Raw genomic sequence first — 72,089 nt, forward strand, 5'->3', positions numbered from 1 at the left:
ATAGGCAAACAAGATTCTCTAATGCCACCATAGTTTAATTTCTCTTTACAAATATATAGATGGCATATATGCCATACGTTTGGGTTAGGCAGATGGTTAGAGCATTAACAGTTATGATCAGGGAGGCTACCACAGGACTGCTTTCTCTTTCCATGTTCCCCATGCTATCTAATGTTCCCTTGACCTTGGTTATATGGGATAATCTGGGCAACAGGGGACCTTTGTTACGGCAGGAGTTCATGCAGAAAAGCGTCGGCCTAGGAATGATAGGAGACTTTCCCTGTCTGTCGGCTTAGATACTGTCTGATTCAGCTTCTTTCTGTTGCTAACTAACTGTGTTCCCTCTGGGACCACTATATTTCTCCATATATGGCAATGCAGTTTGATTCAGCTTTGTCTTTTTGGATTAATTCATTTAACACATATTTATTGAAAGCCTTCCATGGAGCTGGGCCTGGTTCATGCTCTGGGAATGAAGAGGTGACCACAGCTGATAAAGGGTGCTGCGCTTGTACAAATGAGCAATAAACAAAGGATAAGTTAATTGCCAGTTGTGTTAAGTGCTGGGAGGGGAAAACACAGGGTGATGTGATGAGTAAAGGAGAGACTATTCTAGATGGGATGGTCAGGGAACTCTCATCTGCTAGGGGTGGTGACATTTAAGTGTAGTTAGTCGCTCAGTCTTGTCTGACTCTTTACGACCCCATGGACTGTAGCCTGCCAGACTCCTCTGTCCATGGGATTCTCCAGGCAAGAATACTGGAGTGGGTTGCCATTCCCTTCTGCAGGGGATCTTCCCAATCCAAGGATTGCACTCAGGTCTTCTGCATTGAAGGCAGATTCTTTACCGTCTGAGCTAAGCTGAGATCTAACTATAGGGAAAGAGCCAGTCATGGGAAGAGGATGGGGAAGGACATTTTATGTAGAGGGAATAATAAGGATGAAAGCCCAGAGGCAAGAGTCTTACTTGTTTAAGAAACAGAGATGCAGATGTAGAGAATGGACTTGTGGACACAGAGGTGGAGGGAGAAGGTGGGATGAACTGAGGGAGTAGCACTGAAATATATACACGACCATGTGTAAAATAGATGGCTGGTGGGAAGCTGCTGTATAGCACACGGAGCTCAGCCTTGTGCTCAGTGATGACCTAGAGGGGTGGGATAGGGTGGGAGTGGGAGGGAGGGAGGTCCAAGAGGGAGGGGATGTGAGCATGCTTACAGCTGATTGACTTTGTCGTGCAGCAGAAACCAACCATTGTAAAGTGATTATCCTCCAATTAGAAATAAAAATAAATTTTATTAAAAAAAAAAAGGAATAAAAAGGACGCATTTTGGCTAAGGCCTAATGAGGGAAGGGGAGAGTGAAGGCTGAGGGAAGAATCAGGAAGAACCAGATCATGCAATCTCCTGGAGAGCTGGTGCTCAGTGTAGAATTGATACTGAATGGAATAGGAAGCCATAGAAAAGCCTTAAACAGGTGAGGTATAGGATTTGCCTATTGAAGATCATTGCATCCAGTCCCATCACTTCATGGCAAATAGATGGGGAAACAATGGAAACAGTGGCTGACTTTATTTTCTTGGGCTCCCAAATCACTGCAGATGGTGACTGCAGCCATGAATTAAAAAGATGCTTACTCCTTGGACAGAAAGTTATGACCAACCTAGAGAGCATATTAAAAGCCGAGACATTACTTTGCCAACAAAGGTTTGTCTAGTCAAAGCTATGGTTTTTCCAGTAGTCATGTATGGATGTGAGAGTTGGACCATAAAGAAAGTTGAGTGCCAAAGAATTGATTCTTTCGAACTGTGTTGTTGGAGAAGACTCTTGAGTGTCCCTTGGACTGCAAGGAGATCAAACCAGTCAATCCTAAAGGAAATCAATACTGAGCAATCATTGGAGGGATTGATGCTTAGGCTGAAGCCCCAATACTTTGGCCACCTGATACTCTAAAGAGCCCACTCATTAGAAAGGACCCTGATGCTAGGAAAGATTGAAGGCATTAGAAGGGGACAACAGAGAATGAGATGGTTGGATGGCATCACCAACTTGATGGACATGAGTTTAAGCAAGCTCCAGGAGTTGGTGATGGACAAGGAAGGCTGGCATGCTGCAGTCCATGGGTTTGCAAAGAGTTGGACATGACTGAATGACTGAATTAAGCACTAAACTAGTAGGATTTGCTTGTACTTAAAAAAGTCAATGATTGTCGTATAGAAAACAGACTATAACAAGGACCAAGATAGAACATGAATGCCAGTTATGAAATTATCAATATTTATTTAGGATATTGGGAATTTATCCTTAACTTCCTTGATGTCTTCAAGTGTTAGATCTTATTCAGCCAAGTGCCCCTGCTCTAGAAGTCTATTCTTGCTGACTGCTGTTCTGGGGGGGTTTTACTCTGATAAGGCATTTATTCATTTTCCCATCTCTCCTTTCACCCTTTTCAGTCCATCCACCCAACTATCCATCATACAAATGTTTATTGAGATGCTGCTATATGCCAAACCCAGTACCAAGCATATAGTTTCTTGCTCAGAGACATATAAAGTCTATTTATGGAGAGAGACCAATAAACATAACACATTATAATAAGGATTGTAATAGTATAATGTGAAAAGCACAATAGGAAACCTTTAGCAAGTAGCCAGGTAAGAATGGGTGATATTTGAATAAGATCTTAAAAGATAAATAGGAATTTACCAAATAATAATCATAAAAGCTACTAGCTCTTTCTTTTTTAAGAGGAATTTTTTCAAGTTTTATTTATGTATTTTAATTTTTGGCCACATCCTGCAGCATGTGGGAACTTAATTCCCCCACCATAGCTTGAACCCACACCCCCTACATTAGAAGGTGAAGTCTTAACCACTGGGCCACCAAGGAAGTCCAAAAGCTACTCTTTCTTAAACTTAGGGGCTAAGCATTGTGCTGTGAACTTTATGTATGTTATCTCTCTTAATCTTTCTCCCTACCTAATAGACTAGGTATTATAAACCTCATTTTATACACAAAGACTTGGAAGAACAGAGATCAAAAAACATCCCCAAGTCTCACAGCTTGTCAGTAACAGTCCTGGTAATCTTATGTCTGTATGACTCCAAAGCTTATGTTTTTAACTATATTATTTATCTGTTGTCTACAGATAGGAGTATGATTTTGTTGGGGAATATTTTATATGTATAGCTCTTCTGTTCTCGGGTACAGATTTCCATAGTTATTTCACAGAAACATAGTATATTCAAATAGTTTTAATCACTAGCTATTTCAGCCATTGCTGATCTGCTCTTTTAAGATCTCTGCTTTCAGAGGAGGATTTCGGGCAAGAGAGCAACATATACAAGGCAGTGAGGCAAAGAAGAGCCTTGGTGCATTTGAGGGAGATCAGGGATTTGGGGTGGAGTGGTTGAGGGTGCAGGGGTAAGCTGCTGGCCAGGATGGGACTGAGGCAAGAGGGCATCACACACCCTACTGTGATTTTGTCTTGCTCCTGTGGGCAAACTCTGCAGTCAGGCCATCGGCTCTCTTTCTTTACAATCTGGAGAACTGGATCAGGTTCTGATTGATCTCAGCAACCGATTGGCAACCTTAAAAAAAAATGTAGTTTAAAAGCTCATTTCTCTGAAACCTCAGTCACCACCCCACCATGGGGATAGAAACAAGCCTTGAGCCTTGTCCTCACCCTGATAAGATGTCATATGTACAGAACATATCCCACAATTCTGATTACACTGGGGATTGTTCTGTGAGCCTGTGCCTGTGTCCTCTTTTAAAACAACCATGGCAAAATGGCATGGTAAAAACATAAAAACAGTATTTCAGCTTTTTGAAAAGTCAGTTTGTGTGCAGTGAAAACACCTGACTTTTATTGCCATCCAGATAAACCTTGGGGCTTTCCTGGTAGCCCAGAGGTAAAGAATCCGTCTGCAATGCAGGGAATGTCGGTTCAATCCCTGGGTCAGGAAGATCCCCTGGAGGAGGAAATGACAACCCATTCCAGTGTTCTTGCCTGCAGAATCCCATGGTCAGAGGAGCCTGGCGGCTATAGTCCATGGGTCACAAAAGAGTCAGACATGACGGAAGCAACTGTGTACACTTTGGATAAGCCTTCAGGACACAGGATGTATCAGTCAGGAAGGATGAGGGCTCAGGGAAAGCAGACAAGATGGGGTGAATGTTTCCTACAACTGTCTTCTAAAAAAAAGTTTTAAAGCAGAATATCTTTCTTTAGTGGAGGATCTTAATTAAAATGCAAAACTGGACTGTCATAGAGATGAGACACAGGAATTGAAGAGAGTGACTCCAGATAAGATGACAAAAGAGAAGGGAGAAAGAGATAATGTCAGTTGCAGAATTGTGGACTCAAGAAAATTCACCAGTGATAAGAAGTTGAGTAAGACAACATGTAATATTTCATAAGTTCTTCCCCATCTGTGATGTGTGTATGGTTATCTCCAAAAACCTAACTAGAAAACTGTATTATTCACAGAGGTATATTAATGAGAGGCTCTTTTTCCAAAAATGGAAGCAGAGGAAAGAGTTGAGTTTTATGTCTGTGTTGATTATTTGTGTTTGTTTATTCACTAAGTCATGTCTGAATCTTGTGACGCTATGGACTGTAGCCCGCCAGGCTCCTCTGTCCCATGGGATTATCGCAGGCAAGAATACTGGAGTGGGTTGCCATTTTCCTTCTCTAGGGGATCTTCCCAACCTAGCGATCAAACTCGCGTCTCCTGAATTGGCAGGGAGATTCTCTACTACTGAGCCACAAGGGAAGCCCCTGGTGTTGATGATAGGTGACAGGAATGGCAGGTGAAGGAGGCATAAATAACTCATAAAATGAACTAAGTCAGCAGAAGCGGGAATTTGGAGCCAGAGGTGCTCTCATCAGAAGTGACAATGATTTTGACAGCTCCGGGTTTCCACGGGGCAGACAGCTTTGGAGAGGGTAGATTTCCTCAAGGAGCACAGAGATGCCAAAATAGAAACTGCTGATACATTATATTAGAAACAAATATTTAAGCTATGTAAAAACGTCTCAGTAGTTGCATCAAAGTGTGTGATACCATTCTGAGACACTTTGAAGCATCTGTTCCTATTTAAGCCCTGGTGCTATTTGTGTATTTGTTCTATTTATCAGTATAAGCTCATCAGATGGAGTCTTGGTCCACATGGTACCAGGGACATTGCCTTGTTCTTGGTAGAGGTCCACTAAAGGTTTAAGAGTGAATTAATAATTACAATGTATTCTTGTTTTTTCATTACTGTAAATTAGGAGGATATTCACACTAAAACACTTTGGCTAAATTAAAACAAAGTAGGTAATTTTGAGCAATAAAACTCAAGAAGATTCATATACTCTTCTGTTTCAGCCCCTGCCCTTTACAAGAGATGAGACCTAAGTGAGGTCTGTGCACACATGATTTATATGTGCACAGTTTTGTTTTCCAAGGTAAACTGGGATTGCAGCATTCCTATATATACAGTTTTGGCATATGGTCTCACAATTAGGAAAAGATGATTTCTAAGCTTATTTTGATTTCACAATAGTGCAAATAGGGTTCTCTTCTCAGGACTGCGATGTCACAAGATCACAGAGGAAAAATGTCACACATCTCCAGGAGAATTAGGATAGAGAAGTCATATTCACTGATCACCTCCTGGGTGCTGGTTTTGTGTCAAGCATCTTACATGCGTTGTGTGCGGAAGGGCTAATCTTGGACTGCAAGGAGATCCAACCAGTCCATCCTAAAGGAGATCAGTCCTGGGTGTTCATTGGAAGGACTGATGTTGAAGCTGAAACTCCAATACTTTGACCACCTGATGGGAAGAGCTGAGTCATTTGAAAAGACCCCGATGCTGGGAAAGATTGAGGGCAGGAGGAGAAGGGGACGACAGAGGATAAGATGGTTGGATGGCATCACTGACTCAATGGACATGGGGGTTTGGGTGGACTCTGGGAGTTGGTGTTGGACAGGGAGGCCTGGCATGCTGCAGTTCAAGGGATTGCAAAGAGTCGGACACAACTGAGTGACTGAACTGAACTGAACTGAATATGAAACTCTGTGGGGTTTCACATTATGATTTTCTATTTGAGTGAGTTCCACTAAAAACACAGCCCTCCTCACCTGAGACCCCCTTCTCCCCAGGGACCAGCTTGAGGAGTCTTTTCTGCGGGACCGATACTCACAGAGAATGCTGAGGGATGCCCTTCAGCCTAAGTTTTCTCTTCTTTCCCTTCTTCCCCAATCTGTCCTGCCCATCCCACATTTGGTTGTTGATCAGTCATTTTTTCTCTGCATTTAAACAATACATTCTCATTGGAGAACAATTAGAAGGAAAGGAATATAAAAAGTTAGGCATAAAAAGTATTCATCATCCTGTTTTTTCTTTCTTTTTTTCCTGACCCCATTTAAAAAGAGTGCTCTCTACCCTCTATTTTAGAAAAAGATTTCCCAGCCTCTATTTCCATCCCAATGGTTGTTAAGTATAAACTTTTGGTGGAATAAACAAGTTTTGTTATTGTGAATTCCCCTGCCAGGCTTCTGTTTTAAAAGTTCAGACATAGTATCAGAAAGACAGGAGAAAATATTTGGGGGAGCAAGAGAAGTCACCTCAACCTCTTGGAACCTGCAGAAACTCCTAGATCTTCCCCCCTCTCTCTCCCTCCCAAGGGCAAAAGACATCAACACAATATCTGTTCACACTTGTGCCCTCCTCGCCCTCACGGGAGAGACTTGGCAACCTTGGGTTATTTATTGACTTATCTTCATAGACATTGGCCCCAAATGGACAGTCCTGGTCCTTGATGCCTTAATCCACTTCCTCCCCCTTTTCCTATTAATCTACTCAGTTGAAAGGGACTGGCATTAATGCTGGTCTAAGTTTTCTAACTTATACTACTTAAGCCCCAAAGGCTGAGGTCACAGCACCAAGGAACACTATGTAGCTTGGATGCTGAGTACAAGCTACTTGTCTACATAGCTGATGAAAACCAGTCTAGAAAAGACCTGGACACCTTGCCTTGTGCCTGACAGATAGCAGAAACTTGGTAGCATCATCTGTGGAAATAAGTCAATGGCACAAAAATGGTCTTGACTCCACTTCAGAGCTCTTGATTCATTATTTTGTTACTTCTGGAGGAGGTTTCTGTTATTACCAAATTTTAGAATTGAGGCATGAATGGAGGTCTTATTTGGGTTTATCTTGTCTGCCTCTCACATTACAATCTATTACCATCTACAGCAGACAAAGACAATCAGAGACAGAGCTACTGATGACTGGCATTTGGGCAAGCCAATTTTGTATGAGACAGCTCCAAGCATTTTAGGACATTTAGCATCCTTGACCCCTGAGTACTGAATACGTCCAACACCAACCCTGCATCATTGTGCCAATGAGAAAAAAAGATAAGCCACCCCCACCCCAAACCAAATGATTCTGAAGAGGGAAGTTACCATCATTAGCTGAGAATCACTATTTCACAGGATCACTGGATTCCAGTGATCACATGGACTTGCTGAACACATGTAAGTTTTTATGAGCACTGCTTTACAGTCATCTCAGTTTTGCCTGATACCTGCCTGTGTGTAACTTTGAGACATTCGAGTTTGTCTTGCTGACTGTGGTTACCCAGGATGATGTTTCTCCTTCTCTCTGTTCTGTCATTCTGCTTGCTTCCACCTCCCCAGCACCTCCATGCTTTCCCCTTGACTTAATTTCTCTACTCTTCACAATCCATGAATCTTACTTAAAGTTCACTCCCAGAACTACATCTGACAAGTTTGATGGGATCTGAGCAGGCCAGAGTGAAATGGGACCCTCTTTACCACAATCTGAAATTGCACTTGCATTTGTAGCAGATGTATCACATTCTGAGTTTGTGCTGACTGGCTCAGATGGTAGAGAATCCGTCTGTAATGCAGGAGACTCAGGTTCAATCCCTGGGTCGGGAAGATCCCCTGGAGAAGGAAATGACTGCCCACTCCAGTGCTCTTGCCTGGGAAATCCCACGGACAGAGGAACCTGGTGGGCTTACAGTCCACGGGGTCACAAAGAGTCAGACCTGACTGAGCAACTAACACTTTCATTCCACTTTTGTCTCGGGCATTTCCTCTGCGCCCTCTCTGGGCTTGGGGGAGGCAAGTGAGAAGGAAGGGCCCGAGCTTTTGTTCTTTAGACGGCCTGCTTTCAGTTCTGAGTTAGGAAAAAATGGTAAAAACTTACCTGTCAGGGTCATGGAAGTGTGGAATTCATTTTTTAAAATATCCAAAACTTCCGTAACTCCATGTTCACCCTGCTCACAAGACAGAGAAGAGAGGAGACAACAGAGAGGCGTGAAGGAACATCCTGACCACAGGCTGAGTTTCAATACTAAGTGAGGGGACTTCCCTGGTGGCCCCTGGAAGACTCCATGCTGTCAACGCAGGGGGCCTGGCTTCCATCCTTGGTCAGGAAACTAGATCCCATACACCTTGAGTTCGTGTGCCTCCGCTAAAGAACCCATATGCCACAACAGAACTGAAGATCCTGCGTGCTGCAACTAAGACGTGGAGCAGCAAAGTCAATGCACATTAAAAAGTATTTCTAAGTGAGCTCAGAGCTGTGGTGGGGAGGATGGGGGCTATCTGTGAAATTTGAACTATGTTGGGAATAAAGGAAAGCAAGGAGGAAAATTGTGGGGGTGAGAGCTCTTGAAAATTTACAACATGCTGTGGAAGAAGGGTGGAGGGGCAGGCGAGGTGTCACCGTCCTTCAGGATCTGTGGCACCCCCCAAAACTGGTTAAACTTGGGGGTTAAACCACAGAAGCATATGGAAACAAATGAGAAGTGGGGTGCCTTCCGGTTGGTTTTCATGTTACCACTCTCACCTTGCAAGCAAGACCCCACAGGATGGGTCTCCCCACAAAAACACACTTAGCCCCAAGGGCTAGAGCCTTCACCACATCGTTGCCAGTCCGGATCCCACCATCCAGGTACACTTCCACCTTCCCTTTCACAGCGGCCACCACTTCTGTCAGGGCATCGATCTGAAAACAAGAGACAAGTGTGGCTCGAGGGGCTTCCCTCTGGACTCTCAGGGAGTCCTGGGACAGCACTGCCCCCCGGGTTTGGCTGGCTCCAGGAGGTCTAAGCTGGGGCGATGCCTCATGGCTCCATGCATGAGGCTGCAGGTGCTGTCAAAGCAGAGTAGCCACATTGCCAAGGCCCAGGAACTCTTTCAGGCTACCCCCTTCTGCCATTTCCTGCTCTGACAGAGTTCAGGTATTTACAGCTTGGAAGAGACTCTTGGTATCTCTTAACATCCCCAAGGGAGCATTTTCCACTTGCAGTGTTCGCTTTTGTGTGCTGAGTCACTCAGTTGCGCCTGACTCTTTACTGCCCCATGCCTGTAGCCCGCCAGGCTCCTCTGTCCATGGGATTTTCCAGACAAGGATACTGCAGCAGGTTGCCGTGCCCTCCTCCAGGGGATCTTCCCAACCCAGGGATTGAACCCAGGTTTCTTGTTTTTCCTGCATTGGCAGGGAGATTCTTTAGCACTAGCGTCACCTGTTCTTTTTATTTCATTTTATTTTTTTACAAGCATTTTATATTGGGGTATAGCCAGTTAGCAATGTTGTGATAGTTTCAAGTAGACCGCAAAAGGATTCAGCTATACATGTATCTGTTCACCCCCAAACTCCCCTCCCATCCAGGCTGCACACATTTTAATGTTCTTCATTTTAAAGAAAATTTTGACTTTTGATTCTCTTCCACCTTCTCTGCTTCTACGGTGGAACGATTAGAAATGTTCCCCATTGCTAAAGCCCTAAGTTTTTTTGGCAAAGAAAGTGTGACCAACAGTGACCCTAGTGTCTGAACCACAGCCTGTTCCATGTAACTGGGCTGTAACTTATTCCTGACATGACACATTTGAGCTACTTGTTCCTAACTCCCTTTCGGGTCATCTGAGACTGGGGACAGAAAGGCAGCAGTGACGTTGTAAGCGCAGGGTTGAAGCGTTAGAAAGACAAAGCGAAAAATGCCTGATCACTCTGGCCGCCTCTCTCCATTGGATCTTTTCTCCTAGCTTTTCTCTCTCACTCCCAGCTGTGTGGTCAACGGGCCTGTGGACCTAAGGTGCCCCAGATTGAGCTATGTTCCTGGGTACCTCCAAGTCTGTAAGAAGTGAGGGCAGAGTCTGGGGGGAGGGTCCTGCAGGAAAAGTTTCTGGAACTGCTTCAGGGCTCCTGTTCTGTCTCTTTGAGGAATGACTGAAGAGGAGTAGAATCTGCAGCAGAAGGAGTGGATTGAATTCTGCCCGAATGAGATCCTTTGGTGAAAGTGAGCAGAGTATGAAATCAGGGAGGAAAGAGCTTTGTATTTTCCCAGTGGGTGGGTGAATTGAACATTTTGTTAACGTACGTGTAAAGACTGGAGAGAATGTGCATCTAAATCAGGGTATTTTTACAGTCCCACCATGGTATTATTTGGAACATTTCTACAAAAGGCTCAATAGCTGTGGCACTTGGGCTTGGTTGCTCTGCGGCCTGTGGGATCTTCCTGATCCAGGGATCGAGCCCATGTCTCCTGTATCGGCATGCTGTGAGAAAGAAAGAAATGTACTTGTGCAAACTCTCCTGCACTGTGCACTTAGTTGCTCAGTCGTGTCTGACTCTTTGCGACCCCATAAACTGCACCCCGCCAGCCTCCTCTGTCCATGGGGCCTCTCCAGCCAAGTATACTGGAATGGGTAGCCATGCCCTCCTCCAGGGGATCTTCCAAACCCAGGGATTCAACCCAGGTCTCCCTCATTGCAGGGGGATTCCTTACTGTCTGAACTACCAGGGAAGCCCTTCTAGTGAGCCATACTGGTCAACGGAACTGGCAGTAATTTAAGAAACACAATAGGGGGTGAATTTCAGCCTAGAGTTCATTCAGTATGGCTTGAGAGTTAGCTTTTGATAAGCCACAGTGGGGCATTCATTAGAGCCTTCTGGGGACAAAAGCTAGCTTTCCCCTGGTTCTGGAAGGAAACACAGGAGTGTTAGATATGGAACATTACAGAGATGGACATCACTGAGACAGTCACACCCCTCACAAGAAGGGACTGGGTTGAGAAGGGTGAGCGACTTACCCCAGGCACAAAACTTAAAAGGTGTAAAAAATATAAATAATATTTGAGTACAACGTTTACAAAAATCAAATGGCAAACTTTGACCTGCAAGCTGGGGGCTTGTTTTTATAAATAAAGCTTTATTGGAACCAGGGCCAGGGTTACAGTGAAATGAGTGAGGCAGCATTGTGCAAGTGCAGGATCAGATCCTATCTTTATTAAAACTGTTGCTATTCACTGTGGATTTTTCTGCATTAATTTTCATTTTTCAAATAATACATGAAGCTATTATTCCTAATTCAGTTTTTCTGGCATGTTCTTGAATTTTGAGCCAAAGATGGGCCTCTCACTAGCCTCCCACTAATCTTGGTACTGTCCCTGGATGATCTTGGGTTTGGCTGTTAGGTCAGAGGGCTTGGGAGAACAACGTGTTGATCAGTGTGATGGGGCAGAAGAAACTCTTCTTGTTATGGCACCTGCCTTCATCACTGCTCATTCTTTATTGAGGAAGTGCAGTGGGAAAATTAGTGGGCCACTTATCCTGCCTTCTCTCTCAGAACTCCCTGAGGGAGCAAGACTAGCTAAACTGATTAATGAGAGGCAGCCGATTGTATAATGTTCTATTAGTGTTATTTCAAAAGTCAGCATTCTACCCTGTTTGCTGCTGGTTGGTGAGGGGCTCTTTGCTTTCTGTTCCTATTGTCAGCACAGTTGGGTCAGTTCGGGACCTGCTATGCTCTGCACCCTCTATCCCATCAGTTACTGGATGCGTGAGAGATGGCTTTATGGTATCCTTGCAGGAGTTGGGGGAGAGAGCTCAGCGCATGTTCTGAAGGCCTACATTCTCCTAAAGTCTTAGGTCAAGAGTTGGGATGGGAAGTAGGAGGCTTGACCATTTCCTGTAGCTCAATCCGTGCTTGTTTGCTATGAGGTAGAACTGGCAGAGCGGAGGAGGCCAGTGATTGGCATTTGAAACCTCCAAGTTTCATAAGCCTTGAAATGTATAAACTGGCTGATGTAGCTTTTTCTATTTCCTGTAATTCTTTTTAAAAGAGAAATTGAGAATGTGCTGAAGATTTCAGGATGGTCACTGATGTATTGTTTAAAAGACCAAACCCTTGGAAGCAATCCAGATGTTCAACAATAGGAAGTTGGTTGTATAAATTGTCCATTCATACTATACACCATTAAAAACAAAAAAAAGCAAATTTATTGAAGTAAAATGATGCTCTTGATATATTGATAAATGAAGAGACGAAAATTACACAATATCATATATAGTTTTCAAACCTAAAATGTTATATTTACACTAAATTGATTATCAAACTATTGTCATAAATAGTAATGATTTTTATCTTAATTCTTTTTGTTTAGGTATATTTTACAGTTTACTTGCAGTGAATATGTCATACTTAAAAGACCAAAAAAAAAAAAAATTTTAAGAGGAAAAAAAACTCACTTCCATTTCTCAGAATGAGTCAAACAGCATAGAATCCCTTGAAAAAATACAAGGTATCAATCTCCATGAAGATCAATGAACTTCCTTTAAAAATTCTTTCCCTGCCTCGCTGCTTTTCATTTTCTTTCTCCAGACTCCATCGCTAATGGACAAATTCATAAGTTAGGGAAAAATTTGGACTGTCTTGGATTTTTAGCAAAGGATTCATAGGGCATTTTAAAGTTTTACTGTGAAAGTTATTTGTTAGCTTAAGTGAGGCACCATTTCTTCCTGGGATATGTCATATGAGAAAATATGAGGTTCCAATCCATGCAGAAAGGCAAACTTCCAGCTGAATGCTTCTTTCAGAAGGCAGATGACCTCTATGCCTTGGGAACAGCTCTTCCATCAAATTTCACCTTAACCACTTATTATTAACTGTGTGAACTCACAAGTTACTTAACATCTCTACATCTTACAGTATCCTCATCTGTTAAGTAGGGATAGTAATGCAGGACTGTTGTGCACTTTAGAGATGACATATGTTGAGCTTGTAAAAATAACCCGGCACACACTAGACTATTATTAATGATTAAAAGTCCTTCCGATATATATATATATTACCAACACAGTTGGTTAGGGAGAGGGGAACAAGCACCACGTTTCACAGAGTGCCTTGCTGTGGACACACACATACAAACGCACATGCACACACACAGCACTTACAAAGACACCCACTCTGAAGTCATTCTACTTACAGAAGCAGGAACCTCATCAAGCTGCCTCCCACCATGGTTGGAAACAATGATGCCATGGACATTGTGCTTCACAGCTAACTCTGCGTCCTCTTTTGTCAAGATCCCCTTCAGGATGATGGGCAATCGAGTCATGCTCTGAAACCAAGAGAGATCTTCCCAGCAGATGGATGGGTCAATTGGGGACATTTAGAAATAAGGCATTGAATTTCCCTGCGTGGAATAAAAGAGAACCTTAGTCTTGAATTCCTTTGAGACTCTCATTCCAAAGATGAGGCACATTTGAAAAGCCACCATTTGTAAGCTTGAAAAGAGGAACCATAAAACCCAACACTACTCCTAGCTCCTTTCCAAACAAAACTTTTGTTAAAGAATTTCTACTCCCATTGCTTATTTGTTAACCATTACTTGCGTCCCTGCTCAATAATTTTGCTAAGACCTGGGAACACAAAGACAAATGCGATACAGTCCTTAATTTCAACCCCCCTCCCCAAATCTCAGAGTTTATTAAGTGAGATAGATAAGCAAAAGCATTTATAGGCCAATGTGATTGTGTGCCAATGTGAGATATGTACCAGGTAACAATAACTAAGCAATACTTCAATAATCTTAAGTCAGATATTGCGTGCCTGCTCAGTCATGTCTGACTCTTTGTGACCCTGTGAACTGTAGCCTACCAGGCTCCTCTTTCCATGGAATTTCCCAGGCAAGAATAGTGCAGTGGGTTGTCATTCCCTTTTCCAGTGACTCTTCCCCATCCAAGTATCAAACTCACATCTCCTGTGTCTCCTGCATTGGCAGGCAGATTCTTTACCACTGAGTCATTTGGGAAGCCCAAGTCAAATATTACCCAATATTTATCTTGGCTCACCATGTGAATCAAATATCTATAGGCCCCAAGGTGTCCCTGGAATCTGAGCTAAGATTCCAGAAACCCTCAAGGCCAATTTGTGGCTAAAGGGTAGAATTATTGAGTCACTTGTCTGGGTATTGCAGGTGCTCATTGGCTGAGAAGGCTGGTACCATTATCTCTAATGCAGTTAAGGGATTTCAACTTTACCACAGTCTTTTCTCTCTGGGACACTTCATCCCATTGGACTAAAGGATTTTAATGGAGGAAGTAGTCACCTTGTCCAAAAAACTACACTGTAGCTCTCTGGTGCCCCATGGATGAGTTCCAGGAGTGCAGAGATATTGCTGCCCAGTGTTCAAGGCAGTCCTGCTCCATAGGCATGCACCTTGAATAGGAGTGTCTTCTTCAGATGGTCCGTTTATCTATGTGTGATCGTTTTCTAAATGTGCCATAAAGTAGAAAATGTTGGAAAAAACTTTTACTCTCCTGTTTCATGGAAAAAAAAAAACCAACCTCCTTTCCCTAGCTTTCTTATTTCCTAACACCCAGCCCGGCCCAGAACACTTCTGGGGACAGGCTGGCCAGCTCCAGAGGTGAGAACAATTTGTCTTATATTCTGCTTGTCTGGAAGTTCTGAGCAGCAGGAACTCCATCTGCTGTTTGAACTGCTGCATCCCTAGTGCCTGGCACAGAACAGGCACAGAACAATGACTTCTTGAGGAAAGAAAGAAGAGAGGAAAAAGGGATGGAAATCTGCCTCCTGTTACACCTGCCCTCCTGGCTCTGGTATCTTTCCTACAGTCTCAAGTGATCCGAGATCTTTCAACCATAAATTCTGCATCAAGTTGACTTGGTTTGTAATGTCATGCCGTCTGTTGCCAATTTTGGGCACATCCACAGTAATGACCAGAGCTTTGAAACCCAGGGATTCCACCTTTTGGATCAGCTGTTTGTTTATCTGCCGGTTTGGGTGCACATAGAGTTGGAACCACCGCAGGCCCCCGGGGGCGGCAGCAACGATATCTTCAAGGCTACAGCTGGCATACGTGCTGGTGATGTAGCAGATACTGGCTGCTTGTGCAGCTGCAAAGCAAGTGATACAGCTCAGGTTGGAGTGCAGTGACATTCAGAACTGGGGTGAAATGCCCTTTAAGTCTGTGTTCCCTCTGGCCAGCTTGCCTGTGAGTGAAGATTAAAGCTTGACTTCATTCTTCTTCCCTATCGGGCAGGCATCAGAGTTGTTTGATCAGACTGCCTGGGTCCTCCACTGTATAACTTGTCTTATAAACTCTGTATTCCATTAAAATATTTCAGGCTAGAGATGACATCGAGTCCCCAGAACCATTTCCCAAAACCATTTGAACATGTTGCAGCTTTCAGATAGGAAATGGACATCTTATGAACCCATTAATGAAGCAGAAAGGAACTAAAGAAGGCGAAGGTTGAGAACATAATTCCAAGGAGAAGACTGAGCTTTGCAGTAGAAAAAGCATGCTATCTGGAGTTAGAAGAAAACTAGTTCTACCACTTCTTAGCTGTGTGGCCTTGAGTCTCTTTTTCTTTATCTGTAAAGGGGGAAAATGATAATAGCACTCTTATAGGGTTGTTGCAAGATTAAATAGGATACCAGCTATGGAAGTATTTTTTTTTAAAGCTATGAAGTGAGGACTGTACAAATGCTAATAATAATGTTGTTGGTGATGATGATGATAATGGTGACAATGATGTGCCAATTGCATCTTTCTCATTTCCCACTTAAATCGTTTTCAGGGGATTCCCCAAGAGGTTAGTGTCACTACCATTCTACAACTCACGGGTAGAGAATTTGACCTCATCACAATTAATATTTTCAGTTCCTAACATCAAGAGGAGATATTGCTTTCTCCTGCCCCAAACAACCCAACACCCTCAACCATGAAGATTTAGTAAAGCAGTCATATTCACACAGGGTATTCATATTTCAACTCAGCCAAATTTATTCCTAACCAGATGGATGTCACTTTAATTCTAGAATCCTTGGATTCATCACTTCCTATATCACAGAATCAAAGGAAAAGACCCCAGGGAAGCCTTGGGCAACTTGAGAAAAAAAATTTGGTTTCAGTTGAAGATGACAAATGAATCCCAGGAATGTTTTTGCCCCCTGCCCTTCCCTTCTCCTCTCTTCTTATTTTTTGGTGGTGGCGAATGAGGGAAGAGGCTGAGGCAACGAGGGAGAAGATAAAACCCAATGAAAAACTTTTTGTCAAATAAGATGATCAAATCAACTTTGGTTTTTTGGTCGTTAAGTTGTGTCCAGTTCTTTGCAACCCATGGACTGCAGCATGCCAGGTTTCCCTTTTCTTCATTATCACCCTGAGTTTGCTCGAACTCATGTCCCCTGAGTCAGTGATGCCATCCAACCATCTCATCCTCTGTCAGCCCCTTCTCCTCGTGCCCTCAACCTTTCCCAGAGGAGAAGAGAAATGAAACATTTGGACAAGAGCACCTGCCAGGATCTTGTGTTAGGAGTAAGGTCATGACTGTCCTCATCCCGAATTCAGAGACTTGGCATTCAGCCCCAGCCCTGGCCCACTAGGGTTCAAAGAAAGGCCTCCTCCTTGTGGCCACACTAAGCAGCCCTTCCCCCCACAGGGCGAGTGCCCCTTTCTTGGGATGGCTTGGTGGGGTTTTCATACTCTCCTATTCATCTGTAGCTCCCTCCCACCCTAACCATTCTTAATAATGGAAAACTGGTATTTCCTCAATCTTAGGTGAAAGGTTATGCAAATGTAGCTTTAACGATTCCTTTTCCTACCCTTGATTCCAACCAGGTTCATGTCCCTAAGCCCCTTCCATAGAGAAGCTGGTTGCCCTTGCCCTGAAGGACACCTCTGCACACCTAAAGGGCCTTGGGAGGGGAGCCTCAAGCTGGGGGCAGCTCACACCTCTGGCTGTGGTCATTTCTCCATCAGGCCAGGTGAGGCGGTGGAAAGCTGTGGGTGCAATACAAATGGGAGCGCTGATCTCTGCTCCTTGGATGGTGGTCCGCATGTCCACCTTAGACACATCTTTCAGGTACCGGGGACGGAGGCGGATTCTGTGCTGGACAACAAAGAGATGTTCTGTTGGTGGGATCATTCTCCAGCATGAAGGTGCTGCTGGGACCTCCAGATTCCTGGCACAGGTCTAGGACCTCACTGGGTCCCAAGAAACCTCTCGCAGGGTCAGTTGGCTGATGAGGCAGTATAGACAAGCAGGAGGCTCCTTTCTTCTGGGAAGCCTCTCCCAACCCCCTATTCCCATTAACTTGGGCTTCCTTGAACTCCCACTGCACATAGTTTTTCTGTTCCCTGCCTGCTCAATCAGAGGTCTGTGTCTTGGAGCCATGCCTCCATGACCAGACTCTCAGCTTGTGGAGGCCTTGATTGATACATCATAACAAGAACTAGAATGGATATAAATGAGCAGGGCATAGTTCTAGGCTCTTCTCTCTTAGGTTAAACACAAATCTGTGTGTGTGTGTGTGTGTGTGTGTGTATGTGTGTGTGTGTGTGTTGCTCAGTAATCTCCGACTCTGTGTGACCCCGTGGATGTAGCATGCCAAGCTCCTCTGGAAATCTTGGCAAGATTTCGCAGGCAAGAATACTGGAGGGGGTTGCCATTTCCTCCTCCAGGGATCATCATGACCCAGGAAACAAACCCAGGTCTCCTGCATTATAGGCAGATTCTTTACTATCTGAGGCACTAGGGAAGCCCAGACAGAAGTCTCTATAAGGCAAGAAAAAGTCATTGTGAGAGGACAAATCCCAGAGAAAGATCACATTTTTTTTTTTTTTTTTTGGTTAGAGGCTAATTCATTGAAGATCTGCCTTAAACACTACTTTAGAAGAAGGTAGGGAAAGTAACAAGTATTAATTATATGAAACACATTTCTAAGTCCCAACAGAGACTTACTTAGCTTAGGGTCCAAAAGTGCTTGGTTTCCACAAAATACTATTATTTCTGTACATAAACTGAGAAAAATTTTTCTGGAAATGTTGATTACGCAAACTTGGGTCAGAGAGCCTCAGTTACTTTATCTGTGAAATGGGAGTAATAATTCGACTTTCCTAATAGTCTTGTGAAGACACATGAGAAGAAGCAATTAAAGTGCTTAATATAGTGCTCAACACGTAGGAAAACACAGAAGATAGTGTTCAGTTTGCATCCCATTTTCCAGTGTTTTCTGGCCTCAGTATCACAGAGGTCAGCAAACATTTTCTGTAAAGGGTTATATGGTATATATTTTAAGCTGCGTGCCATGAGGTCTTTGTCACAATCACTTGGCTCTGCTGTTGTAACATCACAGCAACCACTGATAAGATGTAGATGAGTGAGCATGGCTGTGTTCTAATACAATTTTATTTATGGACATTGAAATTGAAATTTCATATAATTTTGACATATTGCAATTCCTTTTTTGACTTTTGTCAAAGATTTAAAAATGAAAAAAAGCCCAGCCTTAGCTTGTGGACCATCCAGAAACAGTGGGCCTGACCTGACCATCCAGAAATAGGCAGCGGGCCTGACCTGACCTGACCTGTTTACTGACCCCTAATTTACCACTGTTGTGCCAGACCAGCTCTTCTCTCTTGAATCAATCTCATGTTCTCCCCAAGATTCCTTGGGTCTCCATATTTCCTCCAGTGTTGAGCCCTCTCTCCTGTTATACCTCCAAGCCGAAAGTTCAGGCATTCAGGAGATTTAGGTTTACCCAGCTGGCTTCTCCTTCCTGCCCAGGTGGCTGGAGACCCTGAGACTGTTGTGCTATCTTTTCGAGTGGCAGAGTCACCATGATTAGCAGAGGGTGACTCCCTTGTGCTAGCTGTGCAGAGGCACTAAGATGAAAATTCTCTCCAAACATCCTGTCCCCAGTTACCCACTCACCTGCGGAGGAAAACCCCCAAATGCCCACCACCAACAAAAGCCCATTATGATGTTTTGAATACTCTGTTCTTTGGAGGCAGAAACCAGGACTGCTACCTTCCAAGGAGCTTTCAACCTGTGCACCTTAGCTTAGCAACAGAAAGGATACGGAAGACCAGACTTTTTAAACGCTGCCGTGTTCTCATCCCGGGTGCAGCAGTCATCAACTCCTCCTTCGATAAAATCCCAAGTTGACTTAGAGAGGTGCTCCCGTGCATACGCCTGAAAGTCTGTCAAACACACCAAGGGCATTTCTGGACCTTTGAAAGAAAAACCAAACCAACCAAACAAAACCCAATGAGAAGTCTTCAGATATTTGAGAAGGGTGAAGGGGTGGACTATAGCACAAAGCTCTTTGGATTCAACATGAACCCCCGTGTAATCTTCATCTCAAAGGAGGGGCTGCTCAGTCTGCTGATTCCCAGACTGAGAGCAGGGGGTCCTGTTGCCCCCCTCTGTCCTCCCAACTCTGGCTCCCAGTCCTGGTTATTGGATCTCCTAACTGTCCCTCAGGGCTGTCCCCTTGTTTCTAGGCCTGCTGTCTCAGGTCTTATTGAGGCCCCACCACCTCTTATAAGATTATTATGAAAATTTCTTATCTTCTCTCTCAGTCTCCATCTCGTCTCCCTCCAGGTGCCTGGGACCTTTCTAAAATGCAAGTCTGGTCATGGCTGTTGGCTCTCAAGTACTCATGGTGTGGCACTTGTGCCTTTCTAGGACCTGGCCCCTGACACACCAGCTTAATTTCGTGGTGGCTTTTTCTTGCCAGCTGAGTCACTATAAACAATTTCTGAACATTCTGGAAGGCTATTTCGTATCTCTTCCTTTTTGGGAAGGAGATCCACCAGGGGAAGAAAACTGGATCTGAGCAGAAATCAGTATCTGGGAGGTCCCAGAAATCTCTGGGTATATGAGTACATGGGGCAAGCCATTAAAAAGAATACATTTGAACCAGTTATAATGAGGTGGATGAAACCGGAGCCCATTATACAGAGTGAAGTAAGCCAGAAAGATAAACACCAATACAGTATACTAACACATATATATGTAATTTAAAAAGATGGTAACAATAACCCTATATGCAGGACAGAAAAAGAGACATAGATGTATAGAACAGACTTTTGGACTCTGGGAGAAGGCGAGGGTGGGATGATCTGACAGAATTGCATTGAAATGTGTATATTATCAAGTGTGAAACAGATTGCCAGCCCAGGTTGGATGCATGAGACAAGTGCTCAGGGCTGGTGCACTGGGAAGACCCAGAGGGATGGGATGGGGAGGGAGGTGGGAGGGGGGATCAGGATGGGGAACACATGTAAATCCATGGCTGATTCATGTAAATGTATGGCAAAAACCACTACAATATCATAAAGTAATTAGCCTACAACTAATAAAAATAAATAAAAAAAAATAAATCAAGGCTCAAGCATAAAAAAAAATGAATACATGGGGCAGTTAGTTCATTATCTGGTAGGAAGCTGACTTTTTGCAACTCTTTGGCTGGATCATTGAACATGACGCTAATTTTGAGCCCAAGGAAATGATACATGCTCTCTCCATTCATTCCTATCCCCTTATTTGAACCTCATGAATACCTGAAGTTTGGTACTTCTGCTATGACCATCCCTGAAAGAAGAAAGAGGGCAGGATTGGGGGGCAAATCTCTCTAGTAAGAATAAGTATCTACAGAGCTGCTGAAGGCACTGGTTATGATCAGTCTCAGCAAGTAGAGCTTCCACGTAAGAGGATTCCACTATGAAGCGTGATGAAATCTGTAGTACATAGCTCAGCATATCTCCCCAGCAGTTGGCCATGGGGTGAGAGCTACCCAAAGGCTGTGGGTAGAAACTAAGTGCCTATCAAGTTATCATCTGAAGAATGTGGATAAGACCCAGGGACTAGCGCTTCCAAGACTAATGAGGCAACTCCCTTAATGAATGATAGGACCAGAGAGGCCAGATGAAATGTGGGGTGTTGGGAATCTTGATGCAGGTGGGACTGTGCCAGAATCCAGTTAAGTCAAAGAGGAAGGTAGCCTAAACACCCACCTGAAGGGCTAAGCAGAAAGAAGTTATACAACAGATAAGAAACACCCCTGGGGTGTGCCATGAGTTCTGCAAGGAGGCCTGGAGGTGGGCTTTGGAGCACAATCACAGAGCTTTTTATGGACAGCACAGCCTGCCAGTGGGCAGAGAGCAATTGGGGTGCTGAGTTGAGTTTAGCAAAGTGCAGCAACAGTGTCTAGTTTATCTCATTCCTATCTGACCCAAATTCATCATTGTATTTATGCAACTGTAGTGCAATCAATTATTTAAACCTCTCTGTGCATAAAAGGGTTAATAAAGCAGACCTGAGAATACTAGACCTCAAAAAGCTTGCATAAAGTTTGGACCTTGGGTGAAGTCTGGGAACTTGGATTTCAAGCGTTATCACCATTTCTTGATAAGAATGTCTCTCTGGTCTAAACTATTTGTGCAAACAATGTGCTCTATGCTGAACATCTGCTTTCCCTCTGAGAGTCCAGAACTTTGGTACGGGTTAGGTAGACAGTCTCCCTATGACCAGCTCCCAGCAAAAAACTTTGGGCACCAACTTTCTAAAACAAGCTTTCTGGGTAGACAACAAAGTGCCGTCACAGCTCATTTTGGGAGGAATTAACTGCATCGTCTGTGAGTCTACTGGGAGAGGATTCTTGGGAGCTTATGCCTGTTTTCCTCTAGATTTTGCCCTTTGTCCCTTGCTGATTTTGTTTTGCATTCTTTCACTGTAATGAATCATAGCCTCAACTGTCTACTGTGTCTTGTAGGTCTTCCTCGTGAATCACTGAACCTGAGACCCCCAACACGCTTTGCGTCCCCAAGCAATGAGACAGTATGTGACACTGAGTTGCTGTTCATAAGTGTTCAGTACTTGAATTTACTATTCCCCTGTGAATCATCTCTCTGCTTTGTGGGCTGAGAATTCATCATCAAGTTTCAGCTCCCAGTGTCTCAACAAATCCCCATATCCTAAACATTACCCACTCACAGAAATGTTCTTCTGCAGACTTGTAGCATAAAAACTTAACAGTGTTTGCTTCTATTCTAAAGGAAATGGTACAGCCTCACTCAGAATTACTCGCCTGGAATAATGTGAATAAAGCTGCTTGGAAATAAATAACTCAGCATCTTTACATATAGCAAGCACAATTTTATCAAATGTCTATCTACTCTTTCCTTTTTCACCTACTATTTCCCTTTTGCTTCCCAGTGAAGTAGATGGAGAAGGTATTAGTTTCCTCTGAAGAGAATGGAGCCTGGGAAACAAAATACCTCGTGAAGGATCAGACAGTAAATTATCACGGGGGAAGGCTCAGAATCATATCTTGGTCGTTTCTAAAGGTAGACAGTCTCCATTTTCAATTTCATAGTACAGAGCAAAGTAGTTGGCTTACCTAAATCACTTGTTATACTGAATTTAAAAGAATTTTGTAGAGTGAAAGGGTAATGATGGTGCTTCTTTATTTTCTTTTCATAGCATATGTAAAGTTTAGTAGAGTCGTGAGCCCATAATTTTTACTAGAGGTCCAACATAAGGTGTATAACTGAAGAGAAGGACAACTGTGTTGTTTCAAGGTTTCCCTATTTTGGAAGGAAACTAAGCATTATATGTTTTTATGCATTTCAGTTTGACCCATACTGGCTTTAAAGCCACCAGAAATTAAAGGGAGGATCCAAGCTGTCTAACGGGTGTGTTTTGCATTCCCATTTCATTTGATCTTCATTCCAGCATTTTTCTCTTCTTTTCTCCTCTACCCTAATTATGCAAGAGGAAGAGAAAAGGGAGAAAAGGAGGAAAGTCTTTTGCTCGCTAATCAACAACTTAGCTCATTTTAGCTCATTTCATCTGTTTAGCTTTTTTTGTCTAGGGTAAAAAAAAGATGAGGTGCAACTTACATAGCAGTAATAAGGAAACTAAAACCTAAGCGCAGGACACTCAGTGGCACCTGCTGCTAACGACCTGAAGTTCACATCTTCCCGAGTGAAGGCAAGGGGAAGGTCATAGACTGGGGCTGGTTGTCATTTCAAGGCAGATTTTGCTTTCTTCAAAATGGCCAAGTGCCTACCAAGTTAGGCTAGATAACAACCTGTCTTCCTGTGGAGTTTCATTTGGCTTGTATGTTGATGTCTCTTTAGGAATACTTTGACTTGTATGCACCCTGTAAGAAATCTTGGGGTGGTGGGGGGGACATCACAGTGCAAGTGGCTGAGATTCAAGGGAGAATCTCAGGGCTATCTCAGATGACCTGCCTCCAGAAGCAAATGCTTGATGTCCTTTAAGACCATTTGGCCTTGTCCCCTGGGAGATTATGCCAAGTTTCCCAATGGAGTGGTAGAGATAACATCAAGGCTACATGTTGGGAGCCTTGTTTGAGACATTACTCTGTTCAAGGTTAGCTGACAGTGCTTTAATCTCTTTGTGGGTGACTGTCTCAAGGACAGTGGCTGCAAAGCCTTGAGCCATTGGCATAGCAACGGTGGCATTGGAACCGGAGAAGCTGTAGCAGGAGGAGGCCCCGGTAGTGGAAGGTGTGGGGGCAGGGGAAGGAGGGGTCCTGGTGTTGCTGGAGCCACAGGCATGTCAGGACCAGGAGATGGGAATCAACAACACCCACGACTGAGGCAGGTGAGCCCCCAGGCAACCCTGAAATGAGGAAGAAAGGTCAAGGTCAGGGACTTGGATTCCTCTGTTGATGGGCATCAGATGAATGGATACGTAAGTTGTGGTCCATATAACACAATGGAATATTACTTGTCATAATAAAAAAAGGAACGAAACTGGGTCATTTGCAGAGATGTGGGTGAACCTTGAGATTATCATACAGTGAAGTAAGTCAGGAAGAGAAAAACAAATACCAGATATTAATGCATGCATGTGGAATCTAGAAATATGGTATAGATGATATTATTTGCAAAACAGAAATAGAGACACAGACATAGAGAGCAGACATATGGACGCCAAGGGGGAACGTGGGGGTGGGATGAATTGGGAGATTGGGATTAACATATATACTCTATTAATACTATGTATAAAATAGATAACTGAAGAGAACCTACAGTATAGCCAGGGAACCCTATTCAGTGCTCTGTGGTAACCTAAATGGAAAGGAAATCCAAAAAGGAGAGGATATATGTATGCGAACAGCAGATTCACTTCTCTGTACAGCGGAAACCAACACAATACTGTAAAGCGGTTAAACTCCAATAAAATGTAAAAACAAACAGGACTTGGACTCTCGGGAACATAAGGTCAGATGTCAGAGTAAAGATGCGATGGGAGTGTCCCTAACGTTGGAGTGCCCTGAGGAACCAAGGGTGGCATTTACATGGGGGCCTGGAAACAGAGGGCCCAGTGTGGGTCTGACAGGTGCCAGTAGTCTAAAGCTGCAAGAACGCACCCAGGGTTCTATCAGCTCAGGGTCAGTTCTGGCCTTTTCCCTGAGGCTTCCCACACTGAACCGAGGACTCAGGACCCCTTCCAGAACAAGAGGGCGGTGGTTTTGTTTTATTCTGTTTGTGCAATAATAATCCGTCCTCTCCAGCCACCGCCCACCATCCTCTCTCATTAGCTGGTTTTTCTTCCCAGTCATTAAAACTCCCCTCTGGACCTGTGGGCACATCCTCCTATGAAGAGCAGTACACGTGGGCTCTTCAGAACCTATTCTGCAGTTTACTATGGAGACTGTCTTTGTTTTACTCTAGGAGCTCTGTTTAAGGAGATTGTGAGGTTGTGAGGGGAGGTACATTTATATTAATGCTCATTCTGGAGCTGTTGTGGCCTAACTCGGTCGCTAGTGACCCAGCGTCCCACCTCTGCTGATGGTAAGGATTGCAAATCCTGCCTGGTGTGAATGAGAAGACAGAGCGACTGTGCTTGATGGAGCTGAGAGGGACTTTAGAGAGATGGAGAGACATCCACAAGTTCACCGCAAAACAGAATTAAAAAATGAACCTGGGTCTCCGGTCTCCATGTTCAGAGCTCTTTCTGACATAGTATGTGACTCAGAATTTCTCTGAAGAGGCTGGCAAAATTACCTGGAATTTGCTTCTCCTTACCTGGGCATTAGTTTCTAGCATAGACCTGAGGTTTCTAGAGACCGAACTTATGTACACTGGATTTTATCATTCCAACTCCTTCTGAGCCTGCTTGGTTAGCCAGTATCAGCTAAAAGGGGCTGAAGCTGGAGGAACAGAATAGACTCTTGCTTGTGTAGTCAGTGACCCCACACTTGTGGAGGATGGAGAAGCAGTCTGCTTCAGAGGAGGTTACTGACAATTAGCTCTATGAGCAGAGGCAAGTTACTTGCCCTCTTTGGACCTCAGTTCCTCATTGGAGAAGCTATGGGTTTTGTATATTTAGGTATAATTTCTACCAGATTTGGGGGGCTTCCCAGGTGGTGCTAGTGGTAAAGAACCCTGCCAATACAGGTGATATAAGAGACTCAGCTTCCATCCCTGGTTTGGGAAGATTCCCTGGAGTAGGAAATGGCAACCCACTTCTGTATTCTTGCCTGGACAGTCCCGTGGACCGAGGAGCCTGGTGGGCTACAGTCCATGGGGTCGCAAAGAGTCAGACACAGCTGGGTGACTAAAGAACAACAATATCAGATTCGAAGCCACCAGAAATTAAAGGTTGGGCTGATGTTCATGAGGTCCTCATTCTATGCTTGCTTTGCCCATAAAAATGCAAAGACTTCTGTTTAGATGGATCACGTTAGCATTCTTGTTCAGCCCTTACTTCATGGTAATCAAGTGCAGAACAGGGAACCAGCCCCTTATCTGGGCTGCTTCCTGACACTAACCAGCTTGAAGCTCACAGACATCCTTTGCGCTTCTTCACCAACCTTGAGGCGGGTTTTTACAAGCTCCTCTGACCCTGTGGTGCAACCAGAGGCTTCAGTGAGGAACACTTTCACCACTCAGGGCACCGTTTCCCTTTTCCAGGCGGGTTCTCACCCCACGTGGGTTCCCAGATGGTCCACCAGCTAATCCATCTTCCTACACACGTATCCTCTTCTTTCCCTGATTTCTCCAAATATTGGTTGATTTTTCTTTCAGGAAATTTTTCTCACTTTTTCCCTTTCCCTAGTTTCTCCCATCTCCTTCCCTTTTCCATCTGCAAACCAAAAATAACCCCCTCGTGGTAGATGAGACTGGTGTTGTGGAGTTCCTTGGTTTATGAACAAAGTGAAAAAGTTTTGAAGTCACATTAGACTTGGTTAAAGAAAACCTCCAAAGCCTTTGAAAATATCCTCAGGAGCACAAGATTTCTAGCCTCTGTCACCACAGAGTTCTTTCTTTGTCTAATTAAGCCTGCTTGTCCTCTTCATCAGCGTTTATAAAAACAAAAGAAACTATTTAGTACACAATCTTCTTAGCTTTCAGTTTTAGCCTATTACTAGCCATACAGGACTCTATACTCATTTGCATTGCAAATATGCTAATTTTCTGCTACTCTGGAAATCAAGTGGGTATTTTCAGTAACCTAGGAATCCAGCCACTATCTTAATAGCTTTCTTTCTATGGGAAAATATGCGCTGAGTTCCAAACAAATGACCTCCTCGTAGAGCTTTGGAGCACAAGCCTCTTTGTGAATAGTGTGCTTTCTATGGGGTATTGGCTATCATTTAGGACAAACTGGGAGACCTTGATCCAAGGGTTCACAGGGTGTTTGCAGAGATTGGGAATTTTCTTCTCTTGAGCAGTGGAATCATTTGATTACACAAAGACCCTTGGAGACAGCGTGGTGGCTCCTTAATAACAAGAATAGTGACAATAAATTCGCAGTCATTTATGGACTGCTTCATGATATCTCATGTGCTGTGTAGCTTATTCTAGGTGCATTAATGTGCAGTCTCCAAACACAAATATTATTATCCCCATTTTGCAGGTGAGAAACCAGAGGTTCAGAGAGATTAAAATATTTTGCCCAGCATCACATATCTAGTCATGTATTCTGATTCCTGTGGCTTGGCTCTTAAGCATCATGAAAAGAAGCAAATATCTGCAGCCAAGTGTGGTTTATAGGGTGAGAGTGGCATCGAAAATGGTGAGAGTCCCATTTTATAGATGAAAAAATTAAAACTCAGAAAATTCAAATGAATTGTCTCTATTCACACGATGAGGATGGCAGGGCCTGACGGAATTCCTCTGGTTTGCTCTGAATATTCTTTAGTTGGCCAGTACATGGTGTTAGTGGTTTGCTAGGCTTCCCAGATGGCGCTAGTGGTAAAGAACCGGTCTGCCAATGCAGGAGACATAAGAGACATGGATTCAATCAGGAAGATCCCCTGGTGGAGGGAACGGCAAACCCACTCCATTCTTGCCTGGAGAATCCCATGGATAGAGGAGCCTGATGGGCTACAGTCCATGGGTTGGCGAAAGAGTTGGATATGACTGAAGTGAATTAGCATACACACGCACAAGATCAGTTCAGGTCTCTGCTCTGTAGGGTCAGAAGAGTGGCACAGGGACTTCCCTGGTGATCCAATGCTTAAGACTCTGAGCTTCCAGCACACGGGCTGTGGGTTCAATCCCTGGTCAGGGAATTAAGATCCCACATGCCTTGTGGCATGGCAGAAAATAAAAGAGCTGCACAAAGTGAGCTTGATCAGTTCCCACAAAAGCTAAGCCACTGGGAAAAGTGTCCTGTGTGGAGATCACTACCCTGCATCTTCATTTGCTCAGAAAGGGTGAAGTGCACTGAACAGATGTCAGAAACTACACAAAGGTTCAGAACAAGCTCTGAACTCTGATGTTTTCACTCCTGACTTGAAGTCTTGTAGGCATAGCTCTATGCAGGAGTGGCAGCTCCTGAGAGGCAGCAGGAGAGGAGTGAGAAGACAGAGAAGCTGCTCACGGTACTCCATGAGACATTAGTAGCTGAGGGAGTCCACGGAGTCAGGAGGACAGGATCTCATAAGTGTTATGCCTTGGGAAACATGGGCTCAAACTCAGTTCTGCTGCTTGTTCACCAGGTTCCATGAACAGGTTATTTGTAAAAGAAGATTATTAATGCCTGTCCCACAGGGCCTCATGAGGACTAAACACTACAGTCCACATAATGTTCCTAGAGCAGTGCCTTGTACAGACGAAAGTGAAAGTGAAAGTGTTAGTCGCTCAGCCATGTCTGACTCTTTATGACTTCATGGACTGTAGTCCATCCTTCAGAGGACCAGGCTCTTCTGTCCATGGAATTCTCCAGGCAAGAATACTGGAGTGGGTTGCCATGCTCTTCTCCAGGGGATCTTCCTAACCCAGGGACTGAACCCGGGCATCTGCACTGCAGGCAGATTTTTTACTGTCTGAGCCTCCAGGGAAGCTCTTGTATAGACTAGACTATCCTTAACTGGTAGAACCATTGGCCTTCTTTCTCTTGTTGGATATTCTCCTCTGAGGCTCTGGAAGTTGAAAGTGGCTTTCACCTTTGAGTAATTCTGTGATGGTGTGACTTATTTCTTTCCTTTTTTATTGGAATATAATTGCCCTACAGTGTCGTGCTAGTTTTTGCTGTACAGTAAAGTGAATCAGCTGTACGCACACACACACCCCCTCCCACGTGGACCTCTCCCCCGACCCCTCACCCTCCCACCCCTCTCGGTCATCACAACACCGAGCTGAGCTGCCTGTGCAATGCAGCAGGTTCCCACCAGCCAGCTATTTTACAGATGGTAGTTTACATTTGTCAGCCCTAATTTCCCGATTTGTCCCACCCTTCCCTTCCCCTCCTGGGTCCAACTGTCCATTCTCTAAGTCTGCCTCTCTATTCCTGCCTTGGAAATAGGTTCATCTGTACCATTTTTCTAGATTCCATATATATGCATTAACATACAATACTTGTTTTTCTCTTTCTGACTTACTTTGTATGACAGACTCTAGGTCCATGTGATGCTATAATTCAAACTGTGTTGGATTTACTCGTTGGTTAATCCCACTAGGCTTATCTAGTGCACACTCTCAGCCAGGACAAGCAGAGGCAGTCACTGTTCTGCATGTGCTTCTCAATGGTTTCCAGCTGCTTATAGGTAGGTAGGCTTTATATGACTAGTTCTGGGGAGTGGAAGTGACATGTGTTCATTTGGGGCCAAGAATTTAAGAGCTTCTATGTGACTCTATCTTTTTCTTTCTCCCGCTACAACATTCCAGGGGCCATGTCCATCAGGAGGCATCGCTGTAGTATAAAGGTAGCTTGGATCCCTGAATCATCACCTGAAAAGAAGGAGCCCTGGAGATCAACTGATTTTTTGTGAGTTAGAAATAGACGTTTGAATGGTAAACCATGAAGAATTCAGGGCTTACTCCTTACCACAGCATATCCAAACCCAACTTATTATATCAAGGCATCATGCCAAACACCACAGGTTAAAAAAAGAGCTACATGATGTTAGTCTCTATTCTCAAGAAGCTTACAGTCGAAAGAGAAGATGGATTTCAACAGCTGATTCTCCTTTAGTCGATATGATGTTGCCTATAACAGAAATCCTTTTCTAGGAAGGGTTGCCCATGGGAATATTCCCATTGCTTCTCAAATGGGTAGCCCATAAGTGATGTTCCACTCCATCTAGTCTAGAGAAGCTCCAATTCTCATCTATCTATAAAGTTAGGTTATAGCTGTCTATCCCACAGAGCTCTTGTGAAAATCAAAGGATCCTGTCAAATGCAGAATACCTAATGATAATAGTAAGTTATCATTTAAATAATAGTAATGATAATAGTAAATTATCATAGTAAATTATTACTATTACTTCAATAGTAAAGACTTTGGAGTTTTGCTTCCTGTTAGGAGGTAGGATATCACAAAAAGCAACTTCTCCCTTGATCCTGTTTCCAGACTCTCTATTACAATTCACTGATCTGGGTGTCTTTCTATAAATACCACCCTGACTTGATCCCTGTTGGGGGCAGTTCTTCCCAGACTGATCTATAGATTCAGCTTGCATGCATGCATGCTCAGTCTTTGGAAACATGAATTATAGCCTACCAGGCTCCTCTGTCCATGGGATTCTCTAAGCAAGAATACTGGAGTGGGTTGCCATGCTCTTCTCCAGGGGATCTTCCTGATCCAGGGATCGAACCTGCATCCCCTGCATTGCAGGCAGATTTTTTTACTGCTGAGCCACTGGGGAAGCCATGTTCAGCTTGACCCAATCATAATTTCAGGAGACTATACACTGGAGGGAATTGTTACCCAATTCCAAGCAAACTTATTCCCCAAAGAAACTACACCATCCTGATTGTCTGACAAACATTAACGTTTTTGCTTTTTAGAAGCAGTTCCTGCATCACTGCTATCCTCTGTCTGTGGACACGAAGCAGTGGTCAAGTGACAAAGTAGATCCCCGAGGGCAGGAACTGTGACTTTTAGATTTTCCAGAACCCTTTCAAGTGGACCTCTATTAAGCTTCTTCCCTCCTAAAGACGTCCGTAAGTACTCCCTCAGAGCTGTTTCTTGGTGGCCTAGCAGTTAGGATTTCAGGCTTTCATTGCTAGGGCCAGTGTTCAATCCCAGGCCTGAGAACTGAGATCCTGCAAGTTGCTTGGTATGGCCAAAAAACACAGATTACTCCCTCAAGTGGTTCTAAAACTTAACTTCCCTGGACAGAGCCTCTCTATCTATAGTTTTTTTTTTTTTTTTTTTTTTTTTAGTATAATCGTATTTCAATGTTGTGTCAGTTTCTGTTGTACCGCATACTGAATCAGCTATTCGTGTATGTATATCCCCTCTTTTTTGATTTTCCTCCCACTTAGGTTACCACACAGCATTGGGTAAAATTCCCTTGTTATACAGTAGGTTCTCATGAGTTACCTAGTTTATATACACTACTATGTATAAAATGGGGCTTCCCTGGTGGCTCAGACGGTAAAGAATCTGCCTGCAATGCAGGAGACATGGGTTTGATCCCTGGGTCGGGAAGATCCCCTGCAGAAGTGAATGGCTACCTCCTCCAGTATTCTTGCCTGGAGAATTCCATGGACAGAGGAGCCTGGTGGGCTATAAAGTCCATGGGGTCGCAAAGAGTTGGACATGACTGAATCACTTTTTTCATATAAGAGATATAAGAGATAACTCTTGTATATAAGAGATAACTCATGGGAACTGACTGGAGTGACTTTGCAGCAAAGCCTTCCTTTGCCAGGCCCCTCAGGGTCCTACTCCCTGCCTCCACATGGCATCTTTCTGCCTTTGAGTTCTCACATTTGAGCACCTCCGGTGCCTCTTAAAGTCTCTAGCCCCTCTTCTCGTCCCACCTGCCACCCACTCTCCCACCCCATTTCCAAGTACATGGGAGCCAACCAGCAACACACCTGGTCTTAGCCTTTCCAGTACCTGGGGATAGTGGTGTCCGGCGGCAGCCACCCCCATCTTGGCTCACAGCTGGCTGTGTTGGGAATAGCAGGTCTCCATCCACAGCCCCCTGAAGACAGAAGAGGCTCAAAGTTACAAGTTAATCTTTAACTGAAACAACATCCAGCTTGGAAGCCAGTGAGCAAGTGGGCCAAAGCTTGTTAACCATGAAATGAACTTTGCCAAGTTACCTCACGTTAAAGTGACACTCATTACCAAATTCAACCTCAAAATAAAATAGTTGCTAATTTACTCAAGCCATATATTTCTCCCCTGGGGCAGCAAGGAGATCAAACCAGTCAATCCTAAAGGAAATCAACCCTGAATATTCATTGGAAGGACTGGGGCTGAAGCTGAAGCTCCAATACTTAGGCCACCTGATGTGAAGAGCTAACTCATGGGAAGAGAGTTGGCTGGGAAAGACTGAGGGCAGGAGGAGAAGGGGCGACAGAGGATGAGATGGTTGGATGGCATCATGGATACCATGGACGTGAGTTTGAGCAAACTCCTGGTGAAGGACAGGGAAGCTTGGCGTGCTGCAGTTCATGGGGCTGCAAAGAGTCGGACACAACTTAGTGACTGAACAACAACAATTCATTTTCCCAGTGCTTCTAAGGTGGTTAGAGGAAGAGAATCAGTGATTTCGGTGGAGAATTACAAAACCCCCCATGCTGTAAAGGAAAAGCTTGTCTGGGGAAGTGCTGAGGGGATGGGTAAGAAGCAGTCACACCTGGGAACCGGTGCACAGGCAGCAGTGGGGACCCCGCCAGGATGGACTGAGGGCTGTGCTGTGTCGAGCCCTCCAGGCCTGACCAGAGATGACTAAGGGAAGCAGGGAGAACCACTAACTGTTCTGACAGGAGAGATGACTCAGTGATCAGGTGGAAGTCTGAGGAAGCCAACGCAAGCATTGTTGTTGTTCAGTCACTCAGACTCTTTGCAACACCATGGACTGCAGCACGTCAGGCTTACCTGTCCTTCACCATCTCCCAGAGCTTCCTCAAACTCATGTCCATTGAGTCGATGATGCCATCCAACCGTCTCATTCTCTGTCGCCTCCTTCTCTTCCTACCCTCAATCTTTCCCAGCATCAGGGTCTTTTCCAATGAGTTGGCTCTTCGAATCAGGTGGCCAAAGTGCTTCACAATAGTACATGTTTAAAAAAAGAATTCCCCAAGAGCAGTCCTGTGGGGCTCACTAATGTCACTAATTAATGTCCAATTTGTCCAAGCCTTTCCCACTGTGCTCCTGAGCCAGCCCTTCATTCTGCACCAACCACCAGTTATGAAGTGCTGACAATAGGCCTGACACGTCACACACATTCTTTCACTTGATCTTCACAGCAACCATATGGGTCAATATTATTTTCCCATTTTTCAGAAGAGAAAATGAAGTTAACTGGCCCAAGCTTTCCATCAGTAATAAGAGTTGGGATTTGCATCTAGCCTGTAGCCATCATTCAATGGCAGGTGAAAATTCTAGGCTATTTCAAGGACCATGGCAGTGGGGTTTCCCTATCTTTTAGAATCTGCAGCTGAACTGAAAAACAACTTTGCTGCTGATAAATTTACTTGAGGGTAATAGCTACCTGCTATATTACCACTAGATGGCAGGCTTACCTCAGAAATACTTTCAAAGTGCCCGGCCGGCAGGATCTGAGAATCCCTTTTCCGCAGTGATTTTCAGCCCTCCATAATCAGCCTCCAGGCCATGCCCACAGTCAGCTCTCACACCCCCGGGCCTCCTCGCTATCCAGGAGGCATTATGTCATGGTCAGGAACACAGAGCCTGGAGCCCTGTGAGCGCCTGAGTGCCAGTCTGTTGCCACTTCTAACTTCTGAGTGCTGCAGTATCCTCACAATGGCTCCTACACTTTAATGAGAAGTAAATGAGTTAATACTTATAACCTTCAGGTAGCCGGTAGACCAGTGGAGGGTCTATAGCTCGCATTACTAGGTTCATAGTTTGAATCAACTTCAAACTAGGTTCTCAAGTTTGAATCTAATATGAAGTCCTGGGGATCTTTCAAATCTGGTCACTGAGCTAAGGAACATTTTCTCTTCTTTAGTATCAGCCTTCACTGCAGTAGCCTAAGTGAATTAATCCCCACAGGGGACAGAGGGACACAAGCAGAGCTGTTTGAGGTGGATTGTAACATCTCTCGAAGTCCAGAGACTGTGTTCATGATGGCTTCAACGTTGGATTTGACACCGGGTTGGCCAGGACAGCGCCAGTGCGTTTGGAGCGTGTTTCAGGAAAAGGTTGTAACGGGATACTGTTTGCTTTTCAGGTGGCCCTGGGGCTTCCCAGGTGGCGCTAGTGGTAAAGAACCTGTCTGCCAATGCAGGAGAGAAAGAAGAAGTGAATTTGATCCCTGAATGGAGAAGATCCCCTGGAGGAGGGCACGGCAGCCCACTCCAGGATTCTTGTCTGGAGAATCTTATGGACAGAGGAGCTTAGCGGGCTACAGTCCATAGGGTCACTAAGAGTTGGACATGGCTAAAAAGCGACCTAGCATGCACGCACGCACAGGGTACCTATTAAACAATGTGTGTGTATGTGCTAAGTCACTTCAGTCGTGTCCGACTCTGTGCGACACTATGGGCTGTGGCCCCCCAGGTTCATCCGTCCATGGGATTTCCCAGGCAAGAATACTGGAGTGGGTTGCCATTTCCTTCTCCAGAGGATCTTCCCAACCCAGGAATCAAACCCATGTCTTTTATGTCTCCTGCGTTGGCAGGTGGGTTCTTTACCACTAACACCACCTGGAATGTGCCTGCTTAATTTGGGTGAAGAGAAATGATATGTTATTCTTGAGCAGTCATGGCCCAGCTCTTAGAGAACAAACGTAGTTCTGCCAGCATAATGGCACCCCCCCAATTCCCTATGTTGGGGGGCACCTAGGCCCTCCTGGTCCCAGCTCTGCCATACAGCCATCTGTCTTGCTTAAGCTGATTCCAGAAACCAGATGACCCTGGAACTTTGAGGTCTGGTCTCAAGCCCACCACATGTCTGACCCTTTGGAGCTGCAGGCAAGTTAATATTAACCTTGAATTATTGAAGCCTGAAGCCAGCCAGTTGTGGATGGGGTCAAACTGAGCAGCAGTTTGATCTTTCTGCAGCTACTGAACCTCTCAGAGGCTAAGAGGCCAGCAGTGTGGTTGTTCCCCTGGGTGGGGGCAACTGTGCAGTGAGTCACAGGGAAGGATGGGGACACGGCCTGAAGAAGGGCTTTTGGGGAATGTGGTTGTATGCCATCGACTGTTGTCACAGGGCTGCATTGTTTGTCCTTGTTTTACAGGGCCTGAGGGAGGAAGGAAAATTCTTTCTCCATTTGCTGAGTTTGCTACGTAGATCAGGTCTGATAGGAAGTAGAGAGAGCTTCTGAATATGGAGGTGAGCTAGGTAGCAAGAGCTGGGATTATAAAGCTTCTCAAGATCGTGGAGAAATTTGGGTGTTGGGTGCAGACAAGAGTTCAGGATCTCAGATCCTGCTGGATATCTGGGGTCACAGGCACGGCTGTCTCCATGGGAGATAATGAGGGAGCTGCCATCAACAGTCCATTGATATGAGAGCCACTGGCATCTTGGAGATGATTTGTGTTCTTCAGAAGGTTTATGCTGATCCAGGATCAAACACAGCTTGTATATGAGTTAGGTGACAGGGAGGGACAGTTGGTACAGGAGAGGAAGCAGTGGTTTCCTCCCTCAAGACACCTCGTTTGTGACTTGGTCTTGCTCAGACACCAGGGTGTCTCACAGCTGCCCTATGATGAGGTGTGTAAAAGTCCTCACACTGTGCTCACAGTAGTAAGCGCTCAATAGATGGTAGTGTTATCCTTAACAATAATCAGTAACATGTAAAGGGCATCTACAATGTGCCAGACAGGGTTCTAAGGGCTTTGCATGTATTAATTCATAGGGATCAACTTTATCCCCATTTTACAGATAAGGAAACTGAAGCACACAGCAGAAAAGTAACGTGTTCAAGATCACACAGCTGGCAAGCACAGAGCTGGGATTCAGAGTCAGAAAATCTGGCTCCAGAGTCTACACTGTTAGACAAAGTGACAAAGTGTTAGTCACTTAGTCTCGTCTGACTCTGTGACCCCATGCACTGTAGCCCGCCAGGCTCCTCTGTCCATGGAATTCTCCAGGCAAGAGAGCTGGAGTGGGTTGCCATGCCCTCCTCCAGGGGATCTTCCTGACCCAGGGATTGAACCCTGGTTGCCCACATTGCAGGCAGATTGTTTACTGTCTGAGCCACTAGGGAAGCCCCACGCTGTTAACTATTATGCTATTGATTCATATTTCAGAGTAGCTTGTGGGAGACCCGAGGAGGAAGAGGTTGCTTCTGACTGGGATGACCAAGGAAGTGGGGGACCTGAACTAGCATGTTCATCTGGCGCTTCCACATAAATTTGATTCTATTTCCTGCTCTTAATCCCAGTCCGTGCGTCTGAAGTTGAGCCTGCAAGTCCTGCTCCTATGTGGACGGAGCTAGGGTTTTCAGCTGAGGCCCCAGACCTGCTGAACCCAGAGCCAGTGGGCCAGTTAATGAAGGACTCCTAGAGAGCAGGGACTCTGGAAGGCTCAGCGAGGGACTTTGCAGCTCGGTGGCTGACTTTTGTCCCTGCTTGCAACCAAAACATGATGTTTCTATATCTCTGCCTATACTTGCTATTCCTTCTTCCTCAAATATTCCTTTTTTTTTTTTTTTTTTTTAGTTTTTAAAATTAAACTTAAAAACATTTTTTTGAGATAATTGTAGATCCACATGCGTGGTTCCTGGAATATTCTTATCACTCCTACTTGTCCTTATGATCCAGTAGATGTGTCTTCCCACCCATGAAGCCCTCCCCAGTGCTGTCAGGCAGAGCTGGCACTGTGTGTGTGTGTGTGAGTGAGTGAGTGCCTGTGAAACATGTCACACTGTATTCCAGTGGCTTTGTAGGATTTGGAGTTCCTTGAGGCCAGGAACCCTGTTCTATTCATTCTTGAAACTCACAGCCCACCAGAACCTGACATGTGACGAGTATTTTTTGTAGAATTAGAGAATAGATGAAGAAGCAAGCAGAGATGCTGTCAGCATCTCCCCTTTACGTCTCTACCCAGCCTCTCCCTCCTCTCTCCTTTTGATCATCTGTCTTACTGGAACAGCACAGCCAGTTTAATGCAAAGGTCAGGATAACTTTGGTTCGTGAACTGTTGACTGATGTTCACATTTCTGAATGTGCAATGACCTCAGAAAATCAAGGGCCAAACTCCACATAAACACACTGGGTTATGTAGGGACAATCAGCTTCACGAGGTGGTAGCTTTATTAAAGTCCTTAGATTCTGATCAGCCCCAGCCCCTTGCCCACAAACGACACCACTGACTCCCATTAGAGCCCAACCTTGTGGTTGTTGAATGAGCTGCACCAGGTCCCAGTGGACTCACTAGCCTGCTATGTCACTACGGATAAGAGGAGGACCTAGAATCTCTGAAAGCAGATGCTAGAAGCTGCCTTCTCCTTCCCCCTTCATACACTGAATTTGCATGGTCTCCTACCCTGAAAGTCTCCTGCGTGTGCTCAGGGCTCATTCCTTGAACAAGGCGTATTCAGGACAGGTATATTCAAGTTGCATGAACAGGCTGCCTGGCTATTCTTATGTTTTGCAAGGAGGTGACAGCAAGCATTTAATGTGCTTCAAAAATATTTGATCTTTGAATTGATAAAGAAGATGGGGTACATACATACAATGGAACATTACTCAGCCATAAAAAGACTGAAATAATGCCATTTGCAGCAACATGGATGCTACTAGAGATTATCATACTAAGTGAAGTAAATAAGAAAAAGACAAATATCATATGATATCCCTTAAATGTGGAATCTAAAAAAATGATACAAACAAACTTATTTACAAAAGAGAAAAAGACTCTCAGACATGGAAAACAAACTTGTGATTGGTTACCAAAGGTGAAAGTTGGGGGAGGGATAAATTAGGAGTTTGGGATTAACATATACACACTGCTATATAAAAAATGGGCTTCACTGGTGGCTTAGATGATAATGAATCTGCCTGCGATGTGGGAGATCCAGGTTCGATCCCTGGGTCAGGAAGATCCCCTGGAGGAGGGCAGGGCAACCTACTCCAGTATTCTCGCCTGGAGAATTCCATGGACAGAGGAGCCTGGTGGGCCACAGTCCACAGAGTCGCGAAGAGTCGGACACGACTGAGCGACTAACGCATATACAATAGATAACCAATAAAGACCCACTGTATAGCACTATACTCAAAATTTTGTAATAACCTATCAGGGAAAAGAATCTGAAAAAAAATATTATACATAATATAAAAGGATATTTTACGTGTGTATATGTGCTGCTGTTGCTGCTTCTTAGTCACTTCAGTCGTGTCAGACTCTGCAACCCTGTGGACTGGAGCCCGCCAGGCTCCTCTGTCCATGGGATTCTCCAGGCAAAAGTACTGGAGTGAGTTGCCATGCTCTCCCCCAGGGGATCTTCCCAACTCAGGGATCAAACTCAGGTCTCCTGCATTGCAGGCAAATTTTTTACCACTGAGCTACCAGGGAAGCCCTATATATATATAGAAGTCATATTCCAATATACATATATTGAAATATATATATTCAGGTATGATGTATATCTGAATCACTCTGTTGAAACTAACCCCTGAAACTAACAACATTATAAATCAACTATACTCTAATAAAAAAAAAATCTTCCCAGATGGTGGTCCAATGATTAAGACTCTGCACTCCCAATGCAGGAAACCCAGGTTGGATCCCTGGTCAGGGAACTAGATCCTGTGTACCATAACCAAGACCCAGCTGAGTTAAAAAAAAAAAAAAAAAAAGATCCATAAGCTGCTGTATCTAATTTCTAGAACCGTGGGTTGACTATCATTTAACTACTAGACTACAATTGACGCCTCTGTTCCAGCCTCCACTCTCAGTTATTTCCATTAAGGATTGACTGTATAATTCTTGACAGTTTAAGGCTTAAGGCATGGAAAACAAAGTGGAAGAGAAGGCAGAAATAGAAACAGAACACAGTTATGTTCCCCCAGTAGCTGAAACAATCTTAGGTTTCATTTTAAAAATTAGAATGTAATTTTTACACAATAAAACCAACTCATTTTAAGTGTACAGTCTGATGAACTTTGGCATAACTGGTATAACCACTGCCAGTGTCAAGATACTGGACAGTTTCATTACCACAGAAAATATTCTTGTTTCTTTCCAGTCAGTGGCTTCCCACCCACAGCAGAGACCACTGTTCTGATTCCTATCATTATAACTTAGTTCTGCCTGTCCTAGAACTTCACATTATTGGAGTCAATTAGATGGTTATTTGTGTATGCATAGGTCCTTTTACTCAACAAATGCTGTTGAGATACATTTCTGTTGTTACTTGTATGAGTAGTTTATTTCTTTTTTCACCTGTGGAGTACAGCTGACTGCGGCTCAGATCATGAACTCCTTATTGCCAAATTCAGACTTAAACTGAAGAAAGTAGGGAAAACCACTAGATCATTCAGGTATGACCTAAATCAAATCCCTTATGACTAGACAGTGGAAGTGAGAAATAGATTTAAGGGACTAGATCTGATAGACAGAGTGCCTGATGAACTATGGACGGAGGTTCATGACATTGTACAGGAGACAGGGATCAAGACCATCCCGATGGAAAAGAAATGCAAAACGGCAAAATGGCTGTCTGAGAAGGCCTTACAAATAGCTGTGAAAAGAAGAGAAGCAAAAAGCAAAGGAGAAAAGGAAAGATATTCCCATTTGGATGCAGAGTTTCAAAGAATAGCCAGGAGAGACAAGACTTCCTCAGCGATCAATGCAAAGAAATAGAGGAAAACAACAGAATGGGAAGACTAGAGATCTCTTCAAGAAAATTAGAGATACCAAGGGAACATTTCATGCAAAGATGGGCACAATAAAGGACAGAAATGGTATGGACCTAACAGAAGCAGAAGATATTAAGAAGAGGTGGCAAGAATACACAGAAGAACTGTACAAAAAAGATCTTCATGACCTAGGTAATCACAATGGTGTGATCACTCACCTAAGCCAGACATCCTGGAATGTGAAGTCAAGTGGGCCTTAGGAAGCATCACTATGAACAAAGCTAGTGGAGGTGATGGAATTCCAGTTGAGTTATTTCAAATCCTGAACGATGATGCTGTGAAAGTGCTGCACTCAATATTACAGCAAATTTGGAAAACTCAGCAGTGGCCACAGGACTGAAAAAGGTCAGTTTTCATTCCAATCCCTAAGAAAGGCAATCCCAAAGAATGCTCAAACTACCGCACAATTGCACTCATCTCACACGCTAGTAAAGTAATGCTCAAAATTCTCCAAGCCAGGCTTCAGCAATACATGAACCGTGAACTTCCAGATGCTCAAGCTGGTTTTAGAAAAAGCAGAGGAACCAGAGATCAAAATGCCAACATCCGCTGGATCATCGAAAAAGCAAGAGAGTTCCAGAAAAACATCTATTTCTGGTTAATTGACTATGCCAAAGCCTTTGACTGTGTGGATCACAATAAACTGTGGAAAATCTGAAGGAGATGGGAATACCAGACCATCTGACCTGCCTCTTGAGAAACCTGTATGCAGGTCAGGAAGCAACAGTTAGGACTGGACATGGAACAACAGACTGGTTCCAAACAGGAAAAGGAGTACATCAAGGCCGTATATTGTTACCCTGCTTATTTAACTTATATGCAGGGTACACCATGAGAAACGCTGGGCTGGAAGAAACACAAGCTGGAATCAAGATTGCCTGGAGAAATATCAGTAACCTCAGATATGCAGGTGACCACCCTTATGGCAGAAAATGAAGAAGAACTAAAAAGCCTCTTGATGAAAGTGAAGGAGGAGAGTGAAAAAGTTGGCTTAAAGCTCAACATTCAGAAAACTAAGATGATGGCATCTGGTCCCATCACTTCATGGGAATTAGGTGGGGAAACAGTGGAAACAGTGTCAGACTTTATTTTTTTGGGCTCCAAAATCACTGCAGATTGTGATTGCAGCCATGAAATTAAAAGACAGTTACTCTTTGAAAGGAAAGTTATGACCAACCTAGATAGCATATTAAAAAGTAGAGACATTAATTTTCCAACAAAGGTCCGTCTGATCAAGGCTATGGTTTTTCCAGTGGTCATGTATGGATGAGAGAGTTGGACTGTGAGGAAAGCTGAGCGTCGAAAAATTGATGCTTTTGAACTATGGTGTTGGAGAAGACTCTTGAGAGTCCCTTGAACTGCAAGTAGATCCAACCAGTTCATTGTAAAGGAGATCAGTCTTGGGTGTTCATTGGAAGGACTGATGCTGAAGCTGAAACTCCAATACTTTGGCCACCTCATGTGAAGAGTTGACTCATTGGAAAAGACCCTGATGCTGGGAGGGATTGGGGGCAGGAGGAGAAGGGGACGACAGAGGATGAGATGGCTGGATGGCATCACTGACTCTATGGACATGAGTTTGAGTAAACTCTGGGAGTTTGTGATGGACAGGGAGGCCTGGCGTGCTGTGATTCATGGGGTCACAAAGAGTCAGACACGACTGAGTGACTGAACTGAACTGATTGCTCTATGGAAGAAGGTGAGATGGTTGGATAGCATCACTGATTCAATAGACATGAACTTGGGCAAACTCTGGGATATAGTGAGGGAAAAGGAGGCCTGGCGTGCTACAGTCCACGGGGTCGCAGAGAGTTGGGCATGACTTAGTGACTGAACAACAACAACATCATTGCTCTATTGTATTAGTATAATGCAAATGTGTTTCTCCATTCACCTGGTGGTAGGCATTCAAGTTGCTCTGGGTTTAGGGGATTATTATTGAAGTTTATTATGAAGCTTGGGGAAGCATTTCATAATTTTTGTGAAATTTCTTTTACAATTCTTTTTGTGAATGTGTTTTCTTTTCTCTTGGATAGATGCCCAGGAGTAAAGTTGCTGAGTAACAGAGTGAGTGCATTTTTAACTTTGTAAGAAAAGTTCTCCAGAACTTTGAAATGACTGTGCCATATCATACTCCCAACCATCAGAGTACTCCCACCGTTCTCAGAGTAGGAGAATTTGGTTACCACCTAGTCTTCATTCTATTATCTCATGGTCGCTACTTAGAGAACCAGCTCAAAGAACCTTAACATTGGTTCTTATAGATTTTGGAGAGTGGTCTGTCCCCAAGAAATGCCTCATTCTTGAGTATCCTTGATAGGAAAAAAATTTTCCCTTTCTTGGGACCTTAGACCCAGTGTGCAAATTTAGGAAGGATGCTTGAGGATTGGTGAAGGGGGATGGCACTATAGCTCAGCCCACCATGCAGGATCAAACCCAGCTATCAATTTGATGACAGATGTTCAAGCCAGATCACCCTCATCTCCAAGAGTGGCTTTGTAACAAGTCACTATCCCAGGCCTAAGTAATCAGAGAATTTATTTGCAGTCTGTTAGCTAATTGTTCCCATACTGAGCACAGATCTTAAGTAAATGCCAAAGTGACATTTACATTTCTGGTCTCCATTATGAAACAGCTGATAAATTACCATGCTTATATCCTGCCAGTAGAGTTTAATTTGCTTAAGATCACAGTTGATATCTGAGATTCCTAAACAAGATAGGATAAATATCCCAGGATATGATGGTAAAGTTAGAGAAGACAGTTTTGCAGCCAGGACAAGGGCACTGCACTCCAGCAGCTGGACATTTAGCAAGTCATGTCACTTCTCTCTGCTTCAGGTCCCTCAGAAGCAAAGTGGAGACAATTCCTATTTCTATCCAGAACTGCTAGGGTGGGTATGAGATTCAAATCAGATGCAGCTGCATTCAAATTCTGGCTCTGCCACATTCTACCAAAAGTTTGACTGTGTTACTTATTTAATTCCCCAAATCTGGGGTTTCACCCCTGTTAAGTGAAGATCATACATGAAAGCTTTGTGTGTGTGTTAGTAGCTAGTTGTGTTCAACTCTTTGTGACCCCATGGACTATAAGCCATCAGGCTCCTCTGTCCATGGGTTTCTCCAGGCAAGAATACTAGAGTGGGTTGCCATTCCCTCCTCCAGGGGATCTTCCTGACCTAGGGACTGAACCTGGGTCTCCCAGATTGCACGTAGATTCTTTACTGTCTGAACCGCCAGGGAAGCCCAAATGAATTCCTTGCACAGTTATAAGAATTAAGTAATGTGCATAAAGCACCTATGGGTAATGAGAGCCTCAATATTAAACAGACTACTTGAGTTACACACCAACCAGATGGCAGTTTTCTGAATCAAATGGCAGCTTTGCTCACTTGCCAACCACCCTTTGTTGAACCAGGTAGCATGTCCTGCTGATAAAGCTCACGCAGAGAGAGCAACCCTACCTGGGCGCTGTTTTGCAACCCAAATTTCAACCGTTTTTCTTGTTTTCATTCTTCATTGACCCAAATGTAAAACACATCTTTCCTCTTTCAGTAAGGTCGTTTCCTCCTTTCTCGTATCATGTACTAATAATTAGGGTGGTCTGTTATTATTTATTCAAATAAAAGGATTTATTCTAGCCCCTACCCATATTTCTCCTCTTTTATTTTCCCACACTTCGTGTATAGAATGGTTTCTGACGGTTATACTTTTCTTAAATTCACACTTAATCATTGTGTGTAAGTGCAAACATGTGACCCAATTACCTGTCCTAATTTGTTCATGTGTGAATATCTACATATTGAAACATATTAAAAAAAAAAACCATATGCTACTATATTTTCACCTTTGTATTATATTAAGTTATGACATTATATTAATTTTCATAATAATGTGCATAACTGATTTTATTGTCAATGAATTTAATTTTAGAATGGTAGAGGGGACAAAAGGCTTCCCAGATGGTGCTAGTGGTAAAGAACCTGTATGCCAATGCAAGAGATGTAAGAGACGCAGGCTTGATCCCTGGGCTGGGAAGATACCCTGGAAGAGGGCATGGCAACCCACTCCAGTATTCTTGTCTGGAGAATCCCATGGATGTAGGAGCCTGGTGGGCTACAGTCCATAGAGTCACAAAGAGTTGGACATGACTGAAGTATCTTAGCACAGCATGACACAAAGGGGACAAAAGCTAAGTATACATTGTACAAAGAGGGTGTAGGGTCTGCTGGTGTTGCGAACGATTCTGGCGGGTGAATTGGAGCAGCATCTTCCCTTTCCTTTGTCTCTTCTTTTTGCTAGTACCACTCTTGTTAGAGCACGGGCTGCTGAATGTAAACCCTGGAGTAGAGGATGGGGTCTCCCTGGGCCCCCCTTTGTCTGTGAGTGCTGTATCTGTATGCCATCTGCTCCCCTGTCTTTCCACTAGATGCCAGCACTGTCCCAGGAGTCTGCCAGGCTGTGCTGGGCCTCCCTGATGGGGACGGTTATGGTTTAGTAGCTAAGTCATGTGGACTGTAGCCTGCCAGACTCCTCTGTCCTTGGGATTTCCCAGGCAAGAATACTGGAGTGGGTTGCCGTTTCCTTCTCTGGAGTTCTTCCTAACCCAGGGATCGAACCCATGTCTCCTGTGTCTCCTGCATTGCAAGTGGATTCTTTACCCACTAAGCCATCAGGGAAGACCTGGGAATTTTCAAAACAACACAAGGGAAGTTGCTCCAGCTACAAGCATATAGCAGTCCTCCTGGAGTTGGAAGGTTGTTGATGGTATCTTGAGTGTGTGGTTTCCTACCTGCTCTGGTGTCGGAACAAAAGGGTCAAGTTTAGGCACACAGCAACGTATTGGGTGAGATCCATGGCATAACCATGGATGAGATCCCAGCTCCTGTGCTGATGCCCTCGCTGATCCACTCACTCACCCACTGACCCACCCACCCACAGAGTACATCTGCTGGAGACTGACCATAAATATTTATCTTTCATTAAATATGTCATCACTGCCGTTCACCCAGAGTCTCAGGAGCACCAGCGCAGAAGCCGGGGGGCTGGAGCTCAAGGCCACCAAGAGTGAACCTCTGGCTTTTCCAACCCCTGGAAAACAGTGCTCTGCATTCTGCCCTGGCCCAGGAGCCTAGGAGAAGGCTCTGGCTGTGGTGAGGACTCTCTAGCTCTTAGATTTTGCTGAACAGAATTGAAGATGAATGAGAGCCCTCTCAAAGGAAAACTATGTCTTCTCTGGACGATTTTATAAAGCTGAATTTTTGGTTAATTTGCTTTCAGCCAATAGGTTTTTGTGAATTTCCTTTTGGCAAGCTGGTTTTGCTTCCAGGTTCCTAACAGTTTTCCTATTCCCTTAAAAATCTCCTTGCTTCCCCTCAACCTAACCATCCCCCGACCCCTTATGCCACCACCAGACATGAGCTGTATCTGGAAATAGGCAATCCTTGTTCTTCTCCAGGGAAGCCCCTTCCAGCCTGAGGAGGAAGCATTTCATTGTCAGACAAGCTGTCTGGAACTGACAGTGGTGGGCTGTCATTGGTGTCATCCTGGTGAGCCTGGACCAAAGATTTGGCTTCAGTTCTGATAGTCTGAGGCTTGTATCATAATATCTATCAAATATTTTGAGTATCATCTCTGGTAACCATTATGTGGATAGCACATCCATTTTAAAGAGAGATAATCCCTGATGTTGGTAAAGGGATACTGTGTCCAGAAGCTTCCTACATTTTGCTCTTGTCAGCCTATGAGAGTCTTAGGGCAAACCCCATGTCTGTATTTTTCTTGTTTGCATCTCTAATGACTGACCTGTGTCAGACACAAAGAGGCCTAGTGGTTAAAAGCGAACGAGGACAGGTCTGGATTCAGAGCCTGCTAGATACGTGACACTGGTGAGTCCTCCCACCTCTTGGAGGTGTCTGTCCACTGGGGAAAATGACAACAGCCTCTGTCTCATCAGGAAGCAGAGAGGAAGGAGTGTCAAGGGCTTTGAACAGAGTGTGACACGTAGCGAGCACCCAGGAAGTGCTAAGGATCACTGATGAATGAGTGAGTGAATATATAAGAGACAGCTGGTTTGATCCTCACAGCAATCCTGCCAGTTCGGCATTATTATATGCAGATAACCCACACGTCCCTTGGGCCTCCAAGCCCTTTGGGGAGGCATTAGTGGTAAAGAACCCACTTGCCAATGCAGGAGATGTAAGAGACGAGGGTTCGATCCCTAGGTTGGGAAGATCTCCTGGAGAAGGGCATGGCAACCCACTCCAGTATTCTTGCCTGGAAAATTCCACGGACAGAGGAGCCTGGCAGGTTATAGTCCACAGAGTCACAGAAAGTGGGACAAGACTGAAGCAACTTAGCACACACAGGCCCTTTGGAGATTTAAGTAAAATGTACTCATGTCTCAATTCCAGGACTGAGTAAGCCTGACTTCTCCATAGAAATCCTTGATTCTTACCCTTATGCTCTTATTGTTTTCTTTTCCCGACCCTCTTGATTCTCCTCCAAGAACCTCATATCAGATCCATATTTCCACAAGAATTCAACCATACTTAGCGTTTTCTGAAATTTTTACAGCAGGTCAATAGCACCCAATTACCTGTCCTAGGTAGTGAGGCTGGGTGGTGGGTGGGGCTATCTGAGTGGTCACATGCAGACTGAGGGTCCTCCCGACCAGAGCTGAGCAACCTGGATAGATGCCAGGTCAGACAGACTTTGAGGAGAAGAGGGAAGACAACATGGAGGAAACCTACCAGGCCCCCCAGAACTCAGTCTCTGGAGGCTGAGCCCTGCAGGTCCCTGGCTGTCCAGTCTTCACTGGCTCCTCTGGTCTCCACTCAATCTCATACTGACCCTTCTTCTTTCTTCTAGTCTCTGGGGAAGACTGAACCACTTCAAGAAGCCCACGCCCCACCAGATCTTGCTCAAGTAGGCCCAGTTTTCCAAGGTGATCACTTGTACCATGGCTGACTCTTTTAGCTTGTTCATGAAAATCTTTTCTTCTTTCTAGTATTGCTTCTGTTCTGCATTTTCTCCTTTTCTGAAGTTGGGTCTGGCTGAGAAGACTACTCTCGCTCTTTGCCCCATGAAGTCATAGGCCAGTTAGCAATGAGTTGGAGGGGAGCTTTCCAGGATCTTCCCCAGCCTCGCTGACTTGCAGATGCCTGCCTGTATCAGCAGAGATCTCTTGCAATTACAACGCTAACCTCTGTCTCCATTCTCTGCCATTGGACATACCTCAGTAGAAACATTTGAGAAGCGCTGGCTCTGGTCAAAGGGGCTCACCTGGGCTGCTTTTCTCCGAAGCCTTAGGCTAGAAGCATGAACACGACTTTGGTGCTCACAAATGGTCTACCTCACCGGGAAACTTCACAGAGATGTGGATTCCAAAGCCTCAGATCATAGCAAGGTATTTGTTCACCTGGGGGCTCTGTCCCTATAAATCCCTTGGAGACTTGAGCCTTGTGGGAAGGTTACAGCCATACCAGCAGCCAACAGAATGCCCTCTCTGCTAGTCACAAGCCAAGGAACCCATGACAAGTTACCCAAGTTCTCTGAGCCTTGATTGATTTATCTGTAATAGGAGAGCTATAGTTTGTATTTAATGGAGGACTTCTAGGAGAATTAAATAGGATGATGTGTGTGGGAACCTAATATGGTGCTTGCTATGTGGTGGGTCTTCTGGATTGGCTTCTTGTTCATCCCTTGTTAGACGTCATACTGCATTGTAGGCAGCAGGGCAATGCCTCATGCTCCCAACTTCTCCTACGTTCCCTTCCCTTTCATCATCAGAGTCTATCTGACCTGAGTCCTATCCCCTCACTGCTCTGTTCCCAGAACTGATGAAATAAGTCAAGCTAGGGTGAGATGAAATTCAATAGACATCACTATCATGTGTTATTTTATCAGACACTGTAGGCTGCACACACCAAATTGATCCTCACACCTCCCCCTACTTTCTTTCCCACCTTTCCCTACTTTCTTGCTAGTAGAATCTGATTTTTTTTTCCAGCTGTGCACACTCTTCCATGTAGCAGTGTCCGCAGAAAACTCCATCCAATTCCTAACTCAAGGGTAAAAGCTGATTAGTCTAATTATGGGAAGTCCATTCTCTAAGTCAGTACTTAGTTTGAAAGTGGGCACATAACCCCGTTTCCGTCAAGGATGGGGAGGGAATGTTTGCTCTGGGAGCTTTCGATAAAGCTTTCCTCAGTTTTTCAGAGTGGCCACTGGAGGCCGTCATGTCTGTGAGTGTCACGCACAGAAACTGCATGTGCTTGTCACCTTGAGGAGGGTCATGTGTCTGTGAGTAACAGCATGCCTGTCACCTTGAGGAGGGTCATGTGTCTGTGAGTAACAGCATGCCTGTCACCTTGAGGAGGGTCATGTGTCTGTGAGTAATAGCATGCCTGTCACCTTGAGGAGGGTCAACCCAGGTTGTGAGCCAACACGCGGAGGCTGGCAGAGGCCAAAGACAGAGAGAGCTTGCGACATTGCTGATGTCCTCGAGGTGTGTCATTCATCAATCCTGGGACATTCCAACTGGGGCTTCTTGTTCTAGGGAGATAACAAACTGTCCATTAGTTTAGATCTATTTGAGTGTTTTTCTGTTACTTTAGCTGAGACATTCTGAATGATACAGTGAGATACCAGGTATGGGTGTGGAAGATGGAGAGAGGAACATGGCAGAATGTTAATTCCCAGGGACTGTAAAATTTACTGGGAAAGGCAGTGTGTGTGTGTGTGTGTGTGTGTGTGTGTGCGGGCGCTTAGTTGTTCAGTGGTCTCCTTCTCTGTGACCCCATGGACTGTAGTCGGCTAGGCTCCTCTGACTATGGGGATTCTCCAGGCAAAAATACTGGAGTGGATTGTCATGCCTTCCTCCAGGGCATCTTCCCAACTCAGGGATTGAAGCCAGGTCTCCCACATTGCAGGCAGATTCTTTACTGTCTGAGCTACCAGGGAAGCCCATGAACACTGGAGTGGGTAGCCTATCCCTTCCCCAGGGGATCTTCCCAACCCAGGAGTCAAACCAAGGTCTCCTGCATTTCAGGTGGATTCTTTACCAGCTGAGCTATCAGGGAAGTCCCAGGGAAGGCAGAGGAGGACACAAAAATTTCTGAGAAGGGTTTAAGTAAAGGCACGGAAAACATAGAGTGGGAGGAGAGAGGAGGGCTGGTTGCAATTCAATCACAAAAACAATCTGTAGATCCACAGTCCTCTTTCCCGAAGTGAGACAGCTTGGCTTGTTTTTCTGACTAGTAAGCAATGGCATGATAACACGAATCTTTAAGTGTTTTATTCATTTGTTTGTTTTTTTGCTGTGCTGGGTCTTTGTTGCTGCGTGAGGGCTTCCTCTCATTGTGGTGAGCGGGGCTACCCTCTAGCTGCAGGGTACGGGCTTCTCATTGTGGTGGCTTCTTTTGTTGTGGAGCACAGGCTCTAGGGTGCGTGGGCTTCAGGAGCTGTGGTGTGTGGGCTTAGTTGCTCTGCAGCCTGTGGGATCCTAGCTCTCAGACCAGGCATTGAACCTGTGTCCTCTGGATTGGCAGGCAGATTCCTAACCACTAGACCACCAGGGAAGTCCTGGTCTTTAAGCTCTTAAACAGGCAGGTGGTTAGCAGTGGGGCAGGTGGAGCAGGATGAAGGTAAGACAAACTTTTCTAGAGGGGTTTTTCTAGCCAGTTCATGCTAGGCAGAACCCACTCCATGCTCTCAAAGACCTTCCCTGACCCCAAGACCTAGGTCTTGTCTTCCTGGTTCAGTTTTATTCTGGTGCAGGTAAAGCAGGAAGAGCAGGAGGAATAGTGGCCTTGGAGCCTAGGCCCAGTTCCAACCAAGGGCTTCGTTGCTGGAAGCATGAGGCTCAAGAGACGTTGCCCGTTTTCCTCCAGCAGCCTGACTCCGCCTCAGGCCTCCCCCGGCTCCTCTTACCTTGCTCACTACCATCACCCCAGTTTTTCACCCATCACAGGCGGTGGTGGCTGTGGTCTAGGAAGTTCAATAGAAGAGACAGACAGCAGAAACCAAGGTGTGAGATTCCTGAGTGCTGAGGGCATGGCAAAGTGGGGCTCTGGCCAGCTTCCTGCTCCCTCTGTCCTGGAATGCTGAGTGCTGGAATTGAGTGGTGGCCAGCAAAACAGACACTGGAAGAGCCCAGGGTTTCAAATTCTGGTGCTACCCAAGGACCGAGTCTGGCAACAGGGTAACACATGGGCTACAACTCGGGCTCCAGAGGCGGTTCAGCTGTATTGAGTTCTATGTCCACCTCTTCCCAGCTATACTGTTTTTGCTGACCTACTGAAACTCTCTGTGCTCTCATTTCCTCATCTGTGTGAGGCTTTATTGATTAGCAGTTACTTAAACTTAAAAGGTGTCAACTGAAAAAAGATGCCCAATGTGAGAGTTAAGTTTTAATTGGAGCAAAATGAGGACTGCAGTCCGGGAGACAGCATCTCAGATAGCTCTGAGAGATGTCTCCAAAGAGGTGGTGGTGGGGGGTCAATATATAAAATTTGGTGAAGGGGGAGTTTGGGGCAATCAAGCACTTATTTTATGAAAGGTTTTCTGCTAGTCATGAGAAGTGATGTCACCATGCAAGGATTTGCTACTTTTCAAGATATGAAGAGATGCAGGGCTTGGGGTCATGAAATCGGTGTCTGAGAATATTTAAATATGTGAAGACCTGTTCAACCAGTTTTCCTGGTGAACAGACTGCCTCACTCTCCACCCTGAACTCTCTTCAGGGTGGGTTGAAGGTCAACAGCTGCAGCAGCACAGGGTTTAATCTCCACAGAGGTAGATGGCAAATGCCCTTGGCGAGTGCCAGTTTGTAGTTGGCAAGGGCTAGAAGGATTCAATAAATGAAAAAAATGTGTATACAAGGTTATGAGGGTGCCTGGCCCTGAGATGAAGTGCAACCAATGTTAACCACTGTTGTTCTAGAAAACTGCAAACCTATAGGCCTGGAGGGAGGCGATTATTCTGTGGCATTAAAATGGGGGGATCCAGAGGAATCGGGTGGAGAGGGAGGTGGGATGGGAGACCGGGATGGGGAATTCGTGTAGCTCTATGGCTGATTCATATCAATGTATGACAAAACCCACTGAAGAATAAAAAAATAAATTAAAAAAAAAAATTAAGCAGCAAAAAAAAAAAAAAAAAAAAAAGATCAGGTAATTGAGAAATCAACCTTTCAAACAATGACTGTCTTCTTTATGTTCAAAGATTTCTTTCAAAAGGGATGTCTATAATCATTGTCTCTACTTTCTTCTCTTTTCCAGTCAGGCTTTGGTTTCTTGCCTTAACATTTGAATCCAAGCTTGAATTCTCAGGTCTCCTCTTGAGCTGTCAGCACCATTAAGGTGGTGGTGGTTTAGTCGCTCAGCCCTGTCTGACTTTTGTAACCCTGGGCACTGTAACCCACCAGGCTCCTCTGTCCATGGGATTTCCCAGGTAAAAACACTGGAGTGGTTTGCTGTTTCCTTCCTCAGGAGATCTTCCCGACCCGGGGATTGAACCTGTATTTCCTGCATTGCAGGTTGCCTCCTGCATTGTGGGTAGATTCTTTACTGACTGAGCCACCAGGGGAGCTGGCATTAAGCTAAGAGGTCACTATTTCTTTTAACTCTTTCTTCCTTTGGCCTTTAGGACATAATTCTATCACATATTTCCTCTCACCTCTTGCTGGTTCATCCCCATTTTCCTGACTTTTTCATGTTGAAGTATCCTAGGACTCAACCGCACAAGTTTCTTCATCCCAGAGATGAAGAAATGTTTCCACTTTCTCAGGCCACTTTCATCAGGCCTCTTCCAACACTCAGTCCAAACAAGAGGAACTGACCACTGACCCATGTCCACACACCCTCCAGATCCATGGGGACTTTTTGTGGCTGTTCATTCTGATAGTGCTTCATCTGGCTACAATGCTAAAGGAGAAATAGTTAGGAATTATGACAATGTGTGAAGAAAGAGTCAACTAAACCAAAGACAATGAGATCAACATCACAAAGTTCAGTTCGGTTTGGTTGCTCAGCCATGTCCGACTCTTTGTGACCCCATGAACCGCAGCACACCAGGCCTCCCTGTCCATCACCAACTGCCAGAGTCTACCCAAACCCATGTCCATTGAGTCAGTGATGCCATCCAACCATCTTGTTCTCTGTTTCCCCCTTTTCCTCTGGCCCTCAGTCTTTCCCAGCATCAGGGTCTTTTCAAATGAGTCAGCTCTTCGCATCAGGTGGACAAAGTATTGGAGTTTCAGCTTCAACATCAGTCCTTCCAATGAACACCGAGGACTGGTCTGCTTCAGGATGGACTGGTTGGATCTCCTTACAGTCCAAGGGACTCTTCTCCAGCACCACAGTTCAAAAGCATCCATTCTTTGGCACTCAGCTTTCTTTATAGTCCAACTCTCACATCCATACATGACTACTGGAAAAACCATAGCCTTGATTAGACAGACCTTTGTGGACAAAGTAACATCACAAAAAGGCATGTTAAATCTCCCTTCTTCTCCTGCCTTTTCTACTTCGTTTTCTGTTTCATATCTGTCCATATAGTCAAAGCTATGGTTTTTTCAGTAGTCATGTACGGATGTGAGAGGTGGAGCATAAAGAAAGCTGAGCACCAAAGAATTGATGCTTTCGAATTGTGATGCTGGAGAAGATTCTTGAGAGTCCATTGGACAACAAGGAGATCAAACCAGTCAATCCTAAAGGAAATAAACCCTTAATATTCATTGGAAGGACTGATGCTAAAGCTGAAGTTCCAATACTTTGGCCACCTGATGTGAAGAGCTGACTCATTGAAAAAGATCCTGATGCTGGGAAGGACTGTGGGTGAGAAGAGGAGAGGATGACAGAGGATGAGATAGTCGGATTGCATCACTGACTCAATGGACATGAGTTTGAACAAACAAGCGGAGGACAGAGGAGCCTGTATGCTGCAGTCCATGGGGTCACAAAGAGCTGGACATGACTTAGTGACTGAACAACAACAATCTGTCCTTTTCTGTTCTGTGAATGGACACCTTACATATGCACTGTGAGCTCATCTCTGAATCCCCACAACACTCTCAATACTGCCTTGAGCAGAACAGTGTCTGCTGAATAAATAGGTGGAGAATTTTCTTCAAGGATCCATTCTTACCTAGAGAGTCCAGCCTGGAAGTTTTATTTTGGTGTGAATAAAAAAAGAGGTTTGGGTAGAATGACTAAACCACATTGGTCTTCTTTCAAGAAGGCATGCAGGGTGGCTTGGTGGTAAAGAATCCGTTTGCCTGTGCAGATGACATGGGTTCAGTCTCTGGTCTGGGAAGATCCCACATGCCACGGAGCAGCTAAGTCTTGTGCCACAACTACTGAGGCTGTGCTCTAGAGCCTGGGAGCAGCAACTCCCGAGTCCACACGTTCTGGATCCTTGCTCCATAACAAGAGAAATCTGTGCACCAAAACCAGAGAGTAGCCCCTGCTTGCTGCAACTAGAGAAAAAAAGTCCTGTACAGCAACAAAGACTCAGCACAGCCAAAAATAAAATAATGAATAATTTTTTTTAAAAGAAGGCATACATGTGAAACGGAAAGGAGATTTGAGAAGGCAGACATATGGCTTCTTTTCCTGACTCTCTCAGGTTCCACGTTCTGGAAAATAACCCCGAAGTTCCCCACCTTTATTTTTGTTTATCATGAAAAATGAGACTGAGTTTAAGTGGGTCAGGACCTCACATACCAAGTAAATGGAGAATCAGAAATGCTTGGTATCTGGGGGGGACGGGGTGGTGGAGAGGTAGAGTGAGAGCTCTCAGGTTTACCTTGTTTTTCTTTTTCATTATGAAAATCACAAAGTCAGATAAAAATCCTTGCTTCTGTTTTCCCAACAAGGATTTAAGAGATTATCCTAGTGGCTGCTTGCTTGAGCTCTGCAGAGAGAAATAAGTTTTATAAACTGATACGATGCCCACTATTCTATATGAAAATGAATTTAAGGACCAACCAGGACAGGTCCCAAAACTGCACAGAGCCCAGTGAATGAATAGAACCACAGTATAAGGTTCTCTAGAGAGTGGGGCAAAAGGAATCGATTGTCTTCCTAAAATATACCAGCAAGAATGCAAGTCTTAATTAACAAAGCTCAAGGTTGATTTTTCTTGCTGCCTTTTTCTCTGAGAGACAAATCATAAGAAATGAATGAGGCTGAAAACAAATGAGAACCATATTTGGAAAGCAAAGCATAATCTAACTCTTGGCTGAGCTGGTTGCAAAGAGCTAAAGTTCTTTAATCATCTCACTGGAGATGTAGCCAAAAAATGCAATTTGAAACACACACACACACACACACACACACACACACACACACATTTCCACACCATGCCCTCCTCCTTTTTCACTGCAGATGAATCAAGATGGTGGAGACAGGATATGATCAGAACCATTCCTGCTCTCCACTGACTTTATAAAAGGCTTTGGCAATAGGTAATCTTTGCTGCCATGGTCTGGAGAATCCATCTATCAATTCCTATTCTTTAAATGTTCACTGTGCATGGTGCATTAGATGCAAGGAGCAAACAAGCAGTTGGAATAGGTAATGGATTGTGAATATGCTCAGTTGGCAACCTGTTTAAGATTCAGATTCTTCTAACAGATGATTTTTTACTAGAAGAAAATGAAGCAGTTTGGCCTAAGAGAACATTACTACATCTAAAGGTGGGGATGGGGTGGGAGGGTAAATGACAATTTTATGAGAATTAAAATAGCCTCTTATTAGCTAATAAATTGAGGAAGCGCAAAGGGTTTTCCTTGTGTCTGGATTAGCCACATCAACTTCACACAGAGACAGAAGTGGTGGCTGAATATGGTGGTGTGATTTCAAGATGGTTCACTATACAGTCCATTTCACTCCACCCCACAGTACCTGAGAGTTTGCTTAAGGCTTGAAAAATTACTGTTTTTGTTAACATTGAGACAGAAGACATATCTATCTTGCTTTATGGAAGTGGGTTAAATGAGATATGGGCTTTTCTAATGAAGCCTACCTTAAAATGATATTAAATAAATCTAGCTTATTGTAGGAACATTTTTACCCAACTCATGAGGTTTCTGTTTGTTAAAGGGAGCTCATGTAGTGTAACTCCTGGCCTCCATTCTCTCTATTACTCTCATTTCTCTAGGGGAGGATGGAGTGTCTTAACTGACTGAAACATCTGGGTGTGCTCAGCTCTGCTCCACCTTTCTTCCTTTTGGGAGTGAGCTGCTCAGAGAGAGGAAGGATTCTATCCTGCTCTTCTCGGGGAGGGATCTTTCTCCTCACTGGGGTCCAGTGTTGGCAGATCTACTTGGCTGACAGACAACCATATCCCCCAACTTGGTCTCTGGTAGAAACGAGGGAGATTTTTGCCTTGGCTTTTTTTACCAGGCTTTTGTTTTATGCTCAGTTTGTATAGAACATGGCACAAAAGAGGAGTGTTATATATTGGGCTCCTTCAGACACCCCAACATGGTTTACATATAAAGAAATCTGAATAGAGAACTTGAAAATGTTAGTTCTGATCCTGGCTCTGTCTTACTTTAGGTGTTTAAAATTAGGGGGGAAACAACTTCTCAAGGGGTTTCCCTCGTAGCTCAGTTGGTAAAGAGTCTATCTGCAACGCAGGAGACCCGGCTTCGATTCCTGGGTTGGGAAGATCCCCTGGAGAAGGAAACGGCAACCCACTTCAGTATTTTTGCCTGGAGAATCCCATGGACAGAGGAACCTGGCAGGCTACAGTCTATGGGTTCGCAAGAGTTGGACACGACTGAGCAACGAAACACACGCACACAACGTCTCAACATTTCAGTTTTCTTGAATGTAAACGTAGCTCCTAAGATCATTACCTTATATTTATACGTGTAATAGAATGTCACACCAAGACTTATGTTTATATAATAATGTGTACTGTTAGAGACCTTTTCCCAGCCAGAGAAGGTTTCAGGGCTTTGTAAAGACAGAGCCCGAGGAGTCTCTGTTATTTACATAAGAGTTTGCTGATCAAGTTGTAATTTTCCAGAGAAGAATATAATTGGACCTTCTAGGTTTTGAGCCTTTGTAAAACTGACTACCTCCTTGAGAAGGGGAAGTCTTGCAAGAGGTTAAGAATTATGTGCAAAAGGATCCTGTGTCTTCTGGGAAAACAGGGTCTGAGATCTCAACCTTGTGTCCCAAGAATCAAAGTTATGATGATGCACTGGAGGTGGATGAGGCTAACCCTAACCAAGACCAAGGATGTGGAAGATCAATGAAGTCCCTGAAAATGAAATTATCTTGAGAAAGGGGGGAGGATTGAAGTTGATAGCTGGAGTTCAACACAGAGCTGATGGCACATGGGTCAGTTAACAGTGAGCATACTAGCACTGCGTAACAAACAACCACAGAACACATATGGGCTGTCGGCAAATTAATGGAAATACAGCTGTAAATGTACCCTGAATTGATGACACAAATAGTCTCACATACAAATGAAAACCATTCATATGGGGATCTCTATGTCTGACACTCTCTTCTTCTTCCTGTTTCACTTTCCTGTTTATTCTTAGTTTTCCCGAATTTATAGTTATAGGTACTGAGGAAGGGAAAATCTTGATTCCTATTTGGGAAATGGTCAGAGTTGTGGATTAGAGGAATAAGTATCATTCTGTTTCTTATCTTCCTAAAATCAGTTTTGGAGTATTCCTTTCACACCCACTTCCAACAACTGAGTGTGTGATGAAAATCTAGCCTCCAAGGCTTCACTCAACCAGGGCATTGATTTCACATTTCCTGTCTCTTGTTCAGAGGAAGAATCCTTTCTTCCTACAAGGCCATGGGTCCTCTGACAAGGGACCACTGGTGCTGGCTGGCTACATGTTTAGAAAAGAGCAGAGGTTTGATATCAGAGGATACTCTTCTGCCTTCACTGGCCCCTACTCCCTCGGTCTGTGGGATCTTCCAGCATACCTCTCCTGTGGTACCACACTGTCCAAAATAGGGAGTCACGTAGATTAATGAGCAAACATTTTAAATGAACAAAGAAAAATTACAGATCTTGTCTGCTGACCAGGGCATGAGGCCATCTCAGTCTACACTGCCTATTCATAGCTTTTAAAGGAAAGGACAGGTCTGCCGCTCAGTTAAAGTCTGGTTCTCTGTGGTCAGTGCTTCACGGACACTTACAAAGAAGAGATGGGAAAAGAATTAAATGGTTTGTGAATATCAAAGTACTTTTGTATGGGGAGGATATGAAGACTGGGATAAGGTATTGTAAAAACATTAGCTTTACATGGACACAGAGAAAAGACTTGTGGTTGCCAATGGGGGAGGGGTTGGGAGAGGGTTGGGGTTAGCAGATGTAAGTTATTATATATATAGAATAGATATACAGCCAGGTCCTACTGTATAGCACAGGCAACTATATATATTCAATATCCTGTGATAAACCATAATGGAAAAGGATATAAAAAAAGAATGTACACGTGCATAACTAAATCACTTAGCTGCACACCAGAAATTAACACATTTTGTAAATCAACTATATACTTCAATTAAAAAATCATTGAAAGACAATAGCTTTTGTTTTTTTAATTATATTTACTGTTACAAATTCTGGAGGAAGGCATGGCAACCCACTCCAGTATTCTTGCCTGGAGAATCCCATGGACTGAGGAGCCTGGTGGGCTACAGTCCAAGGGGTTGCAAAGAGTCAGACATGATGAAGTGACTTAGCAGCAGCAACACTATTATAAAGGTTAACAATATAGTTACATGATTTAAAATTCAAAGGTACAAATGTTACTCTTGATAAATTCTTCCCTCTAATCCCAAGAATGTATGTTTTCAAGTCATCAATGCAGATACAAATCCTGGTCTAACTGATGATTAGCAGGGTGAGCTGGGTAGGTAACTTAATCTCTCTGGTCTTGTGTAGTGGGAATAGTAATACTTGCATCATAAAGTTGCTATGATTAAATGAGATGATATGTGTAAAGTACTTGGCATAACATTGACACCAGATAATGATAGACAATAGCTAATGTTAACAACTATTCACTTCACAAAACAGACTCAGGTGGGCAAAAAAAAAAAAAACCCAAAACCCGACTTCTATCTTTCCTATTTATAGCCTTATTTTCTTTCTTGTGTCTCAATCAAACTGTTAGAGAAAAATTAATGTAAATATTTGTGATTTCTGAGCCATCCTGGGTTACAACTGGGTCATGGTTGAGATTTCCTTCTTCTCTTTTATCTTCTCCCAGCTTGGTCTCTGTTCCACAAGGGAAAGGCCTATCCACCCCCTCTCTGGCTGCTGTCATACTTGCCAACGTGGTGTTGAGGGCTGGGGTGGGGTCTGGACACCTACTTCTCAGTATTGGTTTCCCACACAACAACCACCCTTTGAGATGCAACTGGAGTTCTTCAGAGCTTCAGCAGTCCTGTTCAGGGGCTGCAAGCTTCTGATGTGGCATTCCCTCATGCTGGTCCCAAGGCCCCATGGGCTTCCTCTCTCCCAGCTATCTTCTGTATCTCACTCAAGAGCCTTGGGTATTTTCAGATGGTCATGCATACCCCTTCAGGGATGCAGAAAACTCAAGGTAGCCTCAGGCTTCATTATGGTATGTATGCCACCATTTTTATTCCATTGTTGATACACAGCAATGCGTCATGCCTGTGGTCTTTCTAGACTTCATGCAGGAAGTAAGACCCAGATCCTCTCCATTTTCAGACCCCCAGTAGAAAACATGCTTTCCCTCAATCCTGGTGAAAGTGAAAGTCACTCAATCGTGCCCAACTCTTTGCGACCCCATGGACTATAGAGTCCATGGAATTCTCCAGGCCAGAATACTGGAGTGGGTAGCCTTTCCCTTCCCCAGGGGATTTTCCCAACCCAGGGATTGAACCCAGGTCTCCCGAATTGTAGGTGGATTCTTTACCAGCTGAGCCACAAAGGAAGCCCAAGAATACTGGAGTGGGTAGCCTATCCCTTCTCCAGGGATCTTCCCAACCCAGGAATTGAACCAGGATCTCCTGCACTGCAGGCAGATTCTTTACCAACTGAGCTATCAGGGAATCCTGGTGAGAAGAAGTTTTTTGTTTTTTTTTGTGCTAAAAATGCATCTATGGATTAAGGAGAGGGGTTTCCCAGGTAGCTCAGTGGTAAAGAATCTACCTGCCAATGCAGGAGATGCAGGAGATATGGGTTCGATCCCTGAGTCAGGAAGATCCCCCAGAGGAAGAAATGGCAACCCACTCCAGTATTCTTGCCTGGAGAATCTCATAGACAGAGGAGCCTTGTGGGCTACAGTCCATGGGGTCACCAAGAGTTGGACAAGATGGAGCAGGTAAAGAGAAGAGCATTGGCCTTGATACGAGAGGACCTGGGTGAAATCCAGACACTGCCTCTTCATTGCTTGGTCACCTTGAGCACTAAATCTTGTTGAGTCAGGGTTTTCTCATTTCAAATTAGGAATAAGGATACACAATACCTTCTCTCAAGTTTGCTGCAAAAATTGTCAGGATATGTTTTGAAAGTGGTTTAATACCTGTAAAGTCCACTATGATTTTCCCCAGTTTTCCATACAACTAAATTATCTTACTATTGAAAGTCATACAAGGAAAATGGGAAGAGAAAAGTTACCAGATAGCCTGATAAGATTACTCGTGACTAAAGATGCTGAAACAAAAGCTGGTGGGTAATGAAGCCAACACAAATAGGTAATTTACAAAAAGAGTTTATGAATTTCTGGTGTTTAAATCAAATAGAGTTTCAATAATAATAGCGATCTCTTAAAGAAATTTAGAGACACTTATCTGTGATCTGATATTTGACAAAATAATTTTATATATCTGCTATGAACTTAACTGCATCCTTCTGAAACCCATGTGTTGAAACCCTAGCCTTCATGTGATAACCTTTGGAGATGGGGCCCTTGGGAGATAGCTTTAGATAAGGTCATGAGGGTGGGAATTAGTGCCCTTACAAGAAGAGATATCAGAAAGCCAATACAGTTATTATACAGTTATTTCTAGAAAGAATGTAGGAAAGTTTCTGCCAGTTTTCAAAGATTATTTTTTTTCATTTTTTTGTATGTGAGAAACTCAACCAGTTCTTCTCTTGTCATCTCTAGTAAGTCATAAATTCATTGAAAACAGCAACAGTGTCATGCTTGCTTTTGAGTGATATGCAAATCCTAGATGAGACCTACTTAGGCTTCTGTTCAGCTGTCACTGTGTCACTCAGTAGCTGTGTGACTTGAGTTTTCACCTAACCTCCCTGAATCACCCAGTTTTCTCATCCCTAAAGCAGGGAATGTGCCTGCCACACAGGGTTGCTATGAGTATCAAAGTGAATGTGGGAACGTCTTTTCCATACTGATTGATTCTCAGCACATGCATAAGCAGAAGTTATTGCTAATTTAGTCAAAAGAAAATGGAGCCCAAAGAAGTTGATCATCTCTAGCTGATGAGAGGAAGCTGGGCTCTCCCAGGGGCTGGTAGGTTCAGAAGCTATGCAGACACAGGCCTAAGTCTTCTAGGACCACAGCCTCTCCCAGGGGAGCACAGAGGAGCTCAGAGATGCTCAAAGACCAGTGGGACCTTGAGTCAAGGAGATAAGCAGGAAGTTGCCTTGAAGCCATGAATCAGTTCTCCTCTAAGGCCTCGTTAGTAATAATGGATGTGCCCTCATATCAAGACTATGACTTCAGAGCTTAGGGTTTCCTCTCCTGTCCCCAGTTCTGGGCACCCAGACAAAGGGTCAATGACCATGAGGGAGGAAAATGAAGGCACAGATTTCTAGGAAGGAGTGTATGTGTGTGATGTGTGTGTGTGTATGTGTGTGTTGGTGGCAGGAGTGAGTCCAAACCCAAGACCTTGAGAACAAAAAGCAGGGAAACCCAGGACGAACATCAACACCAAGGCCAAGGGCAGAAGCAGCCTGAAATAAGGAGAGGCTTAAAACTGGAGGGTAGTAGGAACTGTTCTCAAAAGAGGATAGAAAGTTCCTAGCAGCTGCTGAAGGTGGCACAATAGCCCCTCAGGCTTCCCAAGAGGTCAGCTGCAGCACAGGACACACATGTGCAAGGCTAGTTCATGCTCAGGCTGGGGCCAGAATTTCATCTCTTGGGCTAGCCGCATGCTGTTCCTTCTCATTTTGATTCCTTTGTAAAATTTCCAGTAGAGCCGTGCCCTGCACATCACAGGGATTAAACCTTTGCTGACATGAACTGAAAGTCATTGTCCATGGGCCTGGGATTCACCTGGGGCCTCTTTGGAAGATCCGCTTTATCTTAAATTACATTCAGAACAGTAAATAATCCTTAGAATGTGTTTCACAGGAGCAGGACACTCATTTTAGTGTCCTGGACAAGGTCCAAGGGATTGTAGTCTAAATTCTCCATTTCATATGTTCATGTTTCTAGCGTGGCTCAGAAAGGTCATTCCTGGGTTGCAGTGGATTGTGAGGTAGGAAATAAGAACTCATTTTCAGCCCTACCATGGACCCTTTCTATTGTTCTGAGTCCCCGAGCAAGCGATCTCCTAACTCTGCTCTCAGTTACTCCATCTGGGAAATGGGAATAGTAAACTCCCTCTTTAAAACATGAAAATGGATTAGAGATAATATTTTCAAAGTGATTTCCCAACTAGGTAAAAGAATACTGCATATTTCATAGATACTCCCAGGGACAAGCTCAAACACATGTAAAACCCATTTCTTTCCTCTGGAATTGAGAAAAATTATAGAACTGGAACTGGGCAATTTATCATTATAAGGTTTGAGAGGGTGTGGCTGACTAAACAGTTCATCATTCCGAGCTAACTTACAGAGTGGGTGAATATTAGTGGCTTTATAAGGAAGCAGTAAATCGAAACTAGTTCACTCAACTCTAGCCTTGGCTCTGGTTTGAATCCTCCCAGTAGGGTTTAAAGTCTGATGTGAGGCTTTTTTATTTTACCAGGCACCAATACCTGGTGCTAGTGGTAAAGAACCCACCTGCCAATGCAGGAGACGTAAGAGACACGGGTTCGATTCCTGTGTTGGGAAGATCCCTTGGAGAAGGGCATGGCAACCCACTCCAGTATTCTTGCCTAGAGAATGTCACGGACAGAGAAGCCCGGTGGGCTACAGTCCATGGGGTTACAAAGAGTCAGACATGATTTAGTGACTTGGCACAGCACAGTATCACCCTGGGGTCCAGCAGACCTTATAAGACTCTTACCTGTGCATGAACCTGCTTCTGCTCACCAAGCAGGGGAGGTATCCACCATGTGCTCTTCTGATGAGCCCAGGACTCAGCCTAGCTGGAGGCTCCATGTAAAACAGTCTCTAAAGCCTAGCTCAAGGCCTGGCACATTGTGGGTACACAGTGACAGCTGTTGAATGAATGAATGAATGAATGGATGAATATCTCTGCTTTATGTAGCTGAAGGTCAGGGCAGCTTCACTTACTCCTCCCTGAGAAAAGACACAGCTGAGGTCATACTAAAGGGACACTTGGGTGAAAAGGGCCCTTGATGATAATACTAACACAGTTAGCAATGCCAAAAGTACCGTGATTATAAGCATTTTTTAAAAAGTTTTCACAACAATCCTATGAGGTAGGTTCTGTGACTATGACTCCCACTTTATGGATGAGGTCAATGAGGCCCAAAGGAGGTGTGTATCTTGCCTGATGGTTCAGTTGCTGGAGGAGTCTACCTGATTGTGAGTGTTGGTCTCTCAGTTGTGTCCGGCACTTTGTAGCCTACCAGGCTCCTCTGTCCACAGAATTCTCTAGGCAAGAATACTGGAGTGGGTTGTCATTTCCTTACCCGACTGTAGACAGCCTCAATCCAGACCCTGCCCTCTTACCCACTCAGTTAACGTGAACATGACCCACAACTCCAACCAGGGAGCAGAATGCTGAGCACACACGGCTCTTGTTCAGGTCACTGTCCTCTCTGACCAGCTAGCATAAGCCCAGAACTGCGGGCTACCTCTGCTCGGCTTCAAGACACCCCACGGTAAGTTGGACTTGGTGTTTCTGTTTTCAAACAGAGACCCGAGGCTTCAGAGCAGTCAGGTGTCTTGCTCATTCACTGGGCACCATGCGGGAGAGCTATGATTGGAAAACGAGTCTCCTGTCCTCTGATGTGCAGCTCAGATCTCTGCAGTCCGGCCCCCGGCATCAGAGATGCCCACTTGGTGCACCTCTGAGTCCCACTATCAGCAGGCAGCTCGGCCCAAAGGTGACAGTCACTGCCACACTAGGGAATCAATCGATAAACACCTGCTGTGAGGGAAGGACCTCAGGCACTAGAATAAAGAGCCAGACATGGAAGAGGCTTTAAGGAATGTTGAATCCAACCCTTCACTTTATGAAAAAGCAAAAACAAAGAAACCCCTCCAAAAACAGAAGCAGCTTGCTTAAGGTCCCAAACTACCTGCTAGCAGTGCAGGGAGCAGGTCTCCCAGGATGCCTCCTGTGTGTTTACTACTCTGCCATACTGTGTGCTGGGGCCCCCCGGTGGCTCAGATGGTAAAGAATCTGCCTGCAACGCAGGAGACCCTGGTTCCATCCCTGGGTCAGGAAGATCCCCCGGAGAAGAAAATGGCTACCCACTCCAGGAATCTTGCCTGGAGAATCCCATGGACAGAGGAGCTGATGGACTACAGTCCAGGGGTCACAAAGAGTCAGACGCTACTGAGCGGCTAACACTTTCACTTTCATTTTATGCTGTGCTCAGAGGTAGCAATGAACTCGACCAAGAGCCTCTCCTTACTGCCTGGAGTACCTCTCTGGCCTGGGCGCAAACCCTCACCACACCTTGCACAGAATGGAAACCCTGCCTCATGGAGCAATGCACGCATCCTCAGAGATTTTCTCCTGTGTGTAAAAGTGATCCTCAGTAAAGGCCATCCGTCCTGACCATCCCCCTCCCGCCCGCTCCTCACCCAAAACTTAATTAATCATGTTTGCATCTGGATCCAGACAAGACAATAGCAGGGATGTGTTTTTGGTTAGGAACTGAAGCTGCATTCGCAAAGGAATGTTGATTAGTTAGTGGTCGGTATCATTTTTCATGCCTTTTTAAGTTACAAAAAATTTTAATATCAAAGCATTTCTCCCTGCACCGCACATATCTATTTCTCATAAGTGCATTCTGCTGGCATAATTTTCTTTTCCTTCCTGCAGGCTCTGTTTATGAGATGATCCATCAGGTTGTCTGAGTCTTCATCCAGCCCTTCAGCAACCAGAGGCGTTCCAGGTGAGCTGTGAGCTACAGCCCACAGCCTCCCCCCATGTGGAAGGGGGAGGAGAAAGGCAGGGTTGCTCACGGACAAGATTGGCTGGGACAGTAAGCTCTCCTTCTAGTCTTTTGGGGACCAGACTGAGGCCTCGTGATAAATGCTGCTGCTCTTCAGAACAGAGATGGACCCCCTAAAGGGGAGACGGCATCCCAAATTTACTCGAGAGTCAAAGATGCTGAGGTTCATCTGAATACCTCAATCCAGTCTTCACTTCTGCACCAGGAGAATGTCCTCAATCTGGGGAAATCTCCTAATGCAGGAAGCATGTATTAATGTGTACGGCACGCCCATGTGTGTAGAACATGTCCAGTCGCAGATGATAAGTCATGGTAGCAAGTAATGTTGGAAATTTCTGGCAGAACCAGAAATCTGCCTGCCCCACCAGCCCTCAAGCTAGACATGCTTTTCATGCAAAAGCGATGCAGCAGTCATGGGGGACGGTGAGGTACCTCTTCTTTCAGTTCAGTGAATTTTTCTGCTCAGTTCCAGACCTGGTTCAGGCACCAAGAATATAGCTGTGACAGGACTGACCATAGCGGGCAAAAAAAGAAATAAGATGTCCTAAGATGCTCAGGTGCAGGCAGACCCTCTGTCTGTTTTAGAAACCATCAACGTCACAAGGTCACTGATTCCCCAAACACCACTGGCTCCTGGGAATGGGAGAGGGCTTGTTACAGGAGAGGTTCATGACAGGAAACTCAGGGAACCCAGCTGAAGCACATGGTCCCCAAAGCAGTTGGGGTTAACCATTTGAATTGATCAGATAATATGTTGTCATTGTTGTTCAGTCATGAAGTCGTGTCTGACTCTGCGACCCTATGGATTGCAGCACGCCAGGCTTCTCTGTCCTTCACTATTTCCCGGAATTTGTTCAGAATCATGTCCATTGAGCTGGTGATGCTATCTAACCATCTCATCCTCTGTCACCCCTCTTCTCCTTTTGCTTTCAATCCTTCCTAGCATCAGGGTCCTTTCCAATGAGTCGACTCTTTGCATCAGGTGGCCAAAGTATTGGAGCTTCAGCTTTAGCCTCAGTCCTTTCAGTGAATATTCAGGGTTAATTTCCTTTAGGATATATATCAGATAATGGCCCCAGATAACTGTTCTCACTACTGATTTTGGCCAAAAAAATGTTGATTGTGGGCTTGGACGTTGAAGCTGGTGACTGACCTGGAGACCAAGAGTAGTCTGGGATAACCAAACAGCAAACTCACATTCCCAGAAATCAACCAACTAATTAAATGACTACTTATTCAGAAAATAAATTAGGTGCCAAGTATGCACCAGGTACTGTGCTTAGAGGTGGACCGCACTGGCCCCGTCTATCCCCCAGCTGTTTCCTAAGGCATAACCTCGGGGTTGGACAGGGACAAGGGTGGGTGTGGAGTTGCAGCCAGCCTCAGCCAAAGGAAATATTTCAGGATGTCTGTTTTTATACTCAGAGGTGCGGATGGTACAAAGCAGAGGTCTGTAAACTATTGCCCTTGGGCCAAATCAGGCCTGCTGCCTATTTGGGTAATTAGCTTATTGGAACAGGCCGCATCCATTTACTGTTGTACCATCCACGGCTGCTTTTACACCATCCCAACTGAGTCGAGTAGTTGAGGCACAGACTGTGTGACCTACAGGCTCTAAAATATTTACGATCTGGCTCTTTATAGAAAAATATCTGCCGTTTCCATGTAGAGAATCAATTGTCAAAGAGGAAGTATGGTCAGCTTTCCTGGTTTCTTCCCCAAGACCCAAACCACAAACTGGCCTCCTCGTTAGAAAGTCCTTTTGTTCAGGTATTGTGATCATCTAGAACTATCCTTAGGGCTTCCTTGGCGGCTCAGTAGAGAATCTGCCTGCCAACGCAGCAGACATAAGACATGCGAGTTTGATCTCAGGATTGGGAAAATCCCCTGGAGGAGGAAATGGCAACCCACTCCTGTGTTTCTGCTGGGAAAATCCCATGGACAGAGGAGCCTGGTGGGCTATAGGCCACAGGGTCACGAAAGAGGGAGATGTGATTTAGCAACTAAACAACAAAAACAAAACTGTCTTTGCAGTAAAATTAAATACTCAGCTTTATTAGCATCTGGGTAAATAACAGGTATATGTGGTCCTTTTGGGCCTCTGGGGCAGGTGAATAGATGAGGAACAAAGGTCAGAGTTGTTCAGGTTCTTCTACAGGGTCACAACACTGTCAGTCTGGCTAACCCAAGTCAGCCTTACTTAAAGGCTCACATGTCAAAAGGCCTACTCTCAACTTTGCTTTTTGTGGGGAAGCTCAGTGCCCTGGAAAGTTGGGCTCACAAGGCAGCCATGGGATGATCCTCACAGCCGGGCTTGTGAAGACTCTCCCAGGCCATGCTTCCAGACACCTGTGTCCTCAGATGACACATGAGGCCATTCCCAGACACCTCTCTGGCCCCTAGATCTTTTTCCATTCTTTTTGAGATGCTAAGTCAGAGTTTCAGAGTGTCCAAGAGCTTGCTAGAACCGTGTGTGCCTTGGCACCTTCTCCTGGATCTCTGTCCTCTTGGACTATACAGGCCATGGTCCAGGAGGGGTGGGATGGACAAAGAGGAGGAGGGTGGCAGTGTTCACACAATTCAGGAATGTCAAAGAAGAGACAACATCTAAACCTTCTGGGAAGACTTGCAAGCTGCCAGTGGGATCTGCAGTGGAATGGAGGGCCGTGAGGGGACACTGATAGTCCCCAAGCCTCCAGATCTGCTCAGCCCAGCCCAGCACACATTAATGAGGGCCTGCTTGGTGACAAAACCCATCTGAGTGCTGACTCCTGGGGGACTGGGGAGGAACAAGGTCCATGCCTTGCTTCAGAGGCTCTCCCTGGGGACTGCTGGCCTGGCCCTGCCAGTGGAGGGGCGGATGCGGCGGTGAAACCCGGGGCAGGGGTATGCGAGGCGACACCAGGGCTCTGGAGGGCGCCTGCGGAGAAGTCCTGCCATTGGCAAGGCCTGACTACCTGGCATCCAGCCATCCCTCTCTTGCACTTAAAGCCCCTTCCAGCTCAAAGGTTTGGAATTATCTCCTTACCATCAATTCTGTAAAATGAGATTGTCATTAGAAACATGAGGGTGTGGGCCTAGAACATCTAGATTATCTCTCAGTGGGAACTATATTTCCCTCACAGGAACCGGAGAGAGAGGCAACCTGTGCCTGTTTTATGAAAGGGGAGAGTACCTCAGGTACGCTCAGTGCCCCATATTACAGATTAAAAAATGGAGGAGCTGGGACTCCCATGAGCCTGCCTTCAGATGTCCACCAGGAGCCCTAAGGAAGGCCAGGAAGGGGCAGGCCAATCACAGAAGAGCAGCTTGAGGCCTGGGTCTCCCTCGCAGTTGTGCAGGTTGACCCCTGTAGAAAGGAGCCCCCAGCAGAGGGAACCTGTGGGCTGAAATTCAGTCTGCGTTCTAAATAATGAGTCTCAGTGATCTGGGCCCTCTGGGGGAAGGACGTCTTCTCTAATATCCACAAGAGGGGACCCTGGGGGATGGTGCTGGTCCCCGCTTGTGAGTGGACAGGTAGTGAGGTTGGGTGTGGGGAGGGATGGCAGAGCCACCCCAGTGGGTCATGTGGGGAGGGCTGTGGACTGATCTTGTGCAAACCTATTTCATTTTAGAACTTTCACTGTTGTGGCTTCATCTGCTTCAGTCACTTCCTCTCTTCATCAAATACCTATGTAAACATTCATTCAGTAGAACATTTACCGATAAAGTACTTTTCCCAAGACCAAGACAGGAGATAAAAAAAAGAGAAGATGAGTGATAAGAACAAAGCATGTTGTCAATTGATACATTCAAAAAAATTGTTCCAAACACAATTTAGAGTTATCCCTTCTCTATAACTGAGGGCAAAATGGAGGTCTAGGAAAGAAGCAGAGACAAGTATTCCTTGAGTATTATGGACTGAGAATTCATGAAGCCTGTTTCCTAACTGAAGATGCAACAATTAGTGATAAAAGTATTGGCGGGACTTCCCTAGGGACTTCTAGGTCAGGGAACTAGATCCCACATGCCACACCTAAGATCTGGCATTCCACAATGAAGATCGAAGACCCTGGACACCACAGCTAAGGCTTGATGCACTCAAATAAATTAATATTTTAAAAAAATTCTGGAATTCATCAAAATCATAAAAAGTTTTTCACCAACTTGGGGTCCAAATGAAGTTTAATATCTTTTGTTTTACCAGCCCCTCCCACCTGCTCTGTGAACAGTAAAATCCAAGGTCCTTTTCTTTGCTCCCCTCCTCTGCCCGAGTTGTCTGAGAACGCTGAGGACTTACAGTTTAAAGACAGAAGACCTAGAGTCTGATTACTTGACTACTGCTGTTCACCTTGTTGCTTAGGACGATTCTCCAAGCTTAGAAGTTAACTTGGGTTAGGCTAGTGGTGTTCCCCCATGTGTGTGTCCTGATTATAGAGACTTGGGGTTCACATCCTCGTGTTCAGATATCTTCCCCACAAGTGCAGCTGCTGTGACAAGCAGTTGATTCTAGAGGAGCTTCTAGCATCAGTCACACCATGCTGTGTCAGCACCAGACCTCCTCTGTAATTCTTTTAGCTATTGCATCGAGCAGGCTTCCCTTTTCCTTAAGTTATTTCTGCAGCCCAAGTGCGTCTCCCTGTCCCTGGACTTTAGTTGGGGGCAGCCCGGTGCCCCTCTCAGATCTTCCTGTTTTCAAATCTTGGGAAGCAGGAGTTAGCAGCCTTAGCATCTTCTCTCCCAGAAGGTTCTCAAGCTCCTTTTACAAGTGGATACCACACCACTTCAGAGATTGGATTGGTATGCCAGTGGGTGAAAGGACTTGTAGCCTCACCATAGTAACAGGAAGTTCTCTTATCTCTGAAGGCCAGAACGTGGTGGGCCTCCAGGTTTACGTAACCAAGGAAGACCTTCAGCTTCCCCCTCCCCCCAGAAAAACTAAATCCCCTAGATGACCTGGAGTCTTTACTTTCAGAAATGAGAAAGTAGATTTTATCTCTGCCTTAGAGAAGCCCTGCTACACTCACTAATAGAACACTGTGGCAAATGGGGAGACGGGTGATTGGGTGACAGTCAAATCCACACCCTGGGCTCCCAGTCGCAACTTCACTTTCTGTGGTCCAGTCTCACCCACATAGACTCCTTTCCTGGCGTGTTCCTAGTAATATCATCCTTCAGAGCTGGGTCGGAAACTTGACCTCCTAAATAAATCATTGCCCCACCATACTCAGTGTGTGTTTTCATCATTCCCATTTTAGAGATGAGGGAGCAGATCCAGGGGAATTAGTCACTTTTGTTCCTTCATCTAACAGTGTCACAGGGCCAGAACGCCCACGCAGCTCTGAGGTCTTACGTCCCCAGCGCCAGACGTAATGATGAGAGGTTTTAGACCGGGGTGAGAACCAGAGCGCCCAGCGGCCGCCGCCAGACCCCATTCCAGCCTCGCACTGGGAGAAGCGAACGGTGGGGTGTGCTGCAAACAGACCCCCCCCCCCCCCGCCTCTCAGGATCGCTGGGCACCCGGCGGAATAAAGCCCGGGCTAAGGCGGCTGGCGATACCCTCACCCGGCTCAGGCTGCCAGCCACGGGAGAGAAGGCGCTGGCAAGAGCCCAGAGAGGATCCCCCGCGAGAAATATATCGCGTGCTGACATTTTTATGACCCGGGCCCGCTTACAAAACACAGGCCGGTGCACGGCTCCTCTCTCCCTGCCCAGCTTGAGATCACATGCTCGGCCCGCGGCTGCCACTTGGAGTCAGGAGAGCCCATATATTTCCCTCCTCAGATAGGCCTAGTGGTTCTCGTCAGGTGCAGAAAGCCAATAAATCACCAGCGAGGTCTCCGCGTATCTATCAGTCAGGAGGCTTGTCATCTTCCCGGCCTCGATTCACTTGAAAGCCGCCCGCGGGCGGGGCGGGGCCGGGCGGCGGGGGCGGGGCCGGGGCGGCGGGGGCGGGGCCAGCCGGCGCGGACACCTGGCGGGAGCGGGCGGGGCCGCGAATGTTCGCAGCTCCGAGAGGCGCGGAGATTTACACCTCCTCCCCCTCCGCACGCGCCGCCCTTGGCTTTGAAGTTCCGCGGCTCCGGGTTGGGGCAAGGGAGGTCGGTTTCCCTCTGCCCGTTGGCGGGGATTTTAATATTCCCGTCACGTCCTCAGTGCAGCTACGGCTGGGAGGGATGGAAGCCGTGGGGGAAAGTTCCGGGCGACATCCCCGCAAGGCCGCGGGAGGCAGGGAGGCGTCTCACGCCCGACTGTCCTGTCTTGACATCCCTGGCCGGACTCAGCTCAGCTTGGCCGAAAACACTGAAACCAGAGTGAGAAGTTGGGGCGCCAGCCCCCGCCCCACCCCTCCGCTTGGGAAACTGTTTACTGTGTTTGGGGTCTTTCAAATACCATAAAGTGGCTGCGGAATCTGAGAGATCTTGATTCAAATCCCACCTTTGCCGCTTGCCTCTTTGGGATTTCCCTAGTGGTTCAGACCGTTAAGAATTTGCCTGCCAATGCAGGAGACCTACATTCAATCCCTGGGTCGGGAAGATTCCCTGGAGAAGGGAATGGCAACCCATCCCAGTATTCTTGCCTGGAAAGTCCCCCTGGACAGAGGAGCCTGGTGGGCTACAGTCCATGGGGTTGCAAAGAGCCCGACAGGACTGAGGACTAGAGACTTTCACTTTCTTTGGGATTTGAGTAGATTTACTGATGGGCTTCCCTGGTGGCTCAGACGGTAAAGAATCCGCCTGTAATACCGGAGATCCGGGTTGGATCCCTCCCTCTGGTCCAGAAGATCTCCTGGAGAAGGGAACGGTTGCCCACTTCAGTGTAGTTGCCTGGAGAATTCGCTGGACAGGGAAGTCTGGTGGGCTACTGACCATGGGGGTCACACAGAGTCTGACAGGGCAGAGACTAACATTTAACACTGATGTGTGGTACTTCCACTTTCCTCAGTGTGTGAGTGGGTACAAACACCCACCTCACAGAGTTGCCGTGGCAGTTAAATGGGGCTGTAGGTGCCAACTGCTTAGTCTGTGACCACAGGTAGTAGAATCATAAAAGATGATAGCTGCCTTTTTATTATTTTCTTTACCTATAAGATGTTGATTTTGGACTACAAACACTTTTAAAGGCCACTTCTAGCTGAAAGTTGCACCCCTGGTGTTGCTCAAGCAAGAGTGGGCTGGGTTGGAGCTGCTGACCACTCCCAGCCAGTCAGGAGCCCTGCTCAGGCCCTGGGAACCCCAGTTCTCAGCTTGCTTTACCTTTAGGATTTCAGAGCCTTAGGCCTGGGAAGTCTGACTAGGTTTGATAAATGCCTCCTTACTTGGGAAGCATTTGGAAGGCTCCTTCTATGTCCTCATCACATCTGGGCTAGGGGCACCCCCTGGTTCTGGGTGGGAGACCTATGTCTAGGAGGTTAACAGGAACTGCTCTTGGAGACACGGTCAACTGTGCATCACAGGCTGGGGGAATCTGATGGTCCTTTTCCTCCCACAGTCATGGCAACGTGTTCAGGGACCACATTCACCAGGCAGAGGGGTAAAAGCAGTTTTTGATCATATCCCATGGGAAAGTCAAGGAGAACCTGTCATCTAACCATTCTAGGTCTTAGATTTTGAGGCAGAAATACCAGTGTTTTTCAATGGGGAGTTCTGGCATCTGGGGCCAGGCCTATCCTGCACTTAGGGTGTATTTAGCACTCTGGGCCAGGCATTAGATGCCAGCTGGACCTCCTGGCATTGGGACAATCAAAATGTCCTCATGTTTCCAAATGCTTTTCATTGAGGATCACTGGTTGATCCCATCTCCCCTCTAGTCCTAATATTGTGTCAGTTTAGGAGTCCTGCTTCAGGCAGTAACCAATTATTCTCACTGTGACTTTGGCCAAACTGGTCAATGTTTTTAAAGAAATCAGTATTATAGGAATAATCAAACTCACCCTGTACTTTCTATACATGACAGAGCTTTGATGAGGATATATACATTTTTTTAAAGGATGTGAAAACTCTAAACTGATCTCTGAAGGTAAGGTGCTACTATTAGTATGATAAAATAATGATAATAGTACCTTATTATCAGGTTTTAGGCACTGCATGGGCATCTATTCTAAAAGGAGTCTCTCAGGCAGGTTTTACTATTTTCATTTTACATATTAAGAAAACAGATTAAAAGAGTAAGTTATTTGCCCAAGACCATGTAGCTAGAATTTGAAGCCAGAACACGGACTGTCTGAACTCATGTACTAAATAAAGTCCTCTTCTTGTTCTGCATGAGGCATGGGTTTGATCCCTAGACAGGGAACTAAAATCCTTCATGCCATGCATGTGGCTCAGCCAAGAAAAATAAAATTAAAATTAAATAATAAAAGGAAAGCATGTGGGGAGAAAAAAAGAAAAAAGGGCC

At 45.1% G+C, this 72,089-nt stretch overlaps 1 protein-coding gene across 1 annotated transcript; it reads right to left on the reverse strand.

Annotated features, from left to right (window-relative positions):
• Window positions 1-1,244: 1,244 nt before the first annotated feature.
• HAO2 (hydroxyacid oxidase 2) lies at window positions 1,245-31,545 on the reverse strand. The gene is given in 8 exon segments (XM_065906032.1): window positions 1,245-3,589; window positions 8,229-8,298; window positions 8,874-9,032; window positions 13,295-13,504; window positions 14,944-15,227; window positions 17,072-17,223; window positions 19,213-19,351; window positions 31,436-31,545. Coding segments are annotated over 8 exon segments (1,128 nt in total). The 5' UTR covers window positions 31,494-31,545; the 3' UTR covers window positions 1,245-3,533.
• Between the last annotated feature and the right edge of the window lie 40,544 nt (window positions 31,546-72,089).

Source organism: Muntiacus reevesi, chromosome 1 (genome assembly GCF_963930625.1).
Source record: "Muntiacus reevesi chromosome 1, mMunRee1.1, whole genome shotgun sequence".
Classification (NCBI taxonomy): Eukaryota; Metazoa; Chordata; class Mammalia; order Artiodactyla; family Cervidae; genus Muntiacus; species Muntiacus reevesi.